General features: G+C 40.6%; 3 protein-coding genes and 1 non-coding gene across 4 annotated transcripts in view; 1 reads left to right on the top strand and 3 right to left on the bottom strand.

Annotated features, from left to right (window-relative positions):
* Positions 1-21910: 21910 nt before the first annotated feature.
* On the top strand, positions 21911-37160 carry st7l (suppression of tumorigenicity 7 like). The gene is made up of 15 exons (XM_068314307.1): positions 21911-22079; positions 22497-22579; positions 23098-23257; positions 23343-23397; positions 23533-23648; positions 23834-23912; positions 24275-24363; positions 24661-24761; positions 25058-25172; positions 25264-25336; positions 25435-25537; positions 31521-31671; positions 32016-32108; positions 32209-32348; positions 34823-37160. The coding sequence occupies exons 1-15, from the start codon at positions 21911-21913 to the stop codon at positions 34916-34918; spliced, it is 1623 nt and encodes a 540-aa protein (XP_068170408.1). The 3' UTR covers positions 34919-37160.
* A 2539-nt stretch (positions 37161-39699) lies between these two features.
* On the bottom strand, positions 39700-39782 carry trnal-cag (transfer RNA leucine (anticodon CAG)). Its single transcript has one exon. It is a non-coding gene; the product is annotated as a tRNA-Leu (tRNA).
* Positions 39783-39976: 194 nt separating this feature from the next.
* Positions 39977-50677, bottom strand: LOC137595500 (protein Wnt-2b-A-like). The gene is made up of 5 exons (XM_068315664.1): positions 50173-50677; positions 48278-48498; positions 46685-46962; positions 45822-46086; positions 39977-41841 (listed from the first exon to the last, which is right to left on the bottom strand). The coding sequence occupies exons 1-5, from the start codon at positions 50337-50339 to the stop codon at positions 41597-41599; spliced, it is 1176 nt and encodes a 391-aa protein (XP_068171765.1). The 5' UTR covers positions 50340-50677; the 3' UTR covers positions 39977-41596.
* Positions 50678-54386: 3709 nt separating this feature from the next.
* The window catches only part of cttnbp2nla (CTTNBP2 N-terminal like a), a 19072-nt gene continuing 1369 nt past the window's right edge, over positions 54387-72089 (bottom strand). The window contains 7 exon segments of the mRNA XM_068314301.1: positions 54387-57415; positions 57417-57458; positions 58060-58230; positions 58308-58496; positions 58587-58694; positions 59437-59670; positions 68373-68477. Coding sequence (XP_068170402.1) covers positions 56540-57415; positions 57417-57458; positions 58060-58230; positions 58308-58496; positions 58587-58694; positions 59437-59670; positions 68373-68477 — 1725 coding nt within the window. The 3' untranslated portion in view covers positions 54387-56539.

The raw sequence follows: 72089 nt of genomic DNA, 5'->3' as shown, positions 1-72089 counted from the left end.
TAATTCTAAACCAATGTCAATTGGAATAAAGCATAATAACTTCATTAAGGGAGAAAAACGTGTGAACATCACCAAAGCACAGGAACACCTCTTGAAGCTTCTATACTTAGCCAGCATTGTAAAAAGTAAATATTTTTTAAAAAGTTGTATTAAACATAAATGTTTGTAGACACAGGACCGTAACGATCTTAAAGTTTTGAAAGAGTAAGCAATGATTTGACAGAGTTACTGGTCTTTTACATCTTATATTCTTTGTATGAATCTTGGCTGCGGTGCCCTTTCCACTAATCCAATGTTTACTTTATTTCCCACTGGTAAACAAAGTAGGGAAACGTTTACATTGTAGACATATGTCAATGTCAGTGTTTTTTGCATTTGCACCATGCTGTATATGAAAATAGGAATGTTCCCTTGAGCGATTTCTAAACTGAGGTTTTAAAAAATGCGTTCTCTTTGTGCATCTGGAGGAACACGAGGTCAGCCTTCATCAACATCAACATGTCGCTTAATCATAAAGTAACTGCAAACATAACAAAAGATTTACAGAAGATTTGAAGATCAGAAGTTCACTTCAAAGACTTTCAGTCACTTTATACATTCTGTGAAACAATATGACAAACATGTTATCAAACCATCGCTTATATCGGCTAGTTAATCTTTTTTTTTTCATTTCTGAGAAACACAGGCAGTCTGAGTGCGAAGCCGTGCAAAATCAAATGTTTGTATGTCGTCGGCAGCAGTCTCGCTGCAACAGTTGCTTTCACTCTATTATTTCCATCCATAATGTGCACAGGTGCAGCTTAACTGGATTGAAAGACATTACCGTCGTACACAAATACGTCTCCATGCTTCCCAGTAAAAGCGTTGTCATGGAGATGATCAGGCTTACATAAGCTCAAATGCATTTTTTGCTCAAAAACAAGGCTATTGTCTTCACTGTGCTCATTTTGTTATGTATTTATATGCAAAAATAAAACCACACACCTTCTTTTTCATACAGGTATGTAATACATCATACAATAATGCACGTTAACATGTCATTTTTTTTAATTACAGTATTTTCCGCACTATAAACCTATAATTTTCTCATAACTCTACTGTGCGCCTTATAACCCACTGTGCCTTATATATGAAATAAATTATAAGATAAACAATTCATTAAAGGTGTGTCCTATAATCCAGTGCACCCTATTGTACAGAAAATACTGATACTAGAAAGGTTAAAAGTGTCTACTCTATAGAAGTTACATTTTAGAGTAGAGTGGAACTTTATTGATTCCTTAAGGAGATTCCGTCAGGGAAATTAATTTCTCCATCGCACTACGCACAGCACAGTGAGTACACAAAAACACAGAAAAAGCACACAGAAAGTAGCACCAGCACATAGAAAGTAATGCAACACCAAATAGAAAGAGGAATAAATAACCCATAAAGAATATACAAATAGAAAGGAATAAATGGGCATAGGAATAAAAACGCATAAATAAACTGGCCTAGTTAGGTGTGGGTAGAGTGAAGTGTCTATTGTGTTTGTATTGTTTTTGGTATATTATGTGTGTCATCACGCATAATACACCATCTACAGACATTGATGAGAGCCAATTTGTATGTTTTAGTTCAGTATCACCTTCATCAACATCGCTGTCACAATAAAAACCTTCATATTAAGACCCCAATGACCAGATTTCACTTAAAACAATTAGATTCTTACCTCCCAGTAAACTCGATGACGCCGAACGCTCTCGCCGTCGGAGGGTGGGATCGCGGTTCGCCTCACCTTTCACCTCCCGTCTGCAGCACCTCCCAGCTTTCAGCAGACGATTAAAACACTATTGACAGAGGAGAGACGTGATTGACAGGTTAAGACTTCCTCCCCTGTCAGAGGAGCATCTGTGTCCGTCTGGCCCAGTACATTTCACATTCTAGCGTGACTCGAACAACTTTCTGAATATCTCTGCTGTGAAATACAACAGAGCTTTTTTTTTGGGGAGCTCCACCTTTCACACAGCTTGTCTAAAAATGACTCCTTGTACATTGAAGGTTGGAATAAAATTCTTGAATAAACTAGCATTTAAGTGTTATGTAAAGTTCTTACTTTGCTGTTTGCGTGCCTTAAACATTTCTCTCATATATTATGTCCAGCTCTCATCAGAACACCCAGACTTGAAGTAGTCTTGAACAGACACTTGTCTCAGTCTCAGCGGAACACGTGGGAGTACGCAGTTACTGTATATTCATTTTAAACCTTTGACTGATAGGAGGGCAGTTAGCGGTGACTATCAGCGCTTATTAAAAGCACTTCAAACAGGCGCTGAATGTTCTGAATAAATTCTGTTTGGTTATGATTTAGTCCGGAGAGTCCCTGTATTTTCAGGTAAAGGTCTGCTTCACGTGTTTCTTAATATTTTTGACGGGTAAATAGAAAGAAAACACAATGTTGGCAAGGAAATGAAGTAGCATTCCTCATAGCGTTCCCTGACAGACGACAGGTGAGTTCAGGTAACAGCGATATAAAGGGACAATAATAGAACGAGGCATCGGGGCTCAAAGGGCTCCTCTTTCACCCATCTCCAACCACCTGTCTGCAGTCACAACTACCCTCAGATTTGCCACCAGTTGGGGAATTCACGGCCAAACGATGCTTCACTGGTTGTCATATAAAATGGGAGCGCTCGCATCTGACTAATTTAATCCGATTGCTATAGAAGCAGCAGCCAGCACACAGAGACACAGAGTAAAAGGAAAATAATTGGACTTTTTTAATAATAATATATGGTGTATTCTTCTACATCAGAAATCGTCTCATTATTAGACATCACCTCCATGCGACGACAACATATACAGTATAAAATTCCGTTTTTATGTATCTAAGGAGAAGTTTGTTTACGGTGCTTAAAACCTTTAAAATCAAACTAAAGATTTTTCTTTTTAATTGACAATTTACTTAGAGTTTATCTGTACAGCGTATTTGCGCAGTTTGTTTACTTGTATGTCTATTTGCATCTGTATGTGTGTATAAACATGGACGTTTTTCTAATTATAAATCTCATTAACCTTGCTATACATGTGTTCAAACAAATATTTTACTTGTCTTCATCTATATGCTGCCAGTATCAAACATGAACTAGGTGAACTGGGTTTGCGGCGACAGACAAATGTTTCTTTACTGGAAACCAGTCAGTTCCTGGATGACTTGAGTGACGTCATGCAGCGTGTTTACGATATACCTGGGGCCTTCCCATTCACATCTGCCAACTCGCTTTTCTGTTTAGCTAAACCAATCAGATGACTCTTCTGCTGTGATAATAGTTTGTGTGTGTGTGTGTGTGTGTGTGTGTGTGCGTGTGCGTGTGCGTGTGTGTGTGTGTGTGTGTGTGTGTGTGTGTGTGTGTAATGAATATATTCGCACAGCCCTTAGTATAATTTATGTAAGAGCAACATCACAATGAAAACAAAGCAGTCAGAGACTGTAACATCCTGCAACATTTGAAAATGTTACTTTTTGTTTTGTGATTACATCTCATCAGGTTTCAAAGATGTGCATCTAAAAAGGTATAGAAGTGAAAATTAAGTTTTTCAAGGTCAAGGTTGTGATCTAATTTTCATCTCCTTGCCTCCCTGAATATAACGCCTTTCGTTTCGTCTTTCTATCTTATCCGGTTCCTGAGATATGTCGGAAAAAATGTACAAAAGTTGAAATTTGACCTTGACCTAGTTTTCCCAAGGTCATCATCTCATTTTCATCCCCTTTGCGGCCCGAGTAATGTGCTTTCTATCTGCGACGGACAAACAAACACTGATAATGACAAGGTGGTGTTTTACAAATACTGTCCACCACATGGAAGGTATTTTTATTTGTGTCATGTGACCTCAGGTGAGATCTGGACCTCTGGTCATTATATTAAAGTGAGGGGAATGTATTTTACAACAATTAGAAATATAATGTAACCTGAAGACGACGACGCTCAAACATTGAAAACATTAGGTGTGGTACACCCTTTACTACATTACTAAAATGAGGTGTGTGTGTGTGTGTGTGTGGGGATGGGGGGGTGGGGTGGGAGAGACAAACTGGATGTGACGTGATGGTTGCTTGCTCCCTCTGCTGTGACAGTTAATTCTGGATGAGGAAAAATGTCAAAATTGTTTAGCTGCGCTTGAGCAGAGTTAATTATGGAGCCCAGGGTGACTCAGGCTAGTGCTGCTAATGGCCTTGACTTACTGATAAAGCTCCATTTACCACAACTCATTTTTAGCTACGGATCTAATTTACTTAAAATCAAACATTTTGGACGCAGCAATTAGATTGATGCTGTTTCAACATAGATCACATTGCAAAACTTGAACATTAACCTGATTACGTGTTATTACAATTTCTGTCTTGTATTGTTTTTGTGTTTTATATTAGAAACAAAACAGTTTTACTTTTTTGTGTCTTTCTAATATGAAACTGTTTTTTCCGACATTTGAACCCTCTGAACAGTCAGTGAACCACAGCGTGACTGTTTCTAAGCTGCTCTTACGTATCTTTGTGGTTGCATCACTTCCTCCTCGCTTCCCTCCGGCTCTGCTGCATTGACATGTGAATGTCTATGAAACAGCAATCAGGACATCAGTAGCGTGGGGGGGTCCAGAGCCAAGTGACCGAGCCCCAGAGATCAGGACCCAGAGATGACCCGTGAAATGAGATGGAGTTGAAAGAATCAGCGAGGGATATTCCACGCCTCGCCGCAGACGTCCCTATTATAATCAACCTCAGCTTTTACAATGAAATGAGAGGACCAAGCATTTCTGCTGACACTCCGTTCTGTGGTACACCCCAGAGACAAGAGAGACACGAGAGAGATAAGAAACATGCAGGAAGCGAATTGTGCAAACAATGAAAAAATAAAGTATTATTAATCAGATTGAAAGCGTTCTTGTTTAAGAAAGAGAGGTTCTGTATAAATCCTGCCTGTGTGTCTCCTCCCAGGTAGACATACCTGGAACTCCCCTTTGGAGAGGTGTTCAGAGGGTATCTGGACATGGGCTGATCTTCAACAGTCGTTTCACAATCAGATGCAAACTGCCCCATTACGAGGACAATGTCATCTGCAAAAAGTAGAAATGAATATATACTGTATATACAGTAGTCCTGGACTTTCGCTAGCCATTCGCCACTTCGCCATAGGCGAAGTAAATTCCAGATTGGCTACAATGTTTTTAGACTGTGTAGCCACAGTGGCGTTCTTATTTTTACGGAAAAAAGGCTAAAACTTACAACTTCTTTGCTCGCTAGCGGCGCTGCTACTTCCGCTAGCGAGGACCGCCACTTCCGCTAGCGAACGGCGCTAGCGCCGCTAGTTCCGCATGCCGACGGAATTAGCCAAAGTGACCCGAACGCTCCCGATCATTAAATATGCACTCGGGTCATGACCTCCTTTCGTCCAATGAAAAACAAAAATATTGTTTTTTTACAAGCTGAACCCGTGAATTGGTGTAAGACAAGGAGAGGACCATCGATCAAAAGAATCCAGTGTTTTCTAGTAGAGTTTGTGTTAAAGTCCTCATTAATAAACAAATGGTGAATGCTGAGAGGGGGGAGGAGTGGTGACAGACCGATCAGAACCCTACCTCGTGAGCTGGATTACGGACTACCTAACGGACAGACCCCAGTACGTCCGTATGGGGGACTGTTTGTCTTCTATGGTGACCAGCAGCACGGGGGCGCCACAGGGGACCGTTCTATCCCCCATTCTCTTCACCCTCTACACATCAGACTTCAAGCACAACTCGGATACATGCCACATACAGAAGTACTCCGATGACACTGCGATAGTGGCATGTATCCGGGAGGGTGATGAGGGGGGGTACAGGGCATTGGTGGCTGACTTCGTGGAGTGGTGCCAACAGAACCAGCTCCAGCTCAACGTCTCCAAGACAAAGGAGATGGTTCTGGATTTCCGGCGGGCACCTCCCTCTCCAAAGCCGGTGATCATCAAAGGCAGTGAGGTGGAGGTGGTAGAAAACTATAAGTACCTGGGACTGCAGCTAGACAGCAGACTGGACTGGTCACTCAACTCCAACTGTGTGTACAAGAAGGGGCAGAGCAGGATGTACTTCCTGAGGAGGCTGGCCTCCTTCAACATCTGTCCTAAGCTCCTTTTCATGTTCTATCAGTCCGTAGTCTCCAGTGTGCTGTCATACGCCATTGTGTGTTGGGGTGGGGGGGCCAGGAAAAGAGATATGGACCGTCTGAACAGACTCATCCGCAGAGCGGGCTCAGTGGTCGGGCTGAGCCTGGACTCTGTGGATACGCTTCTGGAGAGCAGGACCATGTCTAAAATTAAGGCCATCATGAACAACACCAGGCACCCCCTACACACCACCTTCTCCCAGCAGAGAAGCACCTTCAGCGGCAGACTGCTGTCACACAGCGCCTCCACAGAGAGGCTGAGGTCCTCCTTCGTGCCCGTGCCATCAGGGGGTACAATGACTCTCTCAGGAGGAGCGGGGGGGAGGTGGCGAGGTCAGCACGGGGTTGAATATGGATTTAATTTAATTTAATTTAAATGTAATTTTATACTGTTGTATATATATATATAATTTATTTATTTTTTATACTGTTTTATATTTTAATTCAATTTTATACTGTTTAGATTTTATTTTATACTGTTTATATTTTAATACTGTAATATTTTTAAATTTTATACTGTTTATATTTTAGTCATAGTTTAGTATATTAGTCCTGTTAGTGCTGCATGTGTCTGTCTGTTAGTGTAATGTATGTCTTGTGGTATGTCCTGTGATGTCAATGTTTCCTTTTCTCCTGGTGTTTATCCAGTATTATTTGTTATTTAATGCCTGAGCAGTGGATATATGCAATTTCCTCCGGGATTAATAAAGTATCTATCTATCTATCTAGAAGGTCAATGAAAGATATTATCAATACTTGTTTGTAGTCTTAGACTTTTGTTCCCTCTGACCAGCAGGAATAACCAGCGATGATGTTTTCACCTCACTTGATATTTTTCATGCATTTTTAAATTGAAATGAAAAATCATGTTATTGAATTAAAAAAATAAAATAAAATAAACTATGACATACCAATGGTGTTGGTGGTGGTCAAAGTTGAAATGTCTTCTAGTCCAAGTAAAACTTACAAGTAAACATTGAGTAATATTTTGTATGACTGTATCTTCACAGAGTGAATGGAAGTTTTCAATGGTTGAATCTCACATTCAATCCTGCATAAAGTAGGACAGAAATAAAGAGAGTTCAGCTTCAACTGTTGACTTTAGTGTACTTTTGTAGGTAAACTGAACAGAAGATTTTGCCCTCAGAATGCAGGAAAACAACCCCATTTTCTAAAAAATTTCCTCGGGGAGGCCCCCCGGATGCCCCCCCACGATGAGCATTGGTCATCTGCCCGTGTGCCACTGTCTTGGACACAGAGTGTGGCTTTTTGTGGCTTGCTCAATTCTTTTACACTGAGCCACAGTGGCTTAGTCATACTAGCTCCTAGTGCAAGCCCAGTGACAGTATATTCATTCATTCATTTTCAACCACTTCATTTATATATATATACATTTACAATTATATATAATTGAATTTATTATTTTTTATTTAATTTATTATTTTTCATTAAATTTATATATATAAATATTTATACACTTTTTCTTTGGCAGTGATGTCATTTTTCCTCTTTGCTTTTTTCTCACATATTCAACAGAAAATATGTTTTAAATATTTGCAGTGCCTGGGTGTCAAAAATAGAAATTTAAAAAATTAATAATGTAATTCCCTGTTCTGTCCATTCTGAAGGGCTACAAACACGAGTTCAGGCCATCAATCAAGAATAATTTATGACAAAAAACCATAATGATCTTGCTTCAGGCACAATAACATCAAACCAAGGTCAAAAAAAGCTAGTTTAGCTTCATAGCTAACACTGAAACTGGCAAAATCATCGGGGAAAAAAAGCCTGTTTAACAGATTTACTGCACCTACAAGTTTATCTCAATAGCTAACTTAGAAAGCTGGTGGTATTTATGTTTTTACAGTGTTGGGTCGGTTTAAACGTGTGGGGTTTTTCCTATTCCGGTATTTTTTTTAAACTTGCGTGCTTCGATTTTTTAATGTTTTTTTAATAATTGTGCATGAAGTTAAGACAGTGGTTTTCCTTTGACTACAGTTGACCAATTTAACATTTATCATTCACCTGGAGATTAGTACTTAATAGTAGTCCTAATAATAATAACTAACACAACTGCTTACCAGCCATGTCAGTTTAAACGGGTTGTTTTTACGACTTGACAAAGAATTAAGTGCTCGAAGTCACGAGTAAACCGACCTAGTCCGGACATGGTTCTATCTTTAATCCGTGCAATCCCATCCGTCTAAAATATATTAATAATCCAAGCTTGATCAAATACAGATGGCAGACACCAGTTGGACGTTTAGTCAGGCAAATAAAACACAGATTATCGTTCCTGCTCAACCACTCACCTGATGAAGCTTCTCTAAACCAACACCTTGAGGCGTACCTTTAAAGTATACCTTTAAAACCCTCTTTGTCATCTTATTAGCTCATTAAAGAAAGAGAAATGTTTAATGGTGTTTCTAAATGGGAAGGAGAAGAACATTTACCTGAGTTACAGCCCTGGTTTTAGCACTAATCCTAATGAGCTGATGGGACCCAAATGCAACACAACTCAAGTGAATCACATTTATTGTCGTCTCTCACAGGAACGGGTATGAGCATGTGGGCCTTAGCCGGCGCCTGCACCGTGTCGGGTAAGTAGTCTTTATAGTGGAAACGAACAGCAGGGGGGGTCTGCAGAAAGGTCTCAACAGGTGAACTATTTATTATTTGATGTTGGTCGAGCCAACTGAGAAACTTAATGGAAATAAAATAGAGTAATTAAACATAAAATGATGTGTTGGACAGGAAGTGCATCATGGGACACCTCAGTGCCTCTACTTGCTTGGTTTAGCCTCGACACCCCCAAGGATAATATTCATTCAGTAGAGGTAGAGATGGGAGGAAGCCCCAGATCCTGGCAGATTTTAATCAATGACCTTCTTGTGGGGCAACAGACCTCACCAATGCACCACAGTGCTGCCCAATATCTGAAATTGATTTTATTTTATTATTATTTTTTGCTTTTTAGTGTTAGTATCTTGTCTTGCAATTCTTGGAAAGTTTTCACTATTTATTTTTTTTAAAAAAAGGAGAGACTTGCGTTCACAGAGAAAAAACTAGATCAATATACGTCTATTACAGGCTACAGCAGGAGACCTTTGAAAATCTATTTATACCAGAGAAGCAGGAATAAGATTCACTGCTTCCCTGTCTGTTAGAGAGCGGTCTATCTTACTGTAAATGTCCGTGACATGGTGCAGATCCCTCAAGCAGCAAAACCAATCATTTTCAGTCATTTGTAATGTACATCTGCCTTTGCTATAAATACGGCTGTCAGCCCCACAAAGACCATAACCACAGAGCGTTCTCATTAGCATTGTGTGGCGCTGTTCTTCAGCGTCAAGCGCCTATCCTCCCTGACTAATTTTCTGTTTGTATCGTGAAACAAAAAGCTCTCCAAATCCCCCCCCACCCCCAATGGGCTCGATGGTCCGTACATCAAAACTATGTTAATTACCTTTTTGCATGATTAATTAGACCAATTAGAATTAGTAGAGGAAGAAAATGATTCTTGGCAAGGTGCAAAACATTAATTAGTCTTGAAAAAAAACATAACATTTATTAGTGTTCAAATTTAATCTCCGAGAACACAATGGGATTAAGGAGAAAAGACAGTTAATATGTGGCGTGTTCAATCACTTTGGGGGTGCAGATGGAATAATGAGTGTCACTGCTTACAATGTGCTGTGCTCCTTTTGCTCTGTCTCTCTCTCTCTCTCTCTCTCATACACACACACACACACACACACACACACAAACACACACACACACACACACACACACAAACACACACACACACACACACACACACACACACACACACACACGCAGTTACTGTACTGCTGGAAAACACCCATCTTCATCCATCATACAAAGTGGCAGTTGTAACACAAACATTCCAACTCTGATTGATGAGTCAAGACCGTACAAACGACTGATACACAATAATCCCATACAAGATTTATGGCCTGAAGACGATGCATTTCAAATTTGCAATAACAAAATCACCAACAATAGCAGGAGCAGCACTAGCAGCTAATGCTGATTTGGCTTTGGCAGCATTTATAATGGTTGCGGTATAGCATCTGTAATAACAACACTGCATTATGTGAGTTGATGCAGTGTGTATGCAGCAGGGGAAGTGATAGCTTCAGGGATTTTTATTTTTTGTAATGATGACAGAAAAGAGCAGGTGTATTACAGGCAGCGAGGAGCTATGGGTATTTTGTAACATTTTTATTTATTTTTTGCACATTTATGTACAGCGGTACCTCGACTTACGAAATTAATTGGTTCTGGAAGAAATTCCGTAAGTAGAGACGCGTTTTCCATGCAAATGCCCTAATCCGTTCCAAGCCCCCCCCAAATTCAGACATAAATGTTTTATGTAGCATAAAAATGCATCAAAACATGTAACAAATACATGTTACAATTAGATTATTACACAATAAATGAGAGTTGTGCATAACGTAAAAAACAAAGAAAAGAGTAAAGAATAATAATGATGGTCATTTACCTTTTAACTGCTGTCCTCATTGTTTTTTGCCCTCTTTGGTTCATGCCCTCTTGCCCCACCATGAACAACAGAGTGAATTCCAGTCCTCCTTCTGAACTTCTCCAACCACCCACGCGACGCCTTAAACTCCTTCAACTTCCTTTAGTTTTAATAACGTGGTGATTGTAGATGCATTACGGCCATATTCTTTGGAGAGATCAAAAAATTAATATATTTACGTTAAACTATCAGAACACCTCATGGGGGGAGGGCTGAATGACGAGGACGCTGCATAGACACCTATCTAGCTCCACACAGAGGTCCCTCTTAGCCAATGGGATGCCAGGATGCTAGGTAATAGCCAATGGTAGAGCAGCTATAAGAATGTTGCGTTCAGGAACCTGTGGGAGCTGTGAGTATCAGCCCATACTGTATTTTTACCTTTCGTAACTCGAAATTTCTTTCGTAACTAGAGGCAATATTTTCCTGTTGAGGCGTTTCGTAAGTAGAAAATTTGGTATGTAGAGACATTCGTTAGTAGAGGGACCACTGTATTAAAATAAAAAGCATCACACTGAGCAAAACCTTTACCTGTAAAACATAACTACAATCTGCGCACAAACATACACACACTGAAGGAAGGTGGGACATTGTGTAACGCTGTTGCAGATTAGCATTTTAAAAAATATTTCAAAGTTTTTTAACGATGTCTGCTGTTCTCCTCTCCCTCTCCTGCACACGCTCATTAAAGAGTGAGCAGCTCATTGCTTTGTTCCAGGGGAAACACCCAAACAAGTGATTAAAAATGGAACATTAGAGGTAAAATAGGAGTTACAGAAACAAAAATCACACTTCGATAACTTTTGTAAATTGTAAACACATTCTAACAATGCAAACGCACCAGTAACGCTTGCTTATAACCATAAAAAGTTGATCACCACATGTTTAGAGTGGTTTTGTCCATTGTACATTAGAGAAGAACAATTTTCCCATGTTGATGAAGCTACTTTTATTTATGCATTCATGTTGGATAAAAATCGCTGCTTGAATAAAATTAAGACTATTTTGGTTTATTAAAGCAATACATTTGTTTAAAATGGAAACACTGAAGAGTGAAGCTTCGATTAAAATATTACTGACTTTTCTGGTTTAAATCTACAGTACAGTACTTGTTAAATGTTGATCCATGAAAATTTCCATTTAATATTGACATGTTTACTCAGCTGAGTAGTACAGAGATGTCATGAATGAATGCATTGCTCAGTGAATGCTGAAAAGTAATTGTCTGAATAATGTGATAATTTTTTTAAGACACTTCCAGGCACCTATATTCTCTGTAAAGTCAAACAAACAAATGTTAGCTTTCTGTTTGGAGGATTTTTTTTCACTAAACTCAATAATATGTTTAATTTACTTACTTAATTTATTTAATTTACATATTACAACCTTAAATCTGAGCTCGAAACTTCTGCAAACTGGTTCATTTTGAATTAAACTAATTAAAACATTTCACATTTGATTTTTCATCGACTCTGGAATCAGTGCTGGCCATTTGTCAATGTAAGTGAAAAACCATTTCAGTCAAGGTTTCATAATGAAATAACACATATAAATGATGTTATGTGAATGGTAACTGTATACAGTATATAGGAACAGTACGTCTTGGACACTGTCTGATGGGGCTCTTCAGTGCATCCACTCCAGTCCCAGACATTCAACAGTCAAAATGGACTCATAGACAGAAATTCTTTTTACATGAATTAGCATCTGACTGGAGCCAGTATTATAAATGGAGAGTCACTGATTCATTGTGACTAATCAGTTGCTGTTTGAACTTCAGTTCAACTAATGTATAATGACTAACATGTTAAGAACCTTCATTAAATTCTGCATCATCCTTCCTCTGATTCATTTAATTTAACACATGAAACATTGTGGAACATAATCAACTCATTTTGCATGATGGAATTTAAGAAATACTTTCTATTTTAATAAAACAAGGTTATTCAATTATTTAGACCATCACTGTTTCTATACCATACTGTACTATATAAGTTACTTGAATCAGTATGAACGTAGTGTTTCATGTGAACACAGGCCATGATGCAGGTTGTCTGAGCACCTCACCCTCAAATCACTTCTAAAATCTCCTTCCTTTTCTGTTTTATGTAACTTCTTTGAAAACCATTTGAGCAAAAGTCATACAGAAGAGCAATAATGTCCAGCACTAATTTAATACCTAATTACCATAAGTCTGGTGCAATGCATGCATAATAAATTGTTGTATCTTTTACACAGCTCAGGCATATGGTTGGGAGACCGGATTCTCTTCAAACTGCACCAAATTTGCATGATAGGATGTGAGAGTTGGATGGATTTGGGGATTATATGAAACACAGCTTCCATTTCCAGTTCATTGTACTGAGGAGAGGTATCACATTTACACAGATGGTAAGGAACTTGGAAAAGCTCAGCTTCTGTGGAACATAAAATGTGCTCTGGAGGAAAAAAAAATCACTTCAATGACAGAAACTATACTGTTTTGTTTGTTTGTTTTACAATAGAACTTGTGTGTATATCTGTGTGTTATTTTAGCATTCTGTATTTTTTAAAAATGCACTCTAGAAGCTTTCTGCAGCCCAGATGGAGATGATCTAAAATGTGACCAGTGTTTAACCCAGGTGGTCACAGTCTCAGGGTGTTTCATGGGGGGGGGGGGTTGTAGAGGCTCTGTCAGGGCAATCAGAATGTCTTTCATGGTTTGATCGACCTAGAGGTCAGTCAAGGAAACACATTACTGCACGGTCGACGCCGATCATTCTGACAGTGTACAAATATTTAAATGTAGCCTGGCAGCGCAATCTGCGTTAATTCATATGTATATTCCAAAATATATTCCCCTGGGGGGGGTAAATTTATGACCAAAATATATATTTATTATTTTATGCATTATTAAAATGTAGTTTCAACCATTGCAGTATTCCTGTTTTTACATATCAGTTATCATTTTGCTTTGATTATAGCTGTATAACATGAGATGTCACTCAAGTGTCCATTCCTGTCCAGCTTATAAGACACGTTCATCACGCTGTTGGTTCATACAGGGTTACTATTATAATATTTTTATATTATTACATTATTATTATTAAAATTTATATATATATATATATATGTGTGTGTGTGTGTGTGTACACATATATATATTATTATATTATATTATTACAAAAGAATTGCACAACATATCTAGGAAAAACTGCCCCAGTCACTCCCAACCTCTCTGATATATTTTGGTGGGGGCGATGTGAAGGACGACCTTTACTTTCTCCTGGATTTTAGTTTTATGAATATGAAATGCAGCTTCTCTCCCTCCTTCTGTCGGTTTCATTCTGGTTGTTCCTGAGGTCTGACTCAGTATCCAACCACAAATACCAGCGGCCAGGTAACGTTGATTTGTAGTGACGTCAGGGAAAAGGGGATTAGCCTGTTAATCATCTGTGTTTTCTTCAGGTCACACCAACGTGTCTCATTTCGCAGTAAAAGGTCAGTCGCACATCGGTACAACCGCGGTTCAATTTGGAGTTTTGTTTTTCCATCAGGCTAACTATGCATAATTGCACAGCCATAGGCTTATTTTTAAACATGTTTGGAACATTTTTAAACACAATTTTCTATTTTCCCATTTGCTCTACATTTGTTTTGCACTCAAGGATGCAGCAAAAAGAGAAATAGTTTAACCTTGCAAAATGTTGCTTTATTTATTCGATAAGAGCTTTTGGTGTCTCAGACATATTCAGTATATTGTGACTTTGTTGGTATGACCCAAATCAGAAACTAAAACAAAATAATACATTATACAGGATAAATTTACCATAAATTAACCACAGAATAAATGGATACTTCATACTACTTACTTTATATTTAAATCAACTTTTTTCCAAAGCTCCTCTGATATTCACTGAAAAAAATGTGACACAAGTGTAAATTACATTTTAATAATGTTGCAAGTAAATATTAAATAATTGGATAATTAAATAAAAAGTGGCAAAGTTTTTTAAATGGCTGATAATTTATTTACTTTTTTTAAGTTTCAAAAATAAATAAAAAATTATTAATTTAAAATAATAATTTAGTTAATGTACACATTTGTATTCGCTCAGATTAAACCAATATTTGCTTAGTGATATATGTAGCTTCAAAAAATTCTACATAACCTGGTTGATCCAGCATCATCAACATGAAAATTAACCCCATGTTTGCAGCTTTAAAGATGACCCTTCTTTCATTTAACTCATTCAGATTGCATTATAACATTTCTAATTCACACCTCTTGGACTTGCTATATGCACTGAAGATATAATCGGTTTTATTTTCATTTCTTTTAAATTAGTCTTAAAGTCCGTACGAATGAGCATGTGACTGTAGCTACACACAGCAGCTGTGTGATTCTTTCTGTTTGTGTCATCCTGTGTCATATTTCATAATTGTATATTACAAGGCCTAAATCTAAAGTTCTCTAAAATTAGCATGCTGATGAGTCATCTTTGAAACCATCCCATAAAGGTTACATGATTCTCAAAAGCAAGTTACTGCAGTCGAGGTCTGTTGTCTCTGATGGGAGACTTCAACCGCAGAGTGTTCTTGAGTTCTTTCACATGCTCTCTGACAAACCTCAGCCGGCTGTCTCGTTGGACTGGGAGGAAACGTTGATGATTAAAAGAAAGTTTGAAGGTGTCAGTGTAGAGATGCATGTCAGGTAACATGAAAACAGCTTTTCTGCTAACCCTAACCAACTTAACTGCAGGTTACATTATGACCGCTGTTCTCCGAGTGAAGCGGTCATCTCTCCACCAGAAGGTCGCTTAGAATAAACTGTCAGTCAAAAAAAAAAAAAAAAAAAATTATCTGTCAGCTGAGGACGAATCCCTCTGGAATATGTAGAGTGTCCAGAGATAATGTCGATATGATTTAGAACACCACTTTCACCAACATAGCCATTGCTATTTTGATTTAAATTTAAATTCATAACATAGTTATGTATTATCATGAGTGTAATTTTTTCCTTTTTTGCTGAAAGATCCCTGAGATCATCCACCTCTAACATGTCTCCATCTGTGGAATGGATTGCTATGATAATATTCACAGCTCAGAGGATGCATCTTTCAGATTTCTGAGTTCCATTAACTTTTCTCTTGTGGCACGGCTCCTAATGTCTGACATTTATAGTTTGAAGTGATGACACTCAACAGTTATTGAATTTACTGGAATGGAATTTGGTTGAAGGACTCATGTTCCCCTAAAGAATCATTTTTGTAAATTATATTTTTCTTCTATTTTTTTTTCTTGCACAAAATTTAAATTTGTTTAAAAAGGAAGTAAGTCCTAATACATTAAAACTTTTTTGTACTGTATTTTGTATTGTTTTTTAGTGATATCTTTACATCACTAAAATTCACTTAAGTTTTTTTCATGGTGTAACAACATTATGAAAATGATTATTGGGCATGGAAATGATTTTGGCTTCTGCCAAAATGGTTGAAAACCTTGTAGTATGCACACTGGGCCAGGAGGTTATGGTGTTACTTCTCAAAATCAACACAAATATGTGTAACTGGGGCATCGTTTTCAGAAGAATTTCCAGTTTGTGTTGCCATGGTAATGACAGAATTTAAAAAAATAGAAAATAATGAAAACAGTTGTGAGAAAACACTTTATGGTACAACCATTACCATGTGAATGGCCTCTGAATGGCAGAAACGAGCTTCTAGGTTTTCATCCTGTAACCGCCTCCTGTTTAATTTATCTTGAGTGTGAAACAATAAAGTAGAGACTCTCTGCTGAGCCCCAACAATCCCTTTATTCAATTAAACTCTGATCCACTTTCCAACAAGACTTTTGTGCTGCCAAAATGGCTGACCTCTGTGTGTTCATAAGGTTATAAAAATGTAATAAAAACAATAACGGATCCATATATTTATAATGGATTATTCTTTGGCACAGGCCCCTTGAGTAAACTTCTTGAGACATTACCATGACAATTGAGTTTCATAGCAACGTTTGTTCAAAATTGACTAATAATGTCATATAAACTATTTTGCAGTGTTCCAGAACCTTTTTATGAAGATCAGATCCACGATGTAACATGCTCCTCCTTACTATATGTACAAAACTATACCACATCTCATCAAAATCCACCAATTTGTTAGTAATTGAATTGATAATAATTTTTAAGAACAGCCTGTCTGTTGTGTTCAAAATGTTTTTCTGGTCCACTTCAAGATTCAACAGTTTCTGTCCCGTAATGAAGTCAATCCTTCCTCCAGATTTCATGAAAATCAATCTCGTGGTTTTTGTGTAATCCTCCCAGTTGAAGCACAAACAAACTAAAACTGGTTAAAACACGACCTCCTGCGAGGAGCAAATAATCCCAGAACACGGCTTGGCAAGAATGACACCAAAAAGAAAACAATAGTCGTTACGTCAGAACTAGGATTTGGTTTTTGATTCATTTCAAGCTGAACAAATTTCAGTCAATTTATTTTTAGAACCCCTTAAGTGGGATTTATATTACTGCCTGTGTGAAAAGATCACGCAGAATGGTTGGTTGGTTGGTTGGTTGGTTGGTTGGTTGGTTGGTTGGTAGGTCAGGGGTTGGTTGATTGTTGGTTGGTTGGTTATTGGTGGGTTGGTAGGTCAGGGGTTGGTTGATTGGTGGTTGGTTGGTTATTGGTTGGTTGGTTGGTTGTTGGTTGGTTGATTGATTGGTTGGTTGGTTGGTTGGTTGGTTGGTTGGTTGATTGGTTGGTTGGTTGGTTGATTGGTTGGTTGTTGGTTGGTTGGTAGGTCAGGGGTTGGTTGATTGGTGGGCCATTAGGCTAGGGGATTGGTTGGTTGGTTGGTTGGTTGGTTGGTTGATTGATTGGTTGGTTGGTTGGTTGGTTGATTGGTTGGTTGGTTAGTTGGTTGTTGGTTGATTGGTTGGTTGGTTGGTTGGTTGTTTGGGTGGTTGGTTGCTTGGTCAGTAGATCACGGGGTTGGTTGGTTGGTTGTTGGTTGGTTGTTTGGTTGATTGGTTGGTTGGTTGGTCAGTAGATCAGGGGGTTTGTTGGTTGGTTGGTTGATTGGTCGGTTGGTTGGTTGGTTGGTTGGTGGGTTTGTTGGTTGGTCGGTTGGTTGGTGGGTTTGTTGGTTGGTTTGGTTGATTGGTCGGTTGGTTGGTGAGTTTGTTGGTTGGTTGGTTGGTTGGTTGGTTGGTTGGTTGGTTGGTGGGTATGTTGGTTGGTTGGTTGATTGGTCGGTTGGTTGGTTGGTTGGTTGGTTGGTGGGTATGTTGGTTGGTTGGTTGATTGGTCGGTTGGTTGGTTGGTTGGTTGGTTGGTGGGTATGTTGGTTGGTTTGCTGGTTGGTCGGTTGGTTGGTTGGTTGGTTGGTTGGTTGATTGGTCGGTTGGTTGGTGGGTTTGTTGGTTGGTTGGTTGGTTGGTTGGTTGGTTGGTCGGTCGGTTGGTCGGTCGGTCGGTTGGTTGCTTGGAGGTAGATAACCTAGAGATCTCCAGAGGCATTGACGTTGCTCTAACTCAGGTGTTCCTACTCACTGTTCTCAGGGTGACTCACTTGGAGGAATCAAAGGTTGATTTAACGTTGGACCATTTCTCTCTGCTCTGCTCCACCTTTGCTTTGTGTTCGACTGTTTATTCTCTCCTTTGTGTTTTTAAGAAGGGACACTAGATCTGAACACCCACCACTCCATGCCTCGTCAACACTGAGGGACAACTGTCCCCTTTGTCCCCGTTTCAGAAAGGAAACCCTCTGCCGGTGACGCCAGACGAGCCCTCCTACAGAACAAACACAAGCAGCACTAATATCATCTAAAAGGGAGGATTTATGCCATCAATGCAAATCCAATTTTAATGCACAACACTAGATTTTCATTCCGCTTGTCATCTGGAGTTGCACACTATTTAACACCTTTCAGAAAGTACTGTAACGCCTCTGAAGCGCCTGCAACTATTGACTTACTGGTGTTTCATGTGGTTTTAAGTTTTACCTCACCTTGTGTTTTATTCTTACTAAAATTATGTACTTGCAGCAGAGGGAAAGAGACAATGACTGCATGAAGGTAATTCATATGTATTATTCATCCCTGCTTCTTCCATTTATACTTACAGTTGGCTGAACTTGTTTACGACGAAAAAGCTGGTGTGCACACTGGATGAGAGGCTGCACTTACATTGTTATTCCATGTTTTATGTTTTCATTTCCATGTCAGCAGTGCTTATGCTGATAATTACACGACTGTGTTGTTGGATTTATTTGGCATTCAACAGGCTTTCAAAAAACCCCACATCCATTATACTGCTTTCTATTACATGAAGATCTTGCACTCATAAGTTAAGAGTAATTTAAAATGCAAGCTTTTTTTTTTTCAGGTAAAAGGACAAAATATATCAGTTAACAGGTAAAAAATAATACATTCAGGTTACCTTCCTTGAATCCTGGCTTTCCTTTTTCCTTGTGCATAACATCGTATAAATGAATCATTATCGCAACTACAAAACAAAAGCAAAACATGTCAACTTGTCGAGATTTACTGAGAAAAGGTTTGAATGTTTCTTCATGATCTAGCTGAGTCTTGTCATGAAGGAAGTCATTTTTCTGTGGCACCATTGCTTTCAGATGTGGTCAAACGGCACAGTCTCCTGATGCAAAAAAAAAAAAAAAAGAACACACATTTTCTGAAATGAAGTGTTTTGAGAGAAATGAGTTGTGGAGGGAGAGTCCCTTCATGGAGACAAGTAATATAAACTCACAGAGAGAACACAGTGTGGGAGACAAGAGCCAGTTTCATAAAGTCTGAAGTTTTCCATCAGCATGAGACCACCAAATACAGAGCTGAAAAATGAGGGTCTATTCATATGCAGCGCAAAGAAAACTTTATTACTCATTAAAGTTGCATTGTCTTGAAAAGTCTGTTCAGATTACGCCAAAATGTTTCTCTGAAATCAAGCAGATTATTTAAAGTTCTCTGGTGAAGAAATGTAATAAGCTTGAAATATGAATACAGGCTGTGTATAATTTTTTTGCACATAAATTCTCATTTGTTTAAACAGCTGGCTTTTGTGAATAACATGATCAACAGAAGCCTTGGTATTTTCAAATCCCAAAGAGCAGCCTCTTAAGTAATAATGAGAGTGAGAAATGCAGTGCATTTAAGTGAAAACTATGATTAATTATGTATGATTAGAGGACTCTTAAAAGCTTTGGGGAGAGAAAAGAAAGAAACTACATAAACAGAACATAGAGTCCAGAATGGCTGAATAGATACCTAACAGGAAATTGTAAATGAACCTTAAATATACAGGTGACTGCAGAATGATGAGCAATATCACTTTTACATGACTGGGCACTCAGTGCTTGTTTGTGTACAGGTCATGCCACACTTTGTATGAATGTATTGTAAATTATCTTAAATTTATTCCAGTGTTTATAATTTATTGTCACTTCACCCGTGTGCCAAGTCAACATTTGAAATATAACAAAAATAAAAATGAATTCTAATTAACAGATTATGATTCACATAGACTTTCTGCAAATGACCATGAATTTAATTTAAATATTCAGTATATATTTCATTTGTGCTTTTGTGCTAAACATGGTGCTGTCTAAACATGAGGGAAGATAAGGTCCACACCAGGCTTATCCTTCTGGGCTACATATATGTTTCATCAGAAACATGACTCACTCAACAGAGGTCATTTGGAAATATCATTTCAGCTGGAAATACATACAGATACGCAGGTCATGTTATGCACCTCACAGAGCATGAATGTTTCTTTCTTCTTTATTCTACTTGTCCATCTCCTTAATTCCTCCTCTCTTTTATCCACTCTTCTCCCTGTCAGTGGTAACGTGCTTTTTTCACCTCTCAAGTGATTGTACCTGATTTATATGACAGTCCTTTAACCCTGTGTGCGCTTGTCCATCAGCATTTAGCAGAAAACACCCAAGGGCAAGTGTAAGCTGCACCAAATCTGGCTCTCCGTCATTGAATGGATGTAACCTCCAAACAGAATGTACTCCAACAAATCACATTTACTCCTGCACTCTTAGGATGTGAGTCAATAACCCAAGGTGAGAAGTGCTGTAGATTGTATTCACATAACAATATGCTTCTCAGACAATAACAGTGTTGGTAGATTGTAAATTAAGAGGAAGAAGTTGAATCTTCAGCATTAAGAATTTTAAAAAGACTAAAATATTAGCTCAAAATCCAAGACTGTATTTGCCTAAAACTATGTCCAGTATTTTTACAATGCTGAAATGAATTCACAGACTGAGGTAAGGCGAGCATTAGCGCTCCCTACAGTCATTAACAGCAATAGAAGTGAAAGTATTCATGTTGTAATGACTCCCCCTGCTGGTCATATATGATAGTGCAGGTTGGAAAAAATGAGCTGCCTTTCAACAGCAAAATACAACTGCAGCTGAGATGAATCAAGTCTGTGATTTAGTTGAAGAGAGAAAAATAAAGCTTTAAATTATTGCACACACTGTGTCCATAAGTAATACTTTCTCCATAGATCCCTTTGTTGAATCAAGTCAGCTGGGTTCTTGCAGGAAAGATTGACGACATATCGGCCCTCATTTAGGAGGCTTCTTCATTTTTGAATGGCTGGTTTGGAGTTCCAGGTGTTTAACATGAAATGGTTTGGTCGAGATTGTGAAATTTAATGAGAGCTGTAGAACCATATTAGTCAGCGGTGGGTTCATTCTTGTGATGAAACCACCTTGATCACCCCCACCGGTATCTGGAGCCCCAACCCCTCACAAGTGAAGTAGCCTCATGGATGAGAGGAGGTAGCCCTTGTTTTACCCATACTGGTGGATTTTATTTCTAAATACATTATGCTAATGTTTGCATGTTTGTTTTTTGTAAAATGTAAATATGCACAATAACTACATGGTCACAGTTTAAGACTGAATGCCCAAATTTGTTTATTATACTGTAATTTACTCATTATCTGTTGTTTGGTTTCGGAACTGCAATTCTCTTATATCAATCAAGAAATCAATAAATAAATCAATGATTTATTAACTCAAATTGAAATGTAATACAGAAAATATCCCTGCATCAAAATATATGTTTTCCCGGAAGTGGATGTTCGTAAATTTCAAAATAAAGGTCGTCTCTTTCCTGATCACGTGACTCCTCTGTTTACAGGCATCCGGAGAAACATGGAGGACACCGCTGGCAGTAATCCCCAATCTCTCGGATTTACAGAGAAATTAAAGTCTTGGCTGTCCTGGTCATGGACTTACGTGTGCTTCATCTGGTTGTTCATGGTGCTGGTGATGATTTACGTCCTGTGGAGTCCGATGAAACTCCAGGAAACTCTGACCGCAGGTGAATTACTGCCGCTGCTAGCTAGCTACCGTTAGCCCCGGAGTTTAGCCGTCAGCGGACCGGAGCCGCGGCTCTGACAGCTGTCTGTCCGTCCGCTCCGAGTGCGAGTCCGGAGAATGTTTGCTAGATTTAACACCGGCTTTTATACATGCATTCAACGCCTGGTTGTGTCATTTTCCAACAGCAGTAGATATTACATGTCATGATGTAGTGGTTTCATGTGAACAGGAGTGCTGTTGTACTCGTGATGTCATCCTCTGCTGTCCTCCTCTCATGTCTGTCCTTATGTTTGCGTTTCTGCGTGAGAAATACGTTTAATCCCGTTTAATCTCTGTTATTCTATAACACCTATTCATGTTTATGGCTGTAGGGAAATATCTGACCCCGTTTTGCATTTCTTTTCTTTTTTTTTTTAAGTCTCAGTCTTTTTAAACACACTGACACCTAAATTCTACGTGGCCCTCACTGGAACCTCTTCTCTCATCTCTGGACTCATCCTGGTGAGTTGGTTTAAGTCACTATTGTTTTGATCACTATTACTGCAGGACCCCTTTTGCAATAATTATCCCTGGATTTCAAATGTTTATTCTGGAAACAATAATTGGAGTTCTCTTTTTGTGCTGCTGTTGAATACAAAACTATAATGGAGAGGATTTTCAACACACCCAGGAAGGTTAATGCTGGTCTACAGTCACCAAGGATGATATAATGAACAGAGACTAGTTAATAGACAGTTAACCATTTAGTAGCAATAAATAAATGCATTTTTTTCTGGTAAGGATACAGAAAATCAGGCTAGCAATGAAATATTATCTAACATGCAATATTTTACCAGGGTGGGAAATAATTGAAATTACATTACAGTCTGTTCATCTTGTGTCTCTTGAGTTAATGTTGCATTTGATAATAATTTGCAGCTTCCCAAGATGAACGTGACAGCAAAGGAACAACTGTGCAAGTGAATATATGTCTTTGTATTTTTTGTTTTTTTGTAAATCTTGATGTATTTACACCGCAGATATTTGAGTGGTGGTATTTCCGTAAATATGGGACTTCATTCATTGAACAAGTGTCAGTGAGCCACCTGCGTCCTCTTCTGGGTGGAGTAGAGAGCAGCTCCACAACTGGTCTGTTCACGTCCGTTAATGGAGAGGCTGAACCGAGGCCCAGTGTTTCAGGTAAAAATCTATACAAGACAAACTTTATCATCAGTTCTGTTCATGTCAGTGCAAAGACTAACTATAATGTCCTTCTTTTTGGTAGAGTGTAAGGTCTGGAGAAACCCTCTGAATCTGTTCAGAGGTGCAGAATACAACAGGTATGTTGTGAGTAATATCTAATGTGTGTAATATGATGTATAAAGATGCAAACTGTATCTTCAGTCTGAAAAGTTGAATTAAATGTTATCTGTTTCCATCTAAGAACTGTAAAACCTTTACTGTTTTCTCTACAGGTACACCTGGGTAACAGGAAAGGAACCCTTAACGTACTACGACATGAACCTGTCTGCTCAAGACCATCAGACCTTCTTCACAGGAGACACTCCACAGCTGAAGCCAGAGGACGCTGGTGGGTTTTCATCACATACAAACTGTTCATTATGTTCCTGTAGAAAACACAGAGATGGGATATTTTGATTTGACAAATAAAGAATTAAATAAAACACATTACGGTATGTAAATATTCAGACAGACATGCTTTTATTTTCTGATACTAATAATAAAAATAAGCCTGAGGTCCTCGTGTCATTGCAGTCATGCAGAAAGCCTGGAGAGAGAGGAATCCTCAAGCCAGGATCCGAGCAGCTTACCAGGCTATCGAAGTGAACCATGAGTGAGTCCTCCTCTTCCACAGTCACACATGATCTCCTTAACTATTGATCCTATCAGCACAACACTGTTGTAACACTGTTAGAACGTTAAGTATCCTCAGGTTGGTATAGCACACATACATTACAACAGTCGCATTATAACCCTTTTCTCAGTGCTTCTGTGCTCATATTGCTCCCTTGATTGTGTTTACTTTTTGATGTGCATGGAAACACTATTATGGTCGTTTTGTGATTGTGTGTGTGTGTGTGTGTGTGCGTGTGTGTGTATGTGTGTGTGCGTGTGTGTGTGTGTGTGTATGTGTGTGTGTATGTGTGTGTGTGTGTGTGTGTGTGTGTGTGTGTGTGTGTGTGTGTGTGTGTGTAGCTGTGCTGCAGCCTATGTGCTCCTGGCTGAGGAAGAAGCCACAACTATCACAGAAGCTGAACGCCTCTTCAGAAAAGCTCTTATTATAGGTGAGACTTGTGTTTTAACATACAGCTGTAGGTACAGAGGAGTGAAGTGCGGTACCTCAGGATGCACTATTGTGCAACTCTTTATCACATGTACCTTCAGACTAGACCACATCAACCCACACACACACTTCTGATGTGTTCTCAGTAGAAAAAAATGTTCAGAGATGAGCTGACAAGATTATATATGAAACTGTTCTTCTTATACTTTTGTTTGATTTTTTTCTGTCATTCATGTTTTAAACTTCTGGAAATTGTTCTGTTTATTAAATATATTTATTTTCTGTGTGCTGTCCACAGCTGGAAAAGACATCAACTTATTGGTGTACATTAAACGCAGACTGGCAATGTGTGCACGGAAACTGGGACGGATTAAAGAAGCAGTAAAAATGATGAGAGATGTGAGTTAAAGATAAAAGCTGTAGAATAACCATCCAGAAGAACTCTGACTTCCTAAATCAGCACTTTTATCATCTTTCAACTCAATTGAAGTGTTATTTTTATCAACAGAGTTCCTGGTAATGTTCGGGACACCCCCATGTTGCTCTGTTTCAATTTACACCTAAGCAGTGTGATATTTTTGATTATACGGTTATAAATGTTCATACCTTATAGTACGTACAACACTGACTGCTAAGGCAACATGTTCCACTGTATTTCATTTGATGGTAATGTGTGATATTTGATCTCTTCCCAGTTAATGAAGGAGTTCCCCCTACTGGGAATGTTAAATATACACGAAAACCTCTTGGAGGCACTTTTAGAACTCCAAGCTTACGCTGATGTCCAAGCAGTCCTCGCCAAATACGATGGTACACATGAACCCATTAACTCTGATTATGACCTCATTGTGCTGAAAATATATGTCTTATGTCACATGATCCCATTTTCTCCTGCCATCAGACATCAGCTTGCCAAAATCAGCCACTATATGCTACACATCTGCGCTGCTGAAAGCACGGGCTGTGTCAGATAAGTATGTTTTCCGCCTTATAACATCTCCTAAAACGGAACCTGTTCCATGTAGCGACCCTGAGTGAGTGTGTGAGTGTCACATGAGGTGTTTTGTCTCAGGTTCTCTCCAGAGGCTGCATCGAGGCGAGGGCTAAGCACTGCAGAGATGAACGCCGTGGAGGCCATACACAGAGCCGTTGAGTTCAATCCTCACGTGCCAAAGGTCAGTGATTTAGACTCACCAGTGGTAAATAAATAAATTACTAGTATTCACAGTTAATTCACTTCTTGTTCTTGTCCAAGAACATTTAGCGTGTTTTCTACACCCTTGTGATATTTGTGTTTCCTGCATATTCTTAGCTCAGGCTCATTCTGTGCTGCTTGTGGTTTGGTTTGGTTCTCCATATTTTTGCATTTGTTTTTTCGATATGAAGTTGAATTAATCAGTTCTGTCTTGAGATGATGAATAAACAGTCAGTCAGTCAGTCAGTCAATAAGACATTATAGCTATGGTACAATGAGTCAAAGGTAGTACCTACAGCTGGTCTTTATTCTGGAACTGCAGTACACTAGTTGGGCAGCAGGTGTCGCTATAGATCTGAAAACAGCTCTGGGATTTTTATCTCACCAATACAGTCGCACATACATTCTAAATACTAGGTATTTTACGGAAATTTACATTTTCTTCCATTAATATTTATTTCCTTTATATTTTTCAATTATAAATTATTCAGTGGAGATGGAGGCCGTCATATTTTCTAGTGTGAATTTCCTCTTGTCATCAAACCCCCTGTCATAAAACAATGACGTATTTTTAAGTCACACACACATTATCTGTCTTCATTAGCCATTTATAGTTAACTTATTTCATAGAACTGGAGCAGAATGGTCCCACCTTTGTGTATCACATCAGGTTTTTTTTGTACAGTTGTGTTTGTGGAACTACAGTCGGATGTTTTCTTGGAAACCTTCTCATCATTTCCCGCAGGATTAAACGTTACACACGCTCACACTGTCACACACAAGCAGCTGAAGCAGATGTTTAGCCTTTGTAGTGTGCTGTTGTTTTGTGTGTGTGTGTGTGTGTGTGTGTGTGTGTGTGTGTGTGTGTGTGTGTGTGTGTGTGTAGGGGGGTGTTAGACAACACTTTGATGTAGCTTTTGATTGTAAAATGTGGGCCCTCATCATCAGACCAACTGTTCCCCCCTCCCTCTGCGCCCAGAGGCAGTCATCCTCTCCCCTCTCATCACGTACCCTCATCCTGTTTCTTCTCCTCTCATGTTCCCTCACCCCCCCCCATCCCCTCTCATCCCCTGTTTTGGCCAAAAAACAGTTTGATGTTTGCCAACGTTATCAAAATGACTTCTACGTGTTCAGGTCAACAGTGAACTGTATGAAATGTGTACCCCGCCCCCCCGCCCCTCACAGAGGATTTCTGCTCGGCTCATCTTTCAACATTTGTCTGTGGGGAAGGAGGGGGGACTGCTGCTTTGTGCTGTCTACATGTCTGAATTATTACAGCCCCCCCCCCCCCCCCCCCGACCGCAGCCTTTTTAGACGCTGGTCGGCCAATTGGATCAGTTGGATTTGAATTTATTTTCCAGTTTTATTTCAGAGATTTTCTTTTTAATCAATAAATAAACTGAATTCAGTCATCGCTGACACTTTTTTTTTTTGCATAAACACGTATCGGCTTTGGAACAGCGTCCCTTATGCAGACCGATGACTCGTTTGTTTCACCATCGGCGGCGATTGTCTTAGCATAAACACGTTTGTAGCAGCGTAAAGACGTTTTTACACGTATAAACATCATCCTAAGACGTGAGAGTATTCCTTTAAGCTTCCACTGCTACAAGTCTTTGCCCCCCACCCAGAAAGAAATCCCACCGGGCTGCGGCTCATCAGGTTATTCAAACAGTTCAAAGCGAGACATTAGACACGAAACATCACATCACACTCATCCTCATTCTGTCTGCGCACCAACCGCCTTCCTCTCCACAACCATTCCTCCAGCTTGCCCCCATTCATCTTCCTCTCCCCTTTCTTCACCTCCAGTATCCACTCCTCCTCCTCCTCTCTTCATCCTCCTCCTCCTCCTCCTCCATCGTCTCCATCTGTCTGTCTTTTCCAATCAGCTCCTCCACCATCCAGCGGTGAAGCAGCTGACAGTCTCCCTGATGCTCAGATTGCCCACCGAGTGTTTCTTTTACTGAATCTGCCATGAATTTACACTTTACCTCCACACCTCTCCGTGTGTCACGCGGCGGTCTAGTTGAGCCAATCATTTTCTAATTTACTCCACTTTAAAAGCCAGATTCTCATCCCGACCTATTCTGGTCGACCCGTCTTCACTTCAATCTCCTGCCCAGGTTCACAAATGGAGACATTTGCCGTGTTTTACCTCAGAAATGAGGTTTTAAGATTGAGGCAGAGCAGCGGCCTGTGGTGTTGTTGTGAATTAAGACGCACATTTTTGGATCTGACACAAAAACCACTTACAAAAGAAAGCCTGCAGGGTTTGTTTTTTTTCCACTCTCCACCTCTGGATTAACTAGCAGCATCTTCGTGTTTATAATTCTAGCTCTAGTTTTTTGTCTCTACACTTTTTCAGTGTGTATGTTCACCTTTATCCAGCCTGTACGGAGCGAGCGTGAGGCTGATGTCATTGTTGTCTGCCTGTCCCGTTGTCAGAGCGCAGCAGATTAGAATCAGAAGGCGGCTTCTGAGTTATGCTGTGGGCTTCTGACTGCCTGGGGATAAAAGGAGAACACATGAAACTCAATCCCTTCATCAAAGAGGCGACGGGGAGTGGAGAAGCCGACTGAAGAACGAGGGCCGGGGGGGGGGGGTGGTCGGCCACCGCAGAGGCCTGAGGTGTCACCAGGTCTAATGCTATGGCATGTGAGGAAGGACAGCTGAGCATCCAGCCTCTCTAAATGGTTAATCTTGAAGCATAAAGAACCCAGCCCCCGCCTGAGTGTCATTCACTGAACATTCATTATCAACCGCAGAGTGAAATAATACGTCTACAACTGTACACCCTAATGCTAATTCAACGTCTGGTTATCCATTAAACTGATAAAACAGATCGTGTTGCTTTCAGGTTGGAACCTGAAGCAGCGGCTCTCTCTGTGTGTTTGCTCTGAGGGAAAAAAATGGAGACCAAATAGTGATAAATGAAGGCAGACAGTCAGGTGTCTCTCTTGGATCAGGGTGAACTGATTAAAGTCAGATATGATGAGGTGAGAAGGGCAGAGCGCTGCTCAGTGTCTCCAGCTGCTGGTGGTCACCATGACGACACCAGACGAGAGGATGGGAGATGAAGACAGGAGTCAGGACAGGATATCAGAGTGGTTCAGGGTTGGGTGGTGACTCGACACCTCGAGATGTTTACCTCGACCTAGGAGGACGTGTTTGCGTCAGGGGCGGTTTGTTTGTTTCACAAAAAGTACCTGACAAAATTTGAAATTGGATTTGATGGGGGGGTTCAGCATGATAAGGTGGGACGCATTCCAGTTCGGAGCAGAATTAAAGGAATTTCTTCCATTTTTGTCCGTCGCGTTAAAACGTGGTGAAACGTTCCTGTGAGTCCTGACGGGCGAGCGGAGAACACGTTTAATCCTCAGGTACGCTGATGGATTGAGAGGATGATGACAATGATGGGGTGTGTGTGTGTGTGGGGGGGGTTATGGATGATAATGATCCAGAGTGGGTGTGCGCTGTTACGAAGAAAAGAGTGATGAGCAGATATGTAGATAAGCAGCATGTGTGTGTGTGTGTGTGTGTGGGCGCAGCAGGGCCCTTCAAACCAGATGCTAACGTTAGCGAAACCACATGAAACAAATAAAACGAACAGTTTTCTGTTTTTATTTTTCACCACCTCGGTGTGACGTGTTTAGCATGCTAACGTTTAATAGCTGGGATTAAAAATTAAGACTGTAGGTTTGTGATTTGATATTAATAATCACTTATCCAACAAAATGTTCATGATGAAAACACACACACACACACACATACACACACACACACACACACACCTAGAGTAAGGGCTTGTTGTGAAGACAGACGGTGGAGTGATGGAGCCGTGTCGCCCTCTGAGCTTTTTCGGGTTTCGAGTAAAAAATAAAGGAGAACAGTGTCTGTATCACAATCCATCCCATAATCGTAGAGCAGCGGACCGACTGACAGACGATCTGACCTCTGGACCTGGACTCCGATCTGAAGACGAATCAGAGTGTTGAAGACGGATAGGGATGAGCCGTGGGGGGGGGGGGGGGTCTGTGTTGGTGAGAATGGAGAAGGAGGGTAAGGAAGGGGGGGAGATGGGTGAAGCATCATGGTCTGGCTGGTTAGATGGATGGCTGGCTGGCTGAGCCTGTGACCATGGGGAGGATTAGACGGGATTAGCTGGGGGGTAACCTTCCCAAAGTGTCAGTCTGAGATCCAGAGCGCTGTGAAGCTGGACGCCTGGGAATCCAGCCCAGGGGGGCCCCCCAGCCCAACACATGGGATTTGTTTAACACAGATAGACTGGGCACCACAGACTCAAAGTACATAGAGCGACAGGTCCATCAAAGCTGACAAACACAAGTTAAGGATTGGTCTACAAGTCGGGCTTAATTCCAAATCCCTGTTTTAAAACAGCAGCGAACAGTTTACTCTCGTTTTTAGCTCTAGAAGCCCGTCCCCCCGTTATTTGAGGGGATCATACCTGCTCTATCGGCTACAATTCTGGGATGCGGGTCTGTGTTAGCACAGTGAACTTACTGACTGGCTAGAACAAACTTACACAGTAGGGGAGGAGAGGAGGGGTGGGGGCCGTGCTACACATTTGTGGAATGGATGTGCTGCACAGTAACAATAACACACTCAGCGCCGCGCCGAGCTTTTCTCTCCCACCTTGAAGGATTGCAAAACAAGACAGTCAACAAAAAACTTTCCAAGAAGAAAACATGTTGGTCAGCCAGAACGGGATTACACAATGGAGTGGGAGAAGGAAGTATTAACTGGGAAACGGCAGAGAAAATTAACAGAGAAAATTAACAGAGAAAACTAAAGGCTTTTAGGTGCGCCTGATAGTGTGGAAAATACAAGTGTTTCATTTGGTAGTGAGCATTTGTGTTAAAAAAAAAAAAAAGGATGATGGATGGTGTGCAATACGTTTCTGGTTGCAGTCGATTGAAACACCATCAGCAACATCATCATTCTTGCTCCACCTTTCAGAAGATATTCCTGTTCAGATTAAGAAAATCTGTGATGTCATAGTGGGCTTTGCACCTCCTTAAGAGGGGAGACGCTACTAGAGGTGTTGGGGGTTTGCTCTGCCCAAACTCACACAGGAGATAGAGCAGCGGTCCCCAATCAGTGGGTCGTGACCCGGTACCGGGCCGCGGGCCATTAGGTAGCGGGCGGGACGGAATGTTTGAATTTTCTTCTTTTAAAATAGATTTCCAGTCTAAAAATGTTTTATTTTGAAAAGGGACGTCTGTTTGAAATGACAGATGAATGATTGAGACCTGTCCCGCTTGACAGGTCTCAATCGCGTGACAGGTAACCGGCCGTTACCTCTACATTAAGCACCCACAACTGCGACAGTGTTCTGGATTAAAGTCAAGGCAGATTATCCTGAGATCGCCCAGGAAGTATCTTAAACATGGCTTCCATTTCCAACTTCCTGTCTTTGTGAAGCGGGATTTTCTGCTTTGACCGTAAAGAAAACCAAACTGCGGAGTGGACCGGACATCCAGAACACTCATTTTCTCCCGGTACGCCTAGATGTCGCTCGTTCCAGAGAAACGAGCTCAGGGCTCCCACTATTTATCATTATTATGATTATTTGATTGACGTGTTCACTCTTATGTATAGAAATAATCAGTATTTCTTCTACGTTGAATGCAATGATCGTAAAATCGCTATAGGGTATTTCAAAATAAACCTCATCAGTGAAGTCACTTGAAACGAGTTTTTTAATAAAGAGGATTTTCGTCCTAAAATAAATAACTTTGTTTACAGAGATGTTGATGATAAATTTATGAAAAAAAAAGATTTTTTTTTTTTTAGGAAGTCAGGACTATGTATAAAATGAATTAGAATATAATGTTGGAACCTTTTCATTAAAGGGAGTAAATCCCACACACAGGCTGACCCTTCTGCCCTTCTTTAAATCCTTACAAATGTTTTGTAATTCTTCCTCTTTGTCCCTGAAGTATTTATTGGAGATGAAGAGCCTGATCCTGCCTCCAGAGCACATTCTGAAGAGGGGGGACAGCGAAGCGGTGGCGTACGCCTTCTTCCACCTGCAGCACTGGAAGAGGGCAGAGGGAGCCTTAAACCTACTACACTGCACCTGGGAGGGCAGTACGTACCTCTGCTATCACTTCTTCTTCTTGGGTTTATTTCATGTTAATCTTCCGTTTTTTTATTGCTCAGGTCTTAAAAATCTAGTTTTTTCTTTTCTTTCCAGCAAAGACAGCTTTATTTTTTTCAGTAGAGATGAACCAGCACACGTTGTTCTGTGTATTTATTAGTATCCTGTCTTTCTCAACGTTGTTCCAACTCCTAAACGGTTTAATAAACATCACGTCGGCAGTTTTAAACAGTCTCGTCTAGCACCAACAATAGTTTTTCACACTGCAGTTTTTTCACATTTGCTGCATATTTCATCTTAATCCTAATCTCATTGTGACTGTTTGTCTTTCCAGCCTTCCGGATAATCCCCTACCCACTAGAGAAGGGTCACCTCTTCTACCCCTACCCAGGATGCACAGAAACAGCAGACAGGGAACTACTGCCCTGTGAGTCCAGTCAGACGACCTTTAGGACGTGAATGTGTCTCAGTTTTATTGTGTAATCTGTCTTCCTCTTAGTTATGGGGATGATTTCTCTTTCCTGCAGCGTTCCACGAGGTGTCTGTGTACCCCAAGAAAGAGCTTCCCTTCTTCATCCTCTTCACAGCAGGCCTTTGCTCTTTCACCGCCATGCTGGCCATGCTCACACATCAGTTCCCTGAGCTCATGGGTGTCTTTGCCAAAGCAGTGAGTACAAAAAACTACAACTGCATCTCAAAAAAAACCATCAGTTTTGATAAAAACAGGTGTCGATTCACCTGGTTTGTTTTTAATCCACCACACAAGTCAGCCGGTTCATCTCTGATTGGTTCCTCTTTTCTATCTAAATTTAAATACACGCCGTTTGCAACCTGAACTTTTTTTAAACCTCTGCGGTAACTTCTGCCTTCCATCACTTGTCAGTAACACTGGAGGCTCATGGGAGTCGTAGGTTGTTAAAGTCTGCGTTTTCCCGCCAAAACAAGCCAACTTAAGCTATCAGTGACCACAGCTGAATAATACGAGCTTATCGCCATAGCAAACATAACAGCGCAGCTTACAGCGTTAAAGATTTAGGAGCTTTGAAAGTGTTTGTGGTTTCCTTGTACTGTGTGTGTGTGTGTGTGTGTGTGTTACAAACGTGGTTGTGGTGTCTGCTTTAGCCAGTTTGGCGAAGTCTAATCGTATGTTTATGGTTGTCCTCTTTATTAGCGCCTGTCTTTGTGGACTTGTAGCGAAAAAAAAAAAAAGAACATCTAGTGCTCGTCCTTCTGTTATTGGAAAGATGGAGAGCAGATAGGACTTTTACAACAACGCCGACGAGCCTGGTTTGTGTAATGTTCAGATAGAACGCATGAAAACTATTGAGGGAGGAACACAGAGGTCCTCATCGCCCTGTGAGGAAAAACAGATTCTTCTGAATCTGCTGCTCGTGAACAGAAGATCCAGTGGTAGCTCGTATTTATGCCTACCTGACATGAAGCGCACAAGTCGCATATTTCTCACATAGTGAATTGGGATTAGAGCACGACTTGATTTGCACTTATCTGGTCAGGTTTTCAGTCCACTTATGAGACTATTAAAGTGTCAAGTGCATCAAGCACACCTCGAGTAGTTTCAAAGAGAAACGGTATCTTAATATTTCAGATCATATTTCACTGTTATAGCTGATTTAAATCACTATCGTGTGCATTTTAAATGTACGTGATATATATACCCCCATATACTGAATGTCCCAGGTCTTAATCGTAGGTGTGAGTGGATTTATTCCCTGCTGCTCATCACAAAGCAAGTCATTCAGTCGCTTCTTCTTGGTTCTAACAATTATTTGGTATTTTGCTATTAAAAAAGTTCTTACTCTAATTTAACTTTGTATTTTAACTGACATAATTAAATAAAACTTTTTAAAAAATATGCTCCTGAGATGCATCTAGCTGACATTGCTGTTAATCTGACAACATTGCATTATATTCACATTGTTTTTCTTGTTATAAGACCAAGATTCAATTTATCCAATGACTGATCCGTAATTTGGCCATTTACACAAGGAAGTGATTTATCCTCACGATCAGATGCACAAGTAATGTTAACGTGTTTTATCAGTGATGGTAATTTGTTCTCTTTACTGCTGAAGCATGGATATTCTTTCATTAAGAGTTTGAAGCTCTTTGCTCTTGTTAATTCTTACTTCATGAATCTGTTTCAAGTCGCATGATTCCAGATTCTGGTTTTGTTTCGCTTACTTTTTGCTCATTTTTTCTTAAAAATAAATAAAGGTAGATTTCCTTTTGCTCTGTGGAGCCAGAATGACAAACAAAAACATGATTAATGTGATGTTAAAAAAAAGTATGTTTACGTTATATTGAGGATAATATAAAGTTTAGCCCTGATTCAGAATATTATATATAACTTTCTGCATTATTTATACAAGCATTTAAAAATAATAGTTCCTGGATCACAACGCTTTGGCTTTAGGAAGCTCAAGGAAGCTTCTTGATAAGATATTTAAATGTTTTCAACCTGCAGTAAATCATGCTTTCCATCACGTCCTCTGGAAAACAAAGCCTTGGCTCTCACCTTATCTTGTGTCCGTTTTAAAAATTCTAGCAAGCAACCGTCTCCCCTGTTTTGTTCCAGAAAAGGCCAACAGCCAAGGTCTCACGTCCAAACGAACAAATCAAACTAAATGTATTTATATACTTGTTTGATTTAAACTATTTTTACCTTGTGTGTTAGTTGACCATGTGCCCAGAGTTACACTGGTAGGAAGGAACTGATTAAAAAAACAATAAATTATTATTATTATTATTATTATTATTATTATTATTATACAATATTATTATTATTATTATTATTATAGTTCCTGTATTATTATTATTATTATTATTATTATAAATAGTGGTTTTGTCTCCCCCATCTGACAGCGATTACTTTGAGCAGTATATTGTGAACTCATTTTTGTCACGTACTTGATCTGTGTGCATGCAAAGTGTGTGGAGTTTGTCTCGAGAGATTTTTATTGATCATCTCATCTTCAAGAAAATGAATGAATTTTATTAGTGAGAATAATAAACCCTTTTGTTCTTTCAATAGATAAAAGTAACACACCATGGATTTCAGTGTTTTTTGGGAGGGGGTTTTCCTGACATCTAAAGCCTCGTTCTGCTCTCTCTGTCTTCCAGTTCTTCAGTACACTCTTTGCACCCTTGGGTTTCTTTGCAGACAAGATGGAAAGCTTCATGCCGGCCAGTTTTTGGCACCAGCTGACACGAATCTGACCCTACTCTTTCTGTTTGTCTGACACACACACACACACACACACACACACACACACACACACACACACACACACACACACACACACATAAACACACCAATACCACTCCAAACTCCTGGACGAGAAGTGTTTGCTCTCCTGTCTTCAGCGTTACTGTCCACTTGCTGCTTTGTTATTGATGTTGTGTCGATTGTTATGTTGGCGGAGGTTGTCTCGACACACTCCTGAGGTGTTGCGTCTCTCCCACACCGATCCCACAACCACAACACTTCCAAAACCACATTTAATGAATGTCTGTTTGCCAATGATTTCACAGGTCATTCATTTATTAGAACTTGGTTAAGGAATTTAAATTTGCATAGTTTTGTCCTGTAAAACCGGCCCTTTAATACAAATTATTTCTTTGTACTAAAATCATCTCAACAGGAGAGGCAATTTCTCTAGGACTGCAGAGGAGGCTCAGTTCCCCTAAAATGGCATAAAATTAAATGATAAAATATATACAGTTGTCTTAACATTTCGTTGAACACGTTCACCTCAAACAAGAGTTTGTTCAGAATCAGCTACTTATCACAAGTCAACTAACTTGATTTTGTTAACTTCTCATACCTTCTCGTAGCATCAGAGCATTTGCCCGTAGAAGTCGAGCATCGTCTGCATAGAACGGCGTCTTTGTTGCCTGGAAACTCGACTGTCATTGGATAAATGTCCATCAAGTTTTCAATTTTGTCCCGCCCCCGGACACTCAGCCTCTCTGGGGTGGATAGACCAATGGGCCGACCTCGACTGGTCTGGACGCCGGGGTCCCACGTGATGATTGGAGGATCAGTTGAAAGGTTGGATCCCTGTTTGATGGACAGCTATTTCGAGATAGTCACTCAGCTCAGTAGGATCGTGGATTTTGGAAATAAAGTTAACAAACTGCAACCCACAATGCTAATAGGACCCAACTGATTTTGGCAAAGTCATTTGATAGTCTTGCTCACAGGGAAAAACGTCGAAGTAGGGCAGATCAACACCAGGGACTGATCTGGTGGAAAAAATAAGGAAATGTCACCTGGATTGGCAAAGTTAGCTGGATGAGTGCTGTGAAAGTATTCTGGTGGTCGTACCTCTTGATGAAACCGTCTCAGGGATGTCTGGTCTGGTCGGAATTGGGCTTTGGGGATCCATCATACTTTTAACAAATTTAATGATGTAGGCCGACAATGAGCTTCCCCTCTTTGAAAGATCAGCGTCTGCCTCTGCCCCCGCAGGTATTTGTAAATGAAACCTTTGTGTCCCGTCTCAACATTCAGTGTCCCACAGTCAGAATTTAAAGTCTGCAAGTCCTCCAAAAGAACACAACTGTGATTTACAGCCTTGAAGTGCCTGCAGTGTATACAACGCCTGTGCAGCTCCACAGTTGTTCCCATGGCCCGACTCCTCAGCACTACATCACCGGGGCAACCAACACCCCTGCATCATCAGCATATAAATGAGATCATCACCCGTCACAGTCAGACCTCTCATGGCGTAACTCATTTGTGCTGATTGCACCGGGGAACGCCATAAGTCATTGTGTTTGTCACTTTACTAAATAGAATCCAAAGTGGCACACATTGTAGTACTGAACATACAGGAAGTGTAACCACAGTTGTGACGCACAATATTCTGTTAGCTTGGAGCTACAGCATCATGCAGACATACCAAATTGTATTAATAAAAAAAATTATCTTTTTATTCAAATTAGCAGATATGACACAATATTTCTTTTGCTGTACGCTATAAAACAGATGCTGGTGTTGTAACAACCAATCATCAACCTTTAAATTTATAACAAAGAACAGACTTCCATTTACTACCAAAAGAACACATAAAAATGTATTAAAAAGCTTTTATAGTGACAATAATATAATGCAACGTTATGCAAACCCTGGATTTGTCATCTTTACTCCACTTCATCAAGTATATTACATTATTGGCAGCTATAACCAGATAATCAATAGAGAGTTTAGCAGCCTAATAACTATACAAACCCCCTTGTAACAGGTGACAACAATAAATGTGTGTCAAATTTGGATTATATTGGATTTCACATTTTCAAGTCTGATCTGTTTTCTCTTTTCATTTTAATTTCTTTTTCTGATTTCATTGTATGCAAGTCACACGCGTGAGATGCAATGCCGAAGACAGGAGACATTTTTAACAGATTCAAATTCCCTTGGAAAATACAGAAAGCAAAAAAAATAAAATACTTTGTCAGTGCATTTTCCTTTTGTGGTATTTTTGTTCTGGGGCTCTGAAATTAACTTGATATTTTCTCATGAATGTGTAGATACCGAGGACTTAAACTCACATACACGTACATAATTCTATTTTGACATCCAGTGAGGGGACGTGTTGATATTATACTTTTGCGTTGTGGATGTCATTTCCCTGGTATGTTGTTGAAGGACGAGCGCCTCGCGCTGCCATCCTGGACTATATAAAGACGAGAGTCATCGTGGTCGTCTTTATGATTACACCACTCAACCGCCATCAGCAGATGCTTTAAATGTGGAATGTTCCCAGTGGATCGCTGGTGCCGTAATCACACTCGATACACTCGTGGTTTAAGTGGTGAGCAGTGGTAATGAAAATTGCTGTTGAGGGCTGTTGAAGTGTTTGCTCTCGGTGCCAGAGCACAGTTTCATTCTGCGTGTTGAAACATGGATTGATCATTGACCTTCATAGCAGAGGGATTCTCACTGCGGGCAGCAGCAGAACGAAACAACAAATGATACACAAGTTTCCTTTTCTGTTTGCCTTTATGATTTTAGAGACTTTCCAGAAATTACATTTATTACCATAGCAGATGGGGTTATTGATTATTAGTGGCTTAATACACTCCTGCCAGTCAAATTAATGAACTACTGTGACGTATAACTGGTCAGACGGATATTCCACTCATATTGGTAAGTAATCTAATAATGGTAGCCAGGTCTCGAGCAGGTCTGGGATGCTGTTCCATCCAGTTGTGTTAAAGTCAGGGAACATTCTCCACATTTGTGCTTTGGTTTGATCTGTAGAACCAACCTAATAACGTCACCAAGTATGAAGGAGGACTGGATGAATAATCGATCCACTGTAAACTTTGAGTGTCTAGAAAATAATAATAATAATAATAATAATCCACCTTTAATAGTCCACACAATGGGGAAATTATGTTTTCCTCTCCAGTTTCCTCTCCAAAGGGCTATATAAGTCTAATATTATTATTATTAATATTATTATTATTGTTATTATTATTATTATTATTTAGTATTGGTGGCATACCCATTCAAAATGTGCCTCAGTAATTTCACTTCACTTTTCTCGCTTTACCAAATTGTACCAAAGTTAAGAAATCTGTACCAAATCAAATGAAGTTTCACACATTCTTTGCAAAGGCTACAAAAAAATGTTTGTGTATTTCATAATTGGTTTCTCACATTGAACCCTAATATTCAAGTGTTTTGAGTGTTATGGTCTGATTGGTTTGTTCTTTATTTTCCCCTTCTTGTTGAATGCTTTTGGGATAATTCTTTCACACACTGACAAAACAAGTAATTTGAATTTTCTCAACGTTACAAATAAAGATTCAGTTTGAAACTCAACTTATAAAATGTGTGTAGGTCTAGATATAACTATTTTGTGTCGCCACTTGACATAATAAAGTTTATTTAAATCAAGAAAACATTGTTATCATCGTCGGTAACCCAGTAAAGACATTTTAAACCAGATCATACATGCAGCATATACACATGGATTTTATCAGTGCATGATAAATCTACTGCATGCTGCAGAATGAATCAATCCAGTTGATCGTTAATAGCTGTGATAAAGTCACAGAACCACATTGTTCCTTTTTATTTGACGTAATTGTGAATATAAGTAGCAGCTAGTTGCTTCTCATGTGATTGCAAAATGTACAATGAATAAGATCATTGTACAGCCTTTAGTTTGTGGGAATCTTTTCTCAGTGCTGTAGGAACACAATGATGAGAGTTATAGCTGGATTTTTACCGTTTTCCCAGTAACAAACGGGTATGATGTCACTTGGCAAGGACAGTAAATGTACTACTCTATATAAGCTCCAGTCAGGTCCAATTGAATGTTCACATAAAGCTCTTAATTGTTGCTGATAGGGTCTTAAGAGTCATCTTGTCCTCCAAGAAAAACAGTGAAACTACAGTAACGTGTTGCCAAACGTTCTCAATACTTTAAATCGACAAGACGGCAACAATTTCACAATGTTTACGATGTACTGTATATCGACGTATTACCCATAAACCACTGCAGTGCATCACAGATGTTGTGGAGGATTGGTGAGTAAATTATTAATAATCTGTTATATAGAGAGCTAATTGCCAGTGTTTAATGCTAATTCTCTGGTTTTTTTATTACTGTCCAGGTATATTTCAGGTGTTAAATAGACACATTCCTCGGAATGACCTGAGCAATCTTTAAAGTTTAGTTGCTCATAATCTTGAAATATTCCATACATCTATAGACTTGGCTATCAAGGAGACCATGGTAGTTGAAGGAGATGAGTGGCATGGGGGGGTAGGAGGGGCTCAACGAAGTTAAATATAGAACCAGGAAGGTATTTTGAGACTATTTTAAGAGTGCAAACACCTCCCTAGACAGTATTACAAAGTAGAATGGTGGAGTTCCAAATGTTAACAGTGTGAAAGATTGGATTGCACCAATCCTTTGAGGCTTAGGTTAGATTAAATACACTTTAATGATCTCATATTAGGGAAATTCACAAAAAGATGTTGTCAGAAGTGGGATTCGAACCCACGCCTCCAGGGGAGACTGCGACCTGAACGCAGCGCCTTAGACCGCTCGGCCATCCTGACTTCATGTATATCAGTTCTGCAAAGAAACATACAGAAAATAACAGCTCTTTGGTTGTGTAGTAACATTACTGCAAATGTTTAAAGTCTTTTATCATATTAAGGATAAAAGTGAGTTTCTTTTCATTCTCTGTTGCTAGAAAATCTGGGAAAGACCCAGAGATGTAGGAAGGAACTCTGTGGAAAAACACCTGTGGAAGATTAATCTGTGAATTTTTCTGTCCCAATCACAGAAAAACTTTGTAACGATGGTCATTTAAGAATAAAAACGACATTGTTTGTTTTTATTGGGGGAGAGATTCCAATCTGACATGAATATCTTTAAATGTTTTTTGAACAGACTGAAGGGCATTGGAGCAAAATTTACCCTCAACCAATACAAAAAAAAAAAGTCCATTACACAGAAAAAAACAGACCCGGCGGCTTTCGTAGTGGGTTTAGGTATAAAATGTTACCTTTCATAACAAACTCAAATAAAACAAACTAAAATAACACAGCGTTGTGCTTTATTACTCTCAGTAGAACGGGGGGGAATTGAAATATGAATATTTGAGGGCCCAGACTCGGGTCAGACCCCACGGTGTGTGACCAGCTCTCACCTCTCTAATCTTTAAGAAAAATACAGCCAAAACACTTTTCATTTACAATCCAAACGGACTCCTTTTGTTTGCAATTAACTTTTGACTTCTGAACATTTGACACGGCGTGTCATTTGGCTTTGTTTAATGCACTTTACTTTGGCTCTCCTTCTCATTACGTGGCCTTGAAAAAATGTATTGACTCCCAGCATCCGCAGCATATTGTCAGCTTCATTTAGATCCACGAACCCCTCAGAGGGTTGTGTCTCCGATGGCCCAACATGATGTCTGGCAGTATAACCAGATGTTGAAAAGTCAAATTCAGGAACTGCAACTACTTCGCTCTATTCTTTCGGCGATTTCTCTGACCCAGTTTCGTTTGGCGCTTCACTTCTTTCAGACCGGTCCGAGCCAACGAGAACTGAAGAAACAAAAAGTGTTCTGTCACAGTGTTAAAGAAAAATCTTTTTTTATTTTTTATTCCAAAGCAGTAAAATAAAATTCAAATCAGCCACTGAGAAGTGTGTTGCAAAAAACTTTAAAAGACCTCATAGACTTTTTTATTCATAACTTCCTTTGTTCACGTCTCCTGCTTATACTGTAGTTCGATCAGTAAAAGCTCAGCAACATTTGATGTTGTGACGCTTTGATGAATTGAAATATATTGAAATTACCATTTACATGGAGGTTCTCAGTCGTACAGGTTCATGACAGATCTCGACATTGAATGAAGTCAACTAGACTTGTAGGAAAAGTATTTCACTTCTCATCTCACTTTTCAATTCTTCAAAAATGTGAAACATGGCTTAACAGCATGTGGCATCCTTTTTTTTTTTTTTCCTTATATGATTTGTTGCAGTACAATACAATGAATATTTACCATTTTAAATGATACATCAGTGTATTTACAATATCTCAGAAGATACGTATGTCTCGCCTTTCGATCTAAATATTCAGCTTGAGTCTTTACAAACTGTAAAACAGACATCAGCTCTTGTCTCAGCCTCAATAACAAGTGAACACAACACAATAAACCCATTTTGTATCAACGATCCAAAGAGTCCCAGTTGTTCTGGATGCAGCACATGATGGTAACTGGTTTATTTCCAGTATCATGAAGTCAAGGCTTTAAGATGTCAGTGGAGCCATCAGAGCAGAGGTATTACAGGTAAAGGTCCCCCATTAGGAGTACAGGATGTCACATAATAGAATGTTGTAATTAGCATGTAGGTTTATCTTTCAGTGGCGGCTGTGATTGGTGATGTCCAACCAATCAGGTCGCTTGTAGGGCTTGCAGGTGTGAATGTCCACCACGTCCTCACAGTCGTTGCATTCCACGGCGCAGCACCACTTGAACTTGCACTCGCACTTGGTGACACGTTTGATACGCATGGTGTCATAGCCCCGCCCACAGCACATGACCTCACAGCCGTCGGTTCCTCTTGAGGACTTGTTGCAAACCCGGCCCGCCGTGCCCAAGGAGCCTGGAAAGAAATGGATATACGTCTGTTACAGGAGAAACAGCCTTCAGCAAGAACACACATGTGAAACATACCAATTAATGTTTTTTTTTAAATATGTGTGTATATATTTTATTTTTTTTTAATTAAGTTTTTTTTTTAAATCTTGATTTAAAAAGAAAATGTATATATGCAGTATATATACTATATATATATATATATGTGTATATATATATATATATATATATATATATATATATATGTATATATATATATATGTATATATATATATATATATATGTATATATATATATATATATATATATATATATATATATATATATATATATATATATAATTTTATTTGTTAAAATATATATATTTAAAAATATGTCACAAAAATGTAAATTAATATGCAGGCATTATATTTTTCCAATTTTACACAGAAGTGGAAGTATGTGACATTTTACTCTCTAGCTTCACTCAAATGGTCGTACTGTAAAAAACATTTTCTTTTTATTTTATTCTTTTCATTTTTTCCAGCCTTGAACTACATTTAATATTATGTACAGATACTCTGCTGCCGCTTCACATAATTGCAAATTGGGGGGGCATAGTTGTGTTTTAAATGCGCTGGAGCCTGATGACAACCAAATGAAAATCCCACAGAAATCAGGGACTCCACTCAGCTTAAAACACCTCATAATCCTGAATTCAAGTCAACCCATTTTCAGACTCTTCATCCATCCATCCATCCATCCATCCATTGCAATCGTCTCATTTACATCCGTTTAGCCGCCTTGTGAGTCACTGTCCTGCTGGAGCCTATCCAAGGTGGCTCCGCCCAAGAGACAGGGTACACCCTGGATAATACACCAGCTTATCGTGGAGCCACACATACGACAAACAACTACTCACGCTCACACCTATGAACCAATTAGTGTGAGCATTTCACCTCAGCTGCATATTTTGGCAGGTAGTAGGAACATGGAAGACCTGGACAGAACCCAATCATTAACGTCACATATTTATAGGCCACTAGAGGGCAGTACAGAAAGTTATAAACACTATATTGACATATTATGACGCTAATAGAGAAAGCATGCACATATTTCAACATCCAGCAGACCTGATGGTAATTTTTCCCATATAGAAAATGCTGTACTTTAATTTTCACTCTCTTCTTATGCAATCTGATGCTACACTGATACGGCATGTCTAATTATGGCTAATTTATTGACTATAAATGCATGTTTGTGTTGGAAATTGAGTTACGAATTTCTAAGTTTCCAGGAAATTCAAGACGATATGTCAAAAGAGGGGAAAGCGTAGAAAAGGACTACATTCTTGGTCGATAATTGTTGGGGTTCCCTTCCATATCTGACTTCTTTCCTATCACACAGTTATTTGATCCAGTGATAATGTTTCTATTGCTAAATGAGTTATAACCAACGTATTCCTAAAGTATGAACTGAACAGTCCCTGTAGTGTCTTTGTTCTTCACTGGTTGATTACTGGATATCCAACTCACACATCAACTTCATTGAATTCCACATTTGGACAACCTCCAGTGACGACACGCTGTCGAGTTCGTGTTGGCAGCGGACCACCTCTGGATATCAGTGGATATTTCGGTGCTGAAAACTCTTCCAACGAGTTTCCAAAGAGAAATATCCCTTTTCCCACACCAGAACGCCGAGTATCAGCTTCCAGAGGTGCTGACAGACGAGTCTGAGAGCCGAACACAGAGGTATCCATGTACTGGGGTGTTAATCTTGGCCCAAGATCAGATACCACGTCTAATAACGGAGCATCACTGAAGTCGAGAGGAAAAAGGACAAGAGATTTCCCTCAGGCTCCTGGGGGGGGCTCCTGGGGGCGGAGCTTATGCTGACCAAAATGAAGGATTTGAAAAATAAGCCTGCATGTATCCTTAGGCTGTGAATTCTAATACAATGGAGATTAGTGGTGAGGAGGGTCATGAGCTTATTTTAAGATCACCTTTTCTTTTCATGAAAACAACTTCATTATTCCTCTGTGGCCGAGCTGAAACTAAGCTCAGAACAGGGGAGGATGAGTCAATGCCGTCATGTCCCCCCACCCCACATACAATATGTACCAGACTGCCTTTACAAAAGTCCTTGTCCTTCTATTAAAGTAGTCTGATTGGAGGAGAGAGAGTCGAACAAGACAAAGCAAACCAAAGGAGTTAAGGGAGATGTTAAAGGTCAAATCAATGAACTCTAAGCTGTAAAGGAATGCAAGTGTTCAGCAGAGGTTTGGAGATCTGGATAGGACCGCACACCTGCCCCAAGACTATACTAGATAACTTAATATAAAGGTTTTAGAAAAGGGTTAGCAAAGAAGAGTTGGAGAATGTTCTGAGAGTAAAACGTGAAGAAAACAGAATCCTTCATCTTCAGGTTGTCAAAGGTTCACAAGTATTAACACAGCAACGAAAATCTACATTCTCTGAAAGTAACCAAACTACAGCATAAATAAACAGATCTATAGACATTATTACATTATTAGATATTATTACAAATGTTTTGAGTTTGATATTTTTCTTTTTGTTAATCTAAAAAAGATTGTTTGCCTCAGGCTTTCTAAAGTGATACTGAGAATTGATTTTCTATACAGCTATTGTGTTAAAATGTAACATTAGCACACCAATAATAGCACATGCTGATATATATTAGAAAAATACCGAAACTTTTGTTGGCTCCTTGTTTGATGTGATGCGTCTGAATGATCTTGATTAAATATATTGTTGCCACATGACGATTAACCAAATGACAGGCAGTGATTTCAGACGTCACATCTGTGACTGAATACAGATGTTGTCATGGACACGGGATTTAAAAACTTGTTCATTTTCACATGACATCACGTTACCTGTGGATTTTACCTCCTTTTTTAGCAGTGAAGACTGTAGTGAGTGGAAGCTACACAGCAGACAGTAGAGAGAGTGATCAATTTTGATCAGCTATTTGTGATCTATTCAAGTGTGCAAACTTTAGCCCGGATACTTAGAATTGTTTTAGGACTTCTCTACCATATAAGAACTATTTATGGTCCAGCCCAGAGGGGTCAAACTCACGGCCACATCAGCATAACGGCTGTCAAAGGACCAGATGTAACTAATAAATGTAACTAAATGTAACTCAGTGTAATGTAACTAAATGTAACTACTCCTTAATGTAACTAATAAATGTAACTAAATGTAACTCAGTGTAATGTAACTAAATGTAACTACTCCTTAATGTAACTAATAAATGTAACTAAATGTAACTCAGTGTAATGTAACTAAATGTAACTACTCCTTAATGTAACTAATAAATGTAACTAAATGTAACTCAGTGTAATGTAACTAAATGTAACTACTCCTTAATGTAACTAATAAATGTAACTAAATGTAACTCAGTGTAATGTAACTAAATGTAACTACTCCTTAATGTAACTAATAAATGTAACTAAATGTAACTCAGTGTAATGTAACTAAATGTAACTACTCCTTAATGTAACTAATAAATGTAACTTAATGTAACTCAGTGTAATGTAACTAAATGTAACAACTCCTTAATGTTAAATAACTGAATTTATTACTTATTCAAGTTACAAACATTACAGTTCTACAGGAAAAACTGTTTGTTTCTCTGCTCTAACATAAATCCTTTTAATTCATCAGAACTCCATAAATCAAGGATCAAACTATCAATGAATAAAGAAAAATAACATCAGACACAAGTTAGGACATTAACTTTGTTCACAACGTTTTTGTCAGAGTTAAAATGGGATGAATTAATGCATTGTGGGAAATGTAGTTTCAGGTCAAAGCACACTTTACACCTATTTATTTTTAGACACTCTGACCTTTTATTCTCTTGGGGGCCACATAAAATGATGTGGAGGGCCACATTTGGCCCCCGGGCCTTGAGTTTGACACATGTGGTCTAGCCTGTGAGGTCTTGTTCAGAGACATCAATGAAAGGTCTTTCACGTACCTGCTGTTCTGTCTGTCAGGCAGTAATCCGGGGAGTTCTCCACGTACACCAGCTCGTTCCTGGTCCCCCCCTTGAAGTCCCTGTCGGCCACCATGAAGCCGGTGCCGTCCTGGTTCATGGTCACCTCCACAGCCGTGTTGTACTTCTTACGGAGGTAGTCTCCGGTCCGCCTGAAGTCAGACATGGCCAGCCAGCAGGTTCTCAGAGAGCAGGAGCCGCTGACCCCGTGACACTTACACTCCAACTTCATAAAGCGCTTCACCGCCTACAGCAAAGGTCAAAGGTCACAGGGTGTTAAGCCTGCGTCGGACTGTCAGCTATGCTAGCCCCTTTATTACCAATGAGCTTCAAGACATTAAAAACTATTTGAGATTAGCTTTAGGACGACATTTCTAAAAATCCTCTTTTCCTCCTCAGAAATTAAATTAATTAATCTTAAAACAGCACAAACACTTTATGGATAAAACAAACAAACACAAAAATTTACATTTATTCATATTATTGTTTTCTGAGCTCTTCTGGACATTTATATTCATAAAGTTGAATATGCTGATAAGACATTTACAATATTTAGAGAAATGTTCAGAAAATCTGTCAATAAAAAATCAAATCATCAACATTTTTATGAAGCTGATTATTTTTATTTTGATCAAGTCAAGATTGATTTTTCATTTATTTTATTTTGTTTTATGTTGTTTGCAAATGAGTACCTTTGGAATTCAGTCAAAAAATGTACCTTTCATAACCTTTATGAATTCTTTTCTTCGCTTATTTTAATTGATGAATCAGTTTAATTTAATTTAATTTAATTTAATTTAATTTAATTTAATTTAATGTGCAGATTAATCAAACCGGGTCCTTACCATCCGACCACAGCGGTTGTTGTGCAGGTTCATCAGCGCTCTGGCGTCCTTCACCATCCTTTCTCGAGCGTCTACAAAAGCTTTCGCAAACTTGATGCCGTAGTTTATGTTGTCGCTGCACCCCCCCCAGTCGAAGTTGCCCCTGTCGTCGCTGGCTCGCCCCCGCTTCTGGCCGTCGCAGCTGCAGATCTTCAGCTCTCCCTGGCTGCAGGCCCTGGTGATGGCGTAAACCACCCCCGCTGAGGAGATGGCGTACACGAACGCCGCCTCTCGACTGCCTGGACACACGGGAAAAGAGAGGCGGCGTAAAGAACCCCCCCCAGGATCCAGGGTATATTTTTCATTGAGTGACTGTTTTCACAGATGTAAATGTCAGCGATGAGAAGCTACACCAACTTTGTTGCAGCTTTTTTAAGTAGGCAGTCATGTGACACCGTACGTGCATTCTATTGGCTGATGGAATCTGGAAGTGCGCTACGATCCGTGAGTCTCGGACTTCCTTGAGACACAAAAATGCTTTAAACAGTCTATCAGATTTTTTTAAAGGTAATACAGATAGAAGGTGGTTTAATATCAGTATGGGGGGGTTCAGAAATGTTTAAGTTACCCTAAATAATAAGATAGTTTGTCGTTAATCGAATTCCGCGATTAACGCATTAACCGCAAAGAACAGGGGCACACTGTAAACTGAATATAATCGTGAATCTGAAAATATCTTAAGGAATCAATTCTGTCTGCAACATTTAATAGACTAATTCAATTTATAAGCAACTAAGTTAGTACTATATTATTCTGTCATTATTTTACTATTCAGAGTCACTGACATTCACGTAGATCGTGTTTATGTATGTAAGTTTGGTATTTCTGTTTGTATGCAGAGGTGTCATCAGTATGGGGGAGGGTTCATAAACGTTTAAATAATAAAATAGTTTGTTGCTTTTGGTGTCATTTCCAGTAGCTTCTCCAAACTGAACCAGTATACCAGTAACAGGACCGGTCCATTTATGGTGGATGGTCCACACAGAAGTATCACCTCTAACATCACCTTTCACTTTTCTTCTTTTTTCCGTCACTGGGTTCTGTTTTCATTTCAGGGAAGAGGAGATTTTTTTTTTTTTTTTGGGGGGGGGGGTTATTTGGTCTGGCTTCTTCCCACCCACCTCTTGTCCTCATTCCTGCTCAACGCAGTGAAGCAGAACACAGGCGATATGTCAGGGAGTCGAGCTTTGTCTGGCTGCCAGAAACATCCACCCAAATATTTACATCTCCTATTACTGTTTAGACATCACCACTGCGGGGATCTGCTACTTGTTTTCAGAGAACATCCACTTTCACAATCTGCACTTTTCTTTTTTTTTCAGGAAGGTAAAGAACAATTTTTCCCCTGTGTTTGTCTTCTAAGGAAAAACTTTAATAAGACGCCTATTAATCCTCTGCTTATCTGGAAACAACAGACACATTTACGAGGACGATAATCTCAAGTGTCCCTGACATAAACAACCATTGTCACGCATACAGGAAACCACACACACACACACACACACACACACACACACACACACACACACACACACACACACACACCAGACTTACTCCTCAGCATCACCCTTCCGAACACCGTGTGGTCCCGGTCCAGCGTGCTGCAGTTCCAGCGATGGTGTCTGAACTGGTGCTGGCATTCTTTGATCCACTCTTTGGCCCCCTCCCCGATGGACTGCATCAGGTCCGGGTGCCGCTGGCACAGCTGGCGCTGCTTGTTCACCAGACCCGGAATGTTGTCGCAGATGACCCGGGCGCCCAGCGCTCCGATGTACCTGCAGACCCCCCCCCAACGCCGTGACGGAAACGAGGATTACAACTCCTGCATGACATAAATTGACCGTCTTGGTTTGGCCCTGAAGAGAGTTTCGAGTCTGACGATGATTTTACTGATTCTCCTGCGTTTCAAACCAATAATGTAAAACCTGTTTGGTTACAAACACGACCGAATGACAGAAATATTCTCTCTGAAAACAGGAACAGATTGTCGAGTCTCTGACAGTCTAGGGATTAGAATAACTAGACTCCTGTAGTTTTGATGACTTGGGGGTGTAAGGTGCTGCTCAGTGTTACAGGAATGGTTCAGGATCATTTTCCAGTCAGGATCTCTATTAAAAGTGGGCACTACACGCTCTTTCTTTAGGTATGACAATACCCCCAGCACCACTTGATGCTGACACCTGGAAGATTACATTCTGTACCAATCATGGCTGGTGGGGGGCGCGATGTTCCAAAGGGTGTGCATAAGGGATCAATAAAGTTCTACTCTGTAAAAATAATAATATTCTCATTTTAAATTGTTGACTTTTCTTTCCGAGATGAGATAACTACTATTTCTACCAATGTGACGATTCTCCTTCACAGCCAGTCTCCACTTGTGACTGAGATATTCCGGATTATAGGAGAGATTATGGAATTCCTCCCATCCAGTGGAGAGCACCTCTTCCCCTCCTGCCTCCATTCAGACTTTAATCCCCGACTGTGTAGCCACTCTTAAATGGACGGCTCACATGCTGGTGCTATTGTGACACTGTGAGGGGGGGGGGGCACTTATCAACAGGACGTGAGGACAGTGGTTTACAGTGGAAGTGACCGCTCAGGCCTTTCCCTCCCCAACCCTTCTGCTGGCTCCTTTTTGCTTAAGCCTGCACGCTCCATTCTCCCCCCGGATATCATTACAGCCCCCCAATCACAGCCTCGTTTATGTCGCCCGGCCACTGAGACACAGTTTTACAGTTTCCACCCCCGTTATGCCCCCCCCCCCCCGTCCCAGGTCCCACTGTGACGATAGGCCTGAACGGTGAAGCAGAGCAGAAGCACTTCTTGTGTTTATTGTGTTGTACATACTGGCTGAGCCAACCCCCCCCCCAACTGTCTCCATGAGGACACACACATAGAGTACTGTACAACCATTTCAGGTGGGTGGGATGAAGGGGCAGTGGGTGGGGGAGTATGTGTGTGTGTGTGTGTGTGGGGGGGGGGGGGGGGGTTACAACATTTAAAACCTCAGGAGAAATCATCAAGAGCCACTGATTCACGCACCAACGCCTGCACCTGCCACTTACTCTGGGCAAGATGGATGGATATGTATAGGGGGGGGGTCCCCCCACACCCCCCATCCCACCCCTCCATCCCAGCACCATCAATCTTCATGAACACATGACACACATGATGAAGACTCTCTTAGCATTGATGTCTAAAAAAAAAAAAGTTCACATCATCAAACGTGATCAAAGTGCTGCTTTTTCATTGGACGACACGGTTTTAGAATTAAAGACATGTTGGTTTTTTATAGGTTTTATAAGTTTTGGATCCTGCTGGTCATTAATATAAGAAAGTGTTTTTAAAGAGACGATTTTCAACCTTTATATTCCCAACCTGATTTATTAATCACGTTTTTTAATTGTAATTCAAATTAATTTGAATACATTTTTAAAGATCTCACTCACCACCACGACGAATCCACTCTGGGGGTGAAAATGAGCAGAAGCAAAATAAAAATGAAGTATATTTTGGGGAATGCTTTGGTTTGATTTGGGGTTTTAATCCCATTCCTAATCCCCATGGCTCTACTGCTGCCTGATGAACCCCGACAAAACATGATTCTTCTTTTCATGCAAACGATCAGGTGTGAAAGTCCTTGGAGATTTTTTAACGTCCATCATTGGACAACTAAAAAAATAGAGGATTCAAAAGTTGTTTGGAGACTCCATCAGTTCATTATCAGAGCGGTTTGCTGTCGGCGCGTCCATAACGTCCAGCGGGTTCCGTCCAGATGTCTCATCAGTCTGACGTTGTCCTGACGACAAACTCTCGTTTTCTCTTCAATAGTGTCACAAAAGTCGTGAGAAGTCGTGGAATCTCACAAAAATCCAATCCTGTGTCGCTGAAGGCGGACATCGCTCAAACCTTTTCCGTCTGCGGACGGGAATGAAGATGCGCAACAAAACGCGCAGCGCTCCATTGAGGCGCGTCAGCTGTCTGTGACCCCCCCACCACCACCCCATTCCTCCTCCTCCACCCCCTCGGTCAGAAATGTACAGATGACGATGAGACCAATAGACGGCTGAGTTAGAAATTATCCAGGTTGAATTAGAATTAGGATTAGGATTATTTGACGGTTAAAAAGGACATTTTTTGTTGAAACAATGACGTTTCAGATTATTCATTGAGGAAAATTTCTCAGAGATGTTCTACTAATTTTTGAAATAATTTTTTTTTTTTCCTAAGTGACAATTTGAAGTCACTGACGTCAGACTCATTGAGGATTGAGTTATAATACTGTTGGTTAGTACGGAGGGAATCTGTGCAAATACACAAGAAAACTTCCTCAGATGGATCCATAATTTATTCAGAAACATCATGAAGAAGATTTTTTCATGACTTTCTTCCCCCACCTTGGTGTTTCCATCCAGGTGGGCCGGCCTCATGTTGTGTCCCTGAGAAAGTTTTCCCTGGGAATCTGCACCTACGAGGGGTCAAGCGCTCCTGCTTTGACACATCATTAAACAGGAACTTGGTGTCTCCATAGAGATGAGTAATCCTTCCCAGGGGGCATTTCAGACAGTGTTTCATATGCCAGCTGCTCCTGTGTGATCGGACTCTCTACCATTCATTTGAAGAATAAAACATTAAAGAAAAAAACATTTAAACCCTAGATTAAGAACACTTCTTAACCAAAAAGTAACAAAACAGGGAGAATAAAACAACCACGATGGAATCCGTCTTCCAGGGTGGATAGAGAATCTGTACAAAAGAGTAAAATAATAAATCTGACAAAATGATAAAATATAATAATAACAAAAAATAATAACATAATAATAAAATATAATAATAATTAAATATAAATAATAGTAATAAAATATAAATAATAAAATGTAAATAATAAATCTGACAAAAAGTAACAAAACAAGGAGAATAAAACAACCAAGATGGGATCCGTCTTCCAGGGTGGATAGAGAATCTGTACGAAAGAGTAAAATAATAAAAATAAGATCACTTATAATTACAGTTATTATAGGTAAGCTAAGTGACCCACCTGGTTTGAGTCCCTGTGACTCCAGGAACATCCTCGCTGCTGTTTGTCCAGCAGGTAGAGGGACGTGTGTGTGTGTGTGTGTGTGTGTGTGTGTGTGTGTGTGTGTGTGTGTGTGTGTGTGTGTGTGTGTGTGTGTGTGTGTGTGTGTGTGAGGTCGTGTTAACCGATGTGGCCCCAGCAGTGTCAGGTAGAGACCAACATACAGATCAGAGGTCCTGCAGCACAGCATTTTCTGCACTATAAGGTGCACTGGACTATAAGGTGCGCACACATACACACACACACACACACACACACACACACACACACACACACACACACACACACACACACACACACACACACACACAGGGACTGAACACTCACACATCCCAGCTGTTTGTCCTTTGGTTATGTCACGTCTGAGTTTGGAGCGACACTCGGACCGGCGCTACACGTGACCCCGTCTTTCTTTGACCCTGGACCCGCTGTGGATTTTACGGTGACAACTCTATAACAAATTGCTTTACAGGGAGCAGGTGACGGCGGCGATAACATCCGTCATTCGGCCCTCGCTCTACCACCGTCTGAGCCAGCTCCTGCTGTGGTCTGACAGAGGCTCAGAGTGGGGGCCGGGAGCCGGGGGGGGGGCTCCTATTCTCGGCCCATCTCATGGTTTTGGCTAATTTTGGACAGAGAAGAGGGGAAGAAAAGGAAGAAATAAAAAGATGTAAAGATCATAAGAAAGAGAGGAGCTCTATGAGACACACTGTGGATGAGTGTGTGGATCACTGTGATCACAAAATCATAGTGGGACCAGTTAGGTGAGAAAGTCCTCACTGGTCCAGACCAGATAAGTGATGGGTGTCCTGTATTCTGTCCATGATGGGTCTGAAATAAGAAAGTCATAAATTTATGTTAGAACACGTGACAGGTTCCACGTCCTTGACCTCGCTTTTGTGATCTCATTCATGTATAACACCAAAGCCATGTGTGTGTGTGTGTGTGTGTGTGTGTGTGTGTGTGTGTGTGTGTGTGTGTGTGTGTGTGTTTGTGTGTGTGTGTGTTGTCACGCACCAGAGCCATGAAGTACAGATCTCTGAGGATTTTTCATGTCCACACCTGGGAAATATAGTTTGGCAACTTTCTGGTGTTGGACACACAGAATGTAATCTATGACACTAAGATTAAGATAATCTATGACACTGAGATTAATTTCTAAACGTGTGTGTGTGTGTGTGTGTGTGTGTGTGTGTGTGTGTGTGTATACACACACATATATTTATACATATATATGTATGTATAAAAATAAATAAATTTTATATATATATATATATATATATATATATATATATATATATATAATTTTTTTTTTTTTTTTTTTTAAAGCAAAGCTCTTCATCCTTATGCCACCTTAAGCCTGAGCTCAGAGTTTTGCTGATCAGGTCAATGCAGTTTGAAACAGTGACATTTTGAAAGTGAGGCCTTATTACTACCCAAGCAAACCCCCCCAAAAATAAATCGATTGTGACACTTATTTCATTATAAACCAACAGTTTAAGGATTTCTTATATAACACACTGTTCAGTCTCCTATGGACTCCAGCAGCGTCCCGCAGTGGAGCTGATCAGCCGTGATGGAGGTGAATCGGGAGGAGGGGGCCCCTCACAGCTCATCAGCCTGAGCTGGTGTTTATGGGGGCTGAGAGAGAGACGGGGCTTTGCTGGGGGGGGGACTGGGCGTTCCCGCGCTGGGTTTGGATGCTGCCCTGCTGTCCAGCTCTGGAATGTTAATCAGGGGAGGTGGCTCATCCTGTTAACCAGCGAACCCCTCCCACAATCAGGAGGGAGATTTAGCCTGATTGACAGCCAATCACATGTACGTGCCCCGCCCCCACGCCAGCATGTCACACACTATTTATAGTTGGTGTTAGATTGCAGAGCTGTGTCAAACTTGTGTGTGTGTTGTCTGATCTTTTGAAACAAATGACCCCCCCCCCCCACCTACTTTTTCACATCAGTTGCATGACAGTTTCATTACTTATCATTGCAATTCAAGAGAAAACTGCGTCTTTTTAGCATCCAGATAATCCAGTGATATGTAATCCCAATGGGACTATCCTGGTAAAGGAATGGATAAATACATAATGAGAAGTAATAAAGTACAAATACATTTAACCATACTTGAGTAGAGTTTGTAAGTGCAGTATTTTCTGCACGATAAGGCGCACCTAAAAGACTTTAATTTTCTCAAAAACCGACAGCCCTGTAATCCAGTGCGTTTTATAGTCTGGGAAATAAAGTATTTGTGCTTGAAAATTCACTACTTTTACCACTTTTTGTTTGCAGTCTGTACATTTTTTACACAAATGTCTGCAGTTTTTAACCCTTTCATTTTCATTTAATCATTGTTTTTAGATTATTTTTCACCATCGTGCGAATCAAGACTAATTTCAACATAATTGGAAAAGACAAAATATCACGCAAGACGACGTACATAAAACAAGCAAATCAGGCCAGAAATGACAAAGACTCAATGTTATTTTTCTTTCTATCCACTCAATTTTTCTTCTTTTCTTAGTGTTTTACAGAATGGTCATCCATATAAATAAAATGTTTACAATGTCTGTTTGTAAATGACAGTAATGGATACAGTATATAAAATAGTAGAGATAAAGGTTGCATTTTACTTTTACAAGTACATTTCAGAGCTTTTAGTTGAGTTTATTGAATTATATATCTACTTTCACACAATCGAGGACACCTTTGCATAAATACAGAAATATGAAACATGCATACATAAATACAATTTGTGTCAGTGACTCTGAATAGTAGAATAATGATAGAATATAGTACTTAGTACCTTATGTATATACATTGAGTTAGTCTGTTAAATGTTGCACACAGAATTGAGTTTAAGATATTTTCAGATTCATGATCATATTCAGTTTAAAATATAAGATTTTAAATTGCTATTATTGATGCAGTTCCCAGCTATCATAAGCATGTTCTTTCAATCTTTTGGACGTTATAAAAAAGACCAATGGGTTGTCTCCTATCACAGCAGTGATTGGTCATCATTATAACTCATGGACCTTCTCATTTCCAATCTATCGATGGGCTCCTGACCAACTACTGACCTCTAGAGGACAGTCATTGTAAGTACAACAGCAACAACACAAAACCACACAGATCCTCACTGCTCAGTCTGACAAGTAACATGTCTATAAAAATGCATTAATAAATAAAGACACGCACACGAAATTTACTTAACCTTATGAAGAACTTTTTGTAGTGATATCATTTAGTTGGATGCCACTAAACTAGGTACTAGGATTAATCTAGTAATAAAGCAGATCAACAGAAAAAAAATGGAAAGACTATTTTTAGCAGAAATAACAAACTGATACCTTCAATTGTATGTTTTTAAATATAAAATGTAATTTAATATCCTTGATTTTATTTGTTGAAACAGAACAAGTACTGAAAACATAATTGATGGTGAAAATGTTTGGTTCGCTGCAGCCCTACGTCCCCCACCAGACTGGTATCGATGTTTATATCACTGCAATGCGGAGACAAAGTACTCATGAGAGCAAAAACACAGAGATGAATACATGGCAATGTTTGTGATTTATTAAATCTGTGAATTTCCAGCCATATAATGCTGTAAATGAACCGATAAGCATAAACAGAGGAGAACATGGCAGCTGCTTCAGGATATAAATCAAAGCCATGAGGACTACAAAATATGATCATCTTGTTTCAAAGTGATTTCTTATAAATGCCAGAGAAGAAATTCATCAGAATTGTTAATCATAACCAAGATATTACACAACGATGCCTGTATATCATATCATGAATTTAATTATCATTAACAACGCATCATTAAAGTAATATATGAACACATCCCAGTACAACACCGACTGGATTAGATTATCTGTTATATAAAGAGAGTCACAGGATAATTACTAAACAACATTTATATAAAAATAAAAACAATCAACAGTGTACATATGAGTGCACAACAGTCAAGAACTACTTTATTATATTCAGTCTGATGATCAGAGTATGTTGTAATAAAATGTGGTATACTTATAATAAAGTATTGAGGGGGGGGGGGGCTGTCCTCTTGACATGATAATTCATTTGTATTTTTTGAAAACATGACACCATAAAAGGCTTAACCCTGTAACTGCAGCCCAACGTACGGCGTGGGCGGATCTGAAAGCACATGTAGCTGCTCATTAGCATTAGCATTAGCCCGCGGACCGCCGCATCTCAGACTGACTGTGAACATCTAATAAATACGAGTGTAACCGTTTTAAAGGGACCTCTGTTCAAATACGTAGAAATCCTGTCCTGTACAAAAACGTCTGAACTGTGGTTCTAAGACACGGATCACGCCATCATGTCACAAGCAGAGCAGCGATTAATCACAAGTAATTTACACTATTTTCCGCACTATAAGGCGCTCCTAAAAGCCTTTCAATTTCTCAAATACAGTGCGCCGTATAATCCAGTGTGCTTTATAAATGGAACCCTGATTAAAATTGAAGATGTGTTTTATAATCCATAATTTAATGGGTATAATTTTTGTGGAATTTTTGGTGGGCCTTATAATCCAGTGCACTTTATATGTGGAAACTGGATTAAAATTGAAGATGCGCTTTATAATCCTTAATTTAATGGACATAATGTCGTTGTAATTCGAGCTGTGCCTTATAATCCAGCGCGCCTTGTAGTGCAGAAAATACTGTATTGACAAATCGATCGATCGATCAAGTCGCTGACGTGTTTTTAATTGGATGACACCACCACGTCCAGTTCTTTGACCCCCTCCTGACTGGAGGTGAGCCCACAGCTGCCTGACAGGTGACCCTCGGTGAAATGACCCGCTGACCTTGGCGCGGTGGCGGGGGAGGGAGGGGCCTGGGCCAGGCCGGGCTTTTTGGGGGGGATGGGCGGAGGGTTGCCCCGGTCCACCCTGTGGATGGTGGGGGATCTGGTTCCCTGGGGAGGGACTCTGGTGGCCCGTCCGATGACGGGGGAGGGGGGGGCAGTCAGGCTGCGGTAGTCCGTGCCGAAGGGGGAGTTGTTGAGCGCCGCCAGCTTGACGGCGCCGCTCTGCTGGACGGTGGTGAAGCGGGACAGGACCTCAGTGACGGTGCTCCGGGCCATCTGCTTCACCGGACTGGGGGGCTCTAGGGAGGGGCTGTTCATCACGGGGGAGCTGTCCTTCGGCGAGGGGGGAGGCGGCGGGGCCTCCGGTTCGACGGCGCCCTGGAATTTGTGGCGTGCGGCGTGGAAGCGCTGGTGGATCCCAGCCTGGTAGGGGGAGGGGTAGCTGCCGGCGGGGGTCGAGCTGCCCGTGGGGCGTTTGGTCAGACTGGGGGAGGACGGCGGGAACGATGTGAGAGTCTGATGAACCAGAGCGCTATCGTTCCCGTTCAGGAGGCAGGGGTTCTCCGGGGGGGTGTCGGCCTGAACGTGGTGCCCGTTGGTCTCCATCGGACTGTGGTGACCGTTCACCCTCTGCACGGGTTGCTGGTTTCCATCTTCTACGACGCCCCCCTCCTTGACGGCGTCCGCTGCCGGTTTTCCTGGTGAACATGTCGTCGCCCGCTCCTTCCTCTGCGCCTCCAGCGGCGTCGCAGCGTCCCCCCCCCCCGTCCCTCACCAGACTGACCTCCTCCAGCTTCGTCTTTAGGTTCTCCACCTGATCACAAATAGACTGTCAAACAGCGAACTGATGGTTTTGTTTCCTTTTTAAGTTTTTATTCAACAATCAAACCAAAAACAGGGAGATTCACACATAAATGATAATACAAATTAAAAATCAGGTAGCATAATGTTATAGATTAAATTGTATAAAAATAATCATTTAAAATAATTTAAAAAAAATATTTTTATATATCTGTATACATATACTTTTATATCCTTCTTATGTACGCATATATATCCATGTACATTCATACGTAGAGTTGTATAACTTTCATAACCGGTGTCCATCTTAACAGAAATTTCTGTTTTCAGTTGTAATTTTGCAGTGATTTTTTCCATATTGTTCCATTATGTTCTTCTTGGGGGGGTGTTGGTCCAGCCAAGCAGCCGTCACACATTTCTTTGCTACCAGTAGTCGTATTCTCAGTAAACAAATCAAATGTTTTCCCATTCCTTATGTTTTAAGAGATAACGACGTAGTTGTAAAACTTGATATAGAAGTCCTGTACAGGTAAATTATATTCTAGGTTAAGTCGATCAAATGACTTCAGAGTTTCGAACTGAAGGAATAACTTTGTGTTTGTGTGTGTTCACACCTGTTGCTGTAGTTGACAGCAGTGCGCCTCCTCCTTCTTCAGGCGTGAGCGGAGCTGCTCCCGCTCCGTGTCGAACTCAGCCAGCTGCTCCTCCACCCTCGCCTCCATCCTCAAAGTTCTCCTCTTCTCCTCTTCCAGCTCCTTTTTCAGGGCCAGACAAGCCTCCTTTTCCTGTGTGTTCACCCAGACCACAGGCGTTACAACCACATCTGACATTACAGCCACAAACAGGAATAAAGTGCTGCTACCTTGTCCAGTTTGCGGCCCTGTTCCGTCAGACGGTGACCCTCCTCCAGGGCCCTGGCGCTCGCCCACTTGCACTCTTTGGCCAAAGCGCAGGAGAGCTGTTTGTGTTGAGCCCGTTCCTCCTCCAGTTGGTCCGAAATCCGCCGTTGTTCTTTTTCCAAGCGCCTGACTTGGCTCCGCTCGAACTCCAGCTGCAAATAAAACACCAAAAACAAGTGGCGTGAGGCAGGAAACGCCGTTAACCACACATCAACCCCTCATCGATCTGGATTATATAGTACCTGTTGTTGTAGGCGCTCCTTCTCCTTCTCCAGAATGTAAGTGACGTCATCTCCCTCAGCCGTGTCCTCAGCGTGCCTCCTCTTCTCCTCCTCTAGATCTGCAATGACCTGTAGGAACCACAAGGCGGAGACAAAGAGACAGGAATGAGTGCAAGTGCAATTAAAATATTACAGAACCCTTTGAATGTCAAAATGGTCTTAATGACATTTACTTTGTGACAATTTTTTCACTGTACTTAAAAATATTGATTTTCTGCCTCACATAAGTCTTGGCTTAACAAATGGTTTAATTATTTTATGCATTCAGACACTGAACTTTCACTTTTTTAATTACATTTTTAAAAAAATTTAAATTAAATTTAAATTTAATTAAATTTTTTTTTTTAAATTATGCATTCAGACACTGAACTTTCCCTTTTTGTTAATTCTGGACGTCTCTGGGGATTAAGTTTGCATGAGCACCACTGTGTCTCCGTGTGTGTGTGTGTGTGTGTGTGTGTGTGTGTGTGTGTGTGTGTGTGTGTGTGTGTGTGTGTGTGTGTGTGTGTGTGTGTCTTTCCAAATTAGTTCATGCTTAAGCAGCACTGTTTTTAATTTGATATTGAGCTAATCCTAAAAAAAACATGAGGAAAAAAGATTTTTTTTAATCTCTGAACGGATAAGTAGCCTGAATGTTTCTAAACTGACATTTCATTGCCAGCAGGTTTTTATATACTTGTATTGACAAAAAAATATCCTCACTAGTTGCCCTCTCTGTTCACGTTTTCTTTCATATTTTCCAGTCCTGAGGCAAAAAGGGAAGCACTAAATTCTGCCTCTCCTCATTAAAAAGCCACACATCTGCCCCCACCCTTCTGTGCCGGCTCTCTGCTGCAGCCAGCTGGGCCAGCATCTTCTCCTGCATCCGCCTGCAGTGGCTCACCACCAGTTTGAGAACCACCAAAGGGTTGGAGGTCGGGGAGGAACAACCCGGGTTCTTGTTTTGGCCCCCCATCGCCTCGCCGTCCCTCTGCAGGGCCAGGAAGGGGTCGCTGAGGTTGTAGCGGCCGTAGCGCTCTTGGAGGAACAGCTCTTTATGCTGGGCCTGAGAGCAGGAGACAATAATCAATCACTTAATCATTAGTGTGTTTGTGAGCTGAAGGTTAAATAGCATGAAATTTTAGCATTAGAACTGATTGGTCTATTCAGGCTTTGTACAAACGTTTCCAACGTCACGTTTGGAAACATCAGTAGTGGGCTGGGCTGCTGATCTCTGTGTGACTGAACAGCGTGTGTGCGCCGTGGGGACTGGAGAGAGCGCGGGAGCCTCAGAGCGTGAGTACTGTGGCTGGAGGGAATGCCCCGCCCTACCCGGACATTGTGGTCATAAAGTCGGTCGGTCGTAAGTTGCATAGGTCGTAAGTCGGCGACTACCTGTATATATATATATATATATGTATATATCCACACACAAAAACTACCATCTAATTTTAAACTTATGATGCATTCTGACAATTTTAATAATAAATGTTGCTGACATTTCTCTCCCATTTCAACAGGAAATCAAACCCTGCCTCCCCATCACTGTGTTTGCCATCTCTTATGCTGTAATGGTCACATGAACACCACATGAAAGATGAGAGTAAACCAGAAATACAAGAGAGAGAAGCGACGGTGGTGACGATGTGTCGACGCATCTTTAGCAGGACCGCTGCTCCGGTTTAACAGTTTAACTCCTGACAAAAGGCAGCAAGACATTTCAGGAGGGGCAGATAACTGTGAGCCTGAATGGAGCTGAAGACACAGACACAAAGTGGGGGGAGAGAGGAGTCAGGCTGTGAAGAGAGCCGGCGATGTGTCTTAGCGACATTTCAACAAAAGAGGATCAAGAGATTAGAGAACAGTATCCTCTCCGGCAGGGTGACGACAGAGCCCCCGACCACTGACGTCAGCGATAATCCAGAGGTTTGAAGAGCAGTCGAGAGCACTGTAGCAAACGGCAGAGCATCGGTACCTTCGTTTTGTTAAAGAGCGTTCACGTGCTGAGTGTGAGCACTGGAATACTGAACCATCAACCCCACTGGGAGGGGTCAAACTCATTTTCACTGAGGGCCACATCAGTATAATGGCTTCCCTCAAAGGTCCACATGTAACTAATAAATGTAACTAAATGTAACTCAGTGTAATGTAACTAAATGTAACTACTCCTTAATGTAACTAATAAATGTAACTAAATGTAACTCAGTGTAATGTAACTAAATGTAACTACTCCTTAATGTAACTAATAAATGTAACTAAATGTAACTCAGTGTAATGTAACTAAATGTAACTACTCCTTAATGTAACTAATAAATGTAACTAAATGTAACTCAGTGTAATGTAACTTAATGTAACTACTCCTTAATGTAACTAATAAATGTAACTAAATGTAACTCAGTGTAATGTAACTAAATGTAACTACTCCTTAATGTAACTAATAAATGTAACTAAATGTAACTCAGTGTAATGTAACTAAATGTAACTACTCCTTAATGTAACTAATAAATGTAACTAAATGTAACTCAGTGTAATGTAACTAAATGTAACTACTCCTTAATGTTAAATAACTGAATTTCTGACTGATTCTAGTTCCAAACATTACAGTTAGACAGAAAAAACATGTTTGTTTGTTTCTCTGTTCTAACATAAATCCTTTTAATTCGTCAGGTTATTAAACCCACAGAACTCCATAAATCAAGGATCAAACTATCAATCAATAAAGAAAAATAACATCAGACACAAGTTAGGACGTTAACTTTGTTCAAAAAAAATTTTCAGAGTTAAAATGTGCTGAATTACTGCGTAGTGGTAAATGTATTTTCTGGTCATAGAACACTTTTGACCTATTTTTATTAGACACTCTGACCTTTTTATGCTCTCGTGGGCCACATTAAAGGATGTGGCGGGCCACATTTGGCCCCCGGGCCGTTTCAAGAGAAATGCTTCATGGGAGCTGCATCAGAGTTCATCACACCAACTCCACATCTAGACAACAGGTCTAATCAATTAATTCTATATGTAAACTCCATTGAATATGCTTTGTTTTAGCTTTATGATCAACACCTTCAACATGATTGGCTGCCAAAGTTTGATCCCCTCCGTTGTGGATCAAATAAACAGGAAGAAAAGCTGGAATAAAAAACTGTGTAGAAATTCTTTTTACAATATTTTCCCAATAAGGCAGAAAATAGAACCGAAAATAGTTTTCTCTCTATAGAGAGAGATCTGTCTCAGACTCGGCCTTCAGTCCATTCTGCTTCCTCTCAATAACGGTCTGTTCTGATCTGTCAGTGTTACGGTCTGAGATTCAATAAACGTGAATCAGGTTTTCCTCTCCTGCCGCCCTACGTACTCTGAGGATATATATTCAGTCTGACTTTTATGGCTGCGGCGCTTTATTTGGAAGCCGCTACTCATTCCTAGGGAAATGCTTTGTAATTGTTTTCACCTGTGTCCATTTGTTCCATTTGTTAGTTTAATGGCTCAGTGGGTGGTTTGTTGGTTTATGAGCAGGATCATGAAAAAAACCCTGATTTTTATGTACATTTGTGGACAGGAGCAGAATGTACCAGGCAGGAAGTCAGAGTTAAGGGAAAGTGGTGGATCCAAGATTTCTTGGTGAGGAGTTTCATTGATCAAACAAGCAAAACAGATGTGTGTATTGTTCCACTTTGGTGGCAGTCTTCTTATTTATTCAGTGTAAACATTTATTTATAACTGGATAACTGGCCTTTGAATTCTGTTTCCTTCCAAACCAGCGGCCACATAACTTTTCCTTCTCTGATGGGGGGGCCGGGGTCAGTTTGTAACAAAAAAATAACCATGACGATCACAGGGGTGCTTAAATATCCACATTTATTGTCTTCCAGAAAGCCACACATAACCAAATATTAATAACTCTTTCTGGGATCTTAACAGAAAAAAAAATCGTGAAATAAATAATGCTTTAATGAAATAAAGAACACTATCAATCAATCTTTATTTATAAAGCGCTTAATCACATCAGCAGACATTTCAAAGCGCTTTAACAGACAATTTATGAAATTAATTTATGAGATTAATTCATGAAATAGATAATAACCAGGGTGTTTTTCGGGTACTGTTCAAGGGGCCGTACGTAATCAGAGATGAAGATGCTGAGGTTCTCTCTGGGAGTGACCAGGATGGATAGGATCAGGAATGAGTACATCAGAGGGACAGCACATGTTAGAGGTTCTGGAGATAAAGTCAGAGAGGCCAGACTGAGATGGTTTGGACATGTCCAGAGGACAGATAGTGAATATATTGGTAGAAGGATGCTGAGTTTTGAACTGCCAGGCAGGAGGCCTAGAGGAAGACCAAAGAGGAGGTTTATGGATGTAATGAGGGAAGACATGAAGGTAGTTGGTGTGAGAGAAGAGGATTCAAAGGACAGGGTTAGATGGAGGAAATTGATTCGCTGTGGCGACCCCTGAAGGGAAAAGCCGAAAGGAAAAGAAGAAGTTCAAGGGGACGTACCAAATGTGGAGGTGGGCCGCATCCGGCCCGCGGACTCAAGGTCTTTCAATGCATACACAAAAGTTTCGTGCCAGAAAGCAAAAGGAAAGACGTTGAATGAGTGAAGAAAGTGAATAAAGGTCACGAGTTTGAACAATTTCTGACGCCTAACACCCAAATCTAGGAAAACTTAATCATTACATCAAAGTAAAAATGTGCAGTGCTCATAAACATTTAAAGCATGTGTGCTATGCATCATGGTCTCCCTCCATTATTCTTGATTTTGACTTCTTCTTCTTTTCCTTTCGGCTTTTCCCTTCAGGGGTCGCCACAGCGAATCAATTTCCTCCATCTAGCCCTGTCCTTTGAATCCTCTTCACTCACACCAACTATCTTCATGTCTTCCCTCATTACATCCATAAACCTCCTCTTTGGTCTTCCTCTAGGCCTCCTGCCTGGCGGTTCAAAACTCAGCATCCTTCTACCAATATATTCACTATCTCTCCTCTGGACATGTCCAAACCATCTCAGTCTGGCCTCTCTGACTTTATCTCCAAAACCTCTAACATGTGCTGTCCCTCTGATGTACTCATTCCTGATCCTATCCTTCCTGGTCACTCCCAGAGAGAACCTCAGCATCTTCATCTCTGCTACCTCCAGCTCTTTCTCCTGTCTTTTCTTCAGTGACACTGTCTCTAGACCAAACAACATCGCTGGTCTCACCACAGTTTTGTACACCTTTCCTTTCATTTTAGCTGATACTCTTCTATCACACATCACACCTGACACTTTCCTCCACCCGTTCCATCCTGCCTGTACACGCTTCTTCACCTCTTTTCCACACTCTCCATTGCTCTGGACTGTTGACCCTAAGTACTTAAAATCCTCCACCTTCTTGATCTCTTCTCCCTGTAGCCTCACTCTTCCACTTGGGTCCCTCTCATTCACACACATGTACTCTGTCTTACTGCGGCTAACCTTCATTCCTCTCCTTTCCAGGACAAACCTCCACCTCTCTAGCTTCTCCTCCACCTGTTCCCTGCTCTCACCGCAGATCACAATGTCATCTGCAAACATCATAGTCCATGGTGATTCCTGTCTAACCTCGTCTGTCAGCCTGTCCATCACCATAGCGAACAAGAAGGGGCTCAGAGCTGATCCCTGATGTAGTCCCACCTCCACCTTGAACTCCTCTGTCACACCTACAGCACACCTCACCACTGTCTTACAGTCCTCATACATGTCCTGCACTGCTCTAACATACTTCTCTGCCACTCCAGACTTCCTCATACAATACCACAGTTCCTCTCTGGGCACCCTGTCATAAGCTTTCTCTAGATCTACAAAAACACAATGCAGCTCCCTCTGGCCTTCTCTGTACTTCTCTATCAACATCCTCAGAGCAAATACTGCATCTGTGGTACTCTTTTTTGGCATGAAACCATACTGCTGCTCACAAATGCTCACTTCTGCCCTTAGTCTAGCTTCCACTACTCTCTCCCATAACTTCATTGTATGGCTCATCAGCTTTATTCCTTGACTGTTGGCTCAAATTCTTGGCAATCTGTGCTTTTTTGCTTGGAAAGCCGTCTTTGTGCCGCGGCTTCAACGATTCCAATTCAGCTCGTCTTTTGCTGACACATGCTTGAACCCGTGCAGTGTGTGTGCGCTGATGGAGAGTGATATATGAAAGCCTATGGTCTCTATTTCTGAGATAATAAAATTGCTGAATATCCTGAGATATGCTCGTGCACATGCCTGACAATGTTCCCTGCAAAAGGAAAATTATTCCCATTACCAAAGAGAACACAAGGTGAGTCTGTTTGAAGAACATTCATTTTGGACAGTCTGGTCCACCTCAACAGTGAATGAAAGGCTCATTTATATATCTGAGTTCCCATTTATATTAGAGACACATGCCTTTTCCCAAACCGAACGGACAACTGGATCACTGCAGGACATTGTGTGCCAAAGACGAGCATTGCCAGAAACTAACTTCCTCCTAAAAGCCACAGACGAGCAGCTGCAGCCGTGAGTCACAAGGGGGGGGGGAATGCAGCGGATGGTTGGAATGCCAGTGATAGTTCTGCATAATTAAAAATAGGGCTCTATAGAAAACAAATACAACACAACATTAACTTCACATCCTGTACTCACTCTACCCTACAGAAAATCGCGAATAAGAATGTTAAAGTGCTAAAGCTGTGACGATGGAGGGGGCACGTGACGACCAGCCAGCTCCCAGGCTTTTAACCAGATGAGCTGAAGCAGAGCCAGAACCAAAGATCGATGCCTGAGCTGAACATTTCTCTCATGACGCTCAAAGTTGCTGTGACATGTCACTTAAGACCGGCATGAGCGAGCACGTCAGAGGGCGCCGAGGATGATTACATTTGCAGGTAGTTGGTCAAGATCCAAAGTGGTGGACATGATAAAATTTTGATTTAATGGTGCAGCCTGATGGATCACCAGAGGGATTCTAATTCATTTTGAGGGCAGGATTAATGATTAAAAAGGGTAACGATAATGAATGTTGGTACAAACAACGTGGACAATCCATCCAGAGGCTGTAGAGGCAAAACCTTGCCCTACTGTAGGTGTTAGACTTAAAATCCTGTAAACACTTTGAGGATCATAGATGTCTACATTCTTTATCAACGCATCCAATAGTTGTCAAGATTTTTACGTCCCGCTTCAAAGCGGTGAAGTATTGTAATGGTCAGCGTTGGTCTGTTGGTCCACCAAATATCTTCACAACCGTTGTAGATGGAAAGATGAAACAAAAAGCACATCACATCACCCAGGCAGCAAAGGGGATGGAGATGAGATGGTGCCCTTGAGAAAAGTAGGTCAAGGTCAAATTTAAACTCTTTTACACTCAGGAACTAGATAGGATAGAAAGATGAGGGAGAAGGCCAGAAGGCCAGATCAAAGACTGTTTTGATCTATGAAAGTAGGTCAAAGCACTAGCTTTGATCTTTGACCTATGCAAGTAGCCACAAGATACGCCGCAAAAGGGCACAAGCCAGTGTCTTATTGTGCCAGTCCCAAGCACGGGTAAATACAGAGTGTTGTGTCAGGAAGGGCATCCGACGTAAAACTTTTGCCAAATCAAACATGTAAGTAGGTCTGGGTAAAATTTTCAATTCAGGGGTGTCACGGGATGTTGCAATTTATGACTGCCTTGGTTCTTGTTCAGTCTGCATCCAGATGATGCACTAACAGACAAAACATGCTGACAACAAACTTCAGTCATGTAAGCACAAGTCCCAAGACCCCACATCACCACATCCTTAAAAGAAGAGACGAAAAGGAGGCTGAAAGTCACGCTTCACCTTGAAAAAACTGTGTCCTGCAGAGAGGAAACAAGTTTACCTCTAGATATCAGTTTTCACTTACCCCCCCTAAAATTAAGGCCCTGGAGGTTGGTGGTTGTATCCTTAATTAAAGCCCCCTTACAGAGTTAACACTGCAGCATTGATCCAATCCTAGACCTAAATGGGTTACCAGTTGGTGCCACTGGAGCCATTAAAGAAGCACAGCCATATGTACCCCCCCCCCCACACACACACACACACCGGAGTAACCAGTAAAGGTCGATGTTTATTTGTTCACTCCTACTCTCGCTCACATTGAATCAGACACAGAGCGCTGCAGCTCTTCTTGCCTTAGATGGCCAGATCCCAGGAGAGACGGAGGAATGCGGTCCAGACACAACACAGCAGACCCAGACGGCTGTGTTCAGGTTTGGAGGCCTTTTCACTACACTTCAACGGTGCATTTTACACCAGGAGGGTGAACAGCACCCCGACGCAAATATGTAGAATGTGAATAAGGCGAGCAGGAATGTTTAAATACTGTATTTTCTGGACTATAAGTCACTACTTTTTCCTAGATTTTGCAGCTAATACAAAGGTGCGGCTAGTATGTCTAAACTGCATCACAACAATGAGAGGATCTAATTGTAAAGAACTCAGAGTCCACGTGAGGACAGGATAATAAACACTAACTCTCCTTTGAGTTAGGCTTCAGAAAATGTTCTAAAATCCAATCTTGAGGTAGCTTGGCAGCTATGGATGGTTTACAAATACAAATACTGGTGGGTGTCGCGTGTCAGTGAAATAAGTGTGATACTATTTTATAATTTTGCCCAAATGGATTAAATAACGGCATAAATCAGCGCATTAATAAAAAATGAAGCGCTTCTGAGGCTGTTAACTCCGACACTGAAGAAGACGACTTCATGGGTTTCAGAGAAGATGAAGATGATTAAAGTGACTTGTGGGTTCAAACACAGGGGAAATGAAGGTAAATAAATGACGGTTATTTTCTCTTGGTTCTGCGATTTGAATTATCCAGGTCATGATTTCTGGAGACACTCTTGTTCTGTCGAGGTTCGCTTAATAATCCAAATGAATGAATGGAACCAGATGAATTTGTGGGTTATTAACAGCATCATGGTGACAGCTGCTTAAAGAAGTTTACAGTTGATTTATTAAATCAACAAATTGTCCTAATGTCACAAAAATAAAAATACTGGAGTGAAAACTCTAGTATGGATCCTGCAGAACACCACCCGACAAAGACCCGTGTGTGTGTGTGTACTCTCTACATTGTGCCTTTTTAAAATTGAATTTATATTCAGAAGCTTTAGGATGAATCTATTCATTAAATTGGAGGATGGTTTATGAAACAATTCCAGAGGCAGACAGTAGTTTGCTCCCAGGAAATTGCATATATCCAGAGGAATATTAGCTTTACAGACACATGGCGTAGTTGTTTTCACATACAGGACTCTTTTTTTTTTGGCAGGAAATGGCCACCATCAATAAAGGTTGATTAGATTAAGTCTTAAATATATTAGCAGATTTTTCAGTTTGTTGCCAGATCCTAATTCACCTTATTTCCAACAGGAAACCATATCCAACCCACGCAGGTCGGTGCTGAACAACCTCATGTTTTACTTTAAAAGACGTTGGTTGGTTGGTTCATAGATGGAGAGCTGTAGCTGTGATTAGTTGTTGAAGCCAAACAAAAAGAACAAAAATATTCACAAAAGCCTTTCAAACATTAGCTGCAGCCAAATCTTTTCTCTGAAAACCACCATTTTTGTTTGTAATATATATGTTTTTCAGTGAGTCGCAAAAGATGCAATCTGCAGCAGCTGTTTGAAAGTTTTTTTCCCAAACAGTCACTTTCATCCCTGGCTGGAGTGAGTGTTGGTTATTAGACAGATTTAGTGCAGACATCACTTCAGCTCTATAATAACGTTAACAGCTACGTTAGCGGTACCTTGAGGGCGTCGATGACCAGGTCCCGAGCCTCCAGCTCTCCCTCTAGGATGCTGAAGAGCATCAGCAGCTCCTGTTTGGTCAAACTCTCCATGTTCAGCTTGGACTGTGAGGACAAACCATGAAAGAGAAGTTAGATGACTTATTGTTACCTCTGTGAAAAAAAATGTGCAATACTAAGCCTGTAAATCTGCTTCCCCACAAAAACTACCCAACCATTTAATTTCATCTTGAAAAACAACATCCCAACTTCTCCAGTTTCTTCAAATCAGGCATTCAAACAGTCGTCTGCTCTATCTGATCTGGCCCGCTGATGTCGGAGCCTCGCAAGGACATGTAGTTATTATCTTACAAGACGGAGGTATTTTGTGCCAAAGTACAAAACGTACACTTTTCTTCACAAACCAGATAAGTTACTTCAGCTGTAGTTCTAAGATGCTGTGTGCACAAACTCCACATTATCTGCAACACCAGACTACTTTCAAAGAAAATATGTCATTTAATGACTTACAATACACCTAACCATAACTCTGAAGCAATATAAACTGCAAGAGGTCCAGTAAATCAAACCCCCTCCCCTGTCGAGAACTGAATGGTTTACCTACAAATACGGCCCTGAAGGCATCCGTGTGCTTCATCATCAAACACCAAATAAAAATACAATAAACTCTTCATCTATGAATTTACACTACCGACAAATTATTGTTCATAAAAACATAAAGTGCTCCAAGCAATGTGCTTTTTGAGACCGAGTTTAACAATGGTCTCAAAAAGCGCAAACTGTCACTGTTAAAAGAAAACCACATCTCATCAATGTAAGATCCTCTTCTAAATATCAGCGTATGATCCTCTCCCAATGCATCATGGGTAAGCACATCGGTAAGCTCAATGTACAGACATCTGGTTTGTCTCCAACTATATATAAACGACATTTATGACCAGAAATGGACGCTGGAGGTGAAGAGCAAGCTGCCCTCCGAGGCTCCATGTTGTCACGCTGATCATGTGACATCTCTCTCATTACCAACAATGCAATCAAAGACTGCAGTACCTGACTAGTGCAAAGACTAGTGCCAATGTGCATAAAACCATAGATCAAAGCTAGTGCATACATTGATGTATGGTCTTAAACTGGTCTTCTCCCTTTGTCTTTCCATCTTATCCACAGGGAAGATATTTGGTGGACTAACTAACGGACGAACGAACGGGCGAACACACCAACACTGACAATTACAATACGTCACCGCTTTGAAGCTGGAAGAAATTAATCAATCAATCAACATTTATTTATATAGCGCTTAATCACATCATCAGACATTTCGAAGCACTTAAATAGACAAAGAAACCCAATAGAACCCTACAGAGCAAGCAAAAGCGATGGTGGCGGGGAAAAACTCCTTCATTGAGGAAGAAACTCCGGAGAGGACCCAGACTCTGCAGTGCGGTCATCCGCCTTGACCGGGAAAAGAAAAAAATATACTGGGGGTAGAAACAGGGCAAGGAAAAGAGAGAAAGACAGAGAGAACTTGTTTCATGCTGGAAAATTTGTCCAGTCCTCCTGAAAACGTCCTCTGGAGACACCAGACAGCTGCTTCTGAATCATGCACGCTGGTTTTTGCCTTGTAATTTTGAGTTGAGGTCATTTAGGTGTGATGTAATGTCACCCACTAAAGCCATAATACCTACTCTCTTCTGTACCGATAATGGAGCAAACTGCCTGGCCTTATGTTGCTTCTGCTCTGCCAAGGACATTTTTAATTCATTTATAAACACCCAAACGCACGCTGTCACCGACTGTTAAAGCGCTGCGAGGTGATGTGAGGGGATCAGAGTGGGCCAGGGTAGATCACTCACACTGGGTTGAGCTCATTTATATTCCAGACCCCTAGAGGTAAGCCTCCAGAATGTATCTTTAGCCTTTTGAGTGTTGAGCATTTGGACTTTGGACAACTGTAACAAACTGCACAAATCAGCCTCACCAGTTCAAAAATGCTGGTTTCATGGAGAACAGATACATACTTTCTGTCATTTTTTGAATAATTCCATCTTTCCTGTACTTTACTATGTCTGTGCCTTGCTTTTCTGAACATTATACAGTGACCTACATTAGCAGCCTCGCGTCAGAGAGACTCATGATGGAATCTTAATCTACAATTCAGTTATTTTTGATATTCTCTGTCAAAAATGCTCCTGGTGACCTCGTGGGCTCACGTATTTGACCTCGGTGAGGTGAGGCAAACATGCCGACACCTCAAGATGACACGGTGATCGGGGCTGTCATGTATCACACACTGAATAGGAGACAGTCAGTACCTAGCGCACAACTCCACTGCTTTAAACACCTCCAGCGAAAACTTACTAATCTCATGCATGCATGCAATTTTGAAAATTATACCAGTTTTATTCATAACTGCTACACTTACAGTTATTTATTTTGCAGTGGAAATTAAGATGTGGTTTCTGTGCAGCATCTCTGCACTTTAATCTCACAGCGGTGTCGGTTCTGCTCTCAGTCACAGTGTTGTCCACAACTCCAACATCCAACCGCACTCCATATGAATGCATGAGGGCCTCTCTTTGAAATGAGATCAAATGTGCTGATGTTCACACACCAAACACACCTGAATCATCCCGTGTCAGGAGTACACGGGTGCCGCCTCACCGCTGAACACCACATAATGACTGCAGGGTTAATCATCGAGGTATTCCTTTAATGTGGCTGAGGCGCAAAAACGTCCTGATCCACACCTGAGCTGGTATTCAGTCTGAACGCTCTGCAGCCAACACAACTTACCACATCATGAAGTCATTCCGGGGGGGTTGGGGGGGGGGGCTGATCTCTGAAAGCACTGGTTGCATAATGAGACCCCAGGGCCAACCGGAACACTAAGCCCACAGCTAGAATATCTCAAAATCCTCTTCAGCAGATAGATATGAATGTGATGGTGCAGGAAGTTATGCTGCAAAACAGACTGTGACACTTATTGTTATTATAATAATAATAATAATAATAATAATAATAATAATAATAATAATAATAATGTTATTGTTATTGTTATTGTTATTATTATTATTATTACTATTATATACACGTCCCTTCCCCTACAGGATTACAGAGTGTTTAGAGATGTTAACCATCCCTTTGTGTTTCTTCTCATACTTTGTGCTGTACTGTCTGTTCTACTGCCTGTGTTATACTACCTGTTGTACTTCCTGTTGTTCTTCCTGCGTTGTTCTGCCTGTTGTACTACCTGTTCTGCCTGTGTTTTACTATCTGTTGTACTGCCTGTGTCGTACTGCCTGTTCTGCCTGTGTTGTACTGCCTGTTGTTCTGCCTGTTGACCGTGGGTCAAAGAGGACTACAGTTTCATCTGTACTATATGCCGTGCATACATGTTACACTAGACAATAAAGCTGACTTTGACTTTGTGCGGAGATGTGTGCAGACGTGAGAAAGGGAATCGCACCGACAGCCTGATCCTCCCAGCAGCAGCGTCCTGCTGCAGAGGGACGGCCAACACCAGCGCTCGTTTTACCCCTGTGGCTGAACCACAGGGGTAAAACGCTAACCAAACAGCAGCTGTCACACCACCTCTGGTTTTTTTGGTTTCACAGGCTCGCTCGCTAATTTCACAGAGCTCTGTAATCACAGGGAGGAGAGCTCCAGCTCTCTCTGACGACATTTACGGCCAGGCAGGAGCCTTCTTGTGTCATCCTT

This window comes from Antennarius striatus, chromosome 5 (assembly GCF_040054535.1).
Source record: "Antennarius striatus isolate MH-2024 chromosome 5, ASM4005453v1, whole genome shotgun sequence".
NCBI classification, from domain to species: domain Eukaryota; kingdom Metazoa; phylum Chordata; class Actinopteri; order Lophiiformes; family Antennariidae; genus Antennarius; species Antennarius striatus.
The sequence above is the reverse complement of the archived record's forward strand: the minus strand, read 5'-3'. Positions and strand labels throughout refer to the sequence as shown.

Coding starts and splice junctions, on each gene's coding strand:
- st7l (XM_068314307.1), top strand. CDS start 21,911: ATGGAGGACACCGCTGGCAGTAATCCCCAATCTCTCGGATTTACAGAG. Junction 32,109..32,208: donor AGACAGGGAACTACTGCCCT/GTGAGTCCAGTC, acceptor TCTTTCCTGCAG/CGTTCCACGAGGTGTCTGTG. Junction 32,349..34,822: donor TGGGTGTCTTTGCCAAAGCA/GTGAGTACAAAA, acceptor TCTGTCTTCCAG/TTCTTCAGTACACTCTTTGC.
- LOC137595500 (XM_068315664.1), bottom strand. CDS start 50,339: ATGAAAAGAAGAATCATGTTTTGTCGGGGTTCATCAGGCAGCAGTAGA. Junction 46,963..48,277: donor CGGAAGGGTGATGCTGAGGA/GTAAGTCTGGTG, acceptor CCGTGTGTCCAG/GCAGTCGAGAGGCGGCGTTC. Junction 46,087..46,684: donor ACAACCGCTGTGGTCGGATG/GTAAGGACCCGG, acceptor CCTTTGCTGTAG/GCGGTGAAGCGCTTTATGAA.